Genomic DNA, 70,086 nt, shown 5'->3' on the forward strand with positions numbered 1-70,086 from the left:
CGTGCACCGCGATGGGGCGACCAATAGACTAGCTGAAACAGGATTTGGGGTGAAGGGGATCAAGTTGCATTTGCCCGTGAGATGTCTTGACAGGGACAGAGAGCTGGCAGATGGATAAAGGGGTCTCCTGTTTGGAGATGGGCGTGTGGGGGCCATCGCACACACATGGTGCTTTGAGGACAGGATGGAGGGAGAAGAAAGGTCTAAGGACTGTGCCCTGGGACCCCTGACTCTCACTAGAGGAGGAAGAGCAGGAGGAGGAAGCCGCAGCATGAGGAAGGAGGAGCCAGAGGTGTGGGGCTCCAGGGGGCAAGTCTTATTAGTTTCTTGTTGCTGTTGTAACAAATTGCCTCAAGTGGGGGGCTTAACACAACATGTATTTACTCTCTTTCAGTTCTGGAGGCCAGAGGCCTCAAGTGGGTCAGGTGGGCCATGCTCCTTCTGGGGACCGTCGGGGAGAATCTGGCGTTTCCAGCTTCTGGAGGTTGCTGCACGCCTTGGCTCATGGCCCTTTCCTCCATCGGCAAAGCCTGCAGCGTGGCATTTTCCAATCTCTTTTTCTGCTTCCATCATAACATTGTCCCTTTCTGACTCTCTTTTATAAGGACCCTTGTGACTACATTGGGTTCACCCAGATAACGCAGGAAAATCTCCCCATCTCAGCATCCTTACCTTAGTCACATCTGCAATGTAACCTGTTGCCATGTAACCTAACATATTCACAGGTTCCAAGGAGTAAGATGTAGACTTATTTGACAGGGGAGCTGGGCGGGGGGTGGGGAGGGGGACAGGGACACTATTCTGCCCACCACACAGCATATGAAAGACGAGTGAGTGACCAACAGCATCAAACGTCCCTGTAAGGTCGAATAAGAAGAGTACTGAGAACTGAACAGGAAGCCATCAAAGTGGGGTTACCATTGACCTTGAAAAGAACAAGAAAGGAGCAGCTTCTGCAGAAAGCAGGACCTCCAAAATGTTCTCAGTCCTGGACAATACGGAACATCACACCTCTTAGGTTTTTAGAGTAAAATTGTCAGCCTCTAATTATCGTCTAATTAGGTATGATCTAACCATGCCACCGGATTTAGCCCTTTTTCTTTTAATGCTAAACTTACTTGAGAAATATAAAACTGTAAAATAATATATTTTTATCCATTCTCTGCCAGAAGATATAGGGATGTCATTTTTTAAAAGGAAGATGTAATTTTAGAACTAGCAAAAGAAATCTAAAAAGTGAACTGCAAAAAGACTTGCAGAATGCCAGCGACATTAAATAATTGTATTATGAATAGCAACTGTTAGCCTAAGTGAGTGAAAATAATAGCAAAATAGCGAGCATTTATTTTCCAGCTACTCTCTCCCAAGTGCTGTTATTTTTAAGCATTTGACACAGATTATTTCATTGATTCTTCACAATAATAAAATGAGGAGGTTCTATTATTAGGATCAAGTTATAGATGAGGAAATAGAGACTCAGAGAGGGTAAGTAACCTGTTGAAGGCCACACAGCCAGGAAGCTGTGTGCCACTTTTACTGCGATGGCATGCTGCCTCCAGGTGCTAAATGACAGCTAGAAGCTCAGGATGCAGACACAAAAGGGACACAGTTCATAGATCCTCAGAATTTACTTTAGATTTCTGATCCTCCAATATTTTTTTCCCAACAACAGAAAAGTAGATCACCTTTTCTTCTGCACTAGCTATGTCTACTGTTTAAAGGAATTATGCAGAGTCCTTCACGCTGGCCCCTTCAGCCCCCAGTCCCCAAATTAACTACCATGAATGGATTGGAGTACACATTTCCAGCTTTTTGCCCCAAGAGGCTTGTTTTCAGATTACATGTAATCAGACTGAGTGTCATAAGCTTTTATTATGTATTTATCTATTTATGTACCCAATGTTTCTTCATGTATAAACAGGACAAGGTAGAGTTCCTAATGATCAAGTTCCGGAGAGTTCTAGAACACCTAGTACACTTTTACATAACAGTTCAATTCCCATGCTTGCACTGGGCCTCTTCCCCTCTCATAAACTTTCCAAGTGGTTTGAAGAATTCTCTCCTGGGCCTCATTTGTCCCCAACCTCCCCACCCCTGTGGCCACACCCACAAACAGTGCTGAATTGCTCATTAAATAAAAGCACATTCTCTCTGTGTTCATACCAAAGTTCAAAGTGTAATGATCCAACAACGTTTGCCGGACAGGTTAACTGGAATGTTCGAAAATGGACACCCCATTGGCTGAAATCAGAGTGATTACAATATCACTTTAGGCAGAGACCTAGGCTGTTTATGTACTTTTTGGGTACAAGTTATCTTCTTGACACTAATCACATAAGACTGGATTAAATCATAGTTTACGTACCAGTTGCTAGTCAGGCTTCAGAGTAATATAAACAAATAAATACAGAAACAACCAAGCACGCAGAAGGAAAACTTGGTGTCAACTCTCTCATTCTAACATCCGACAAAGCCGTCGATAACTTTCTGGCTTTTTCTCCTTAGAACTGAGGTGATTATCATAGCACTCGGGGTACCTCCTAGCCTATTACGTGTTAGCTTCTCGCGACCTTAGGCAGGCCCATAGCCCCTCTTGGGAGATGGCACAACCCGTGTGACAGTTGGGAATTCTAGGTGCCAGATGACCTTTCAGAAGGCCCTCTGAGCGCCCCATTTCCCAACAATGGAGCTACCTGAGTTTATTATAAATACCTACGGCATGAAGAAACAACGGCTGAATAAAGTAAACAGTCTCAAAAGCGTTTCTTAAAATGAAGAGGTCAGAGATGTCATTCAATTGTTCAGGTAAATATCACTGAGGAAAAACGAGGGAAAACTAGCGTGACATTTCTTTATGTAAGACTCCAAGATATAAAAATCAAGGTCACCCTTCCTGTATGCTAAGGAGACAGTAAAAAAGAATGGACAAGGGCAACGGACTCCAACATCCAACTGTTCCAGACAGGTGTTGAGAGCCCACTCTGTCCCTTCAGGGCCTTTGAACTTGCTTGTCATAGATAGTGTGCTCCCCCAGGTGTCAATAAACAAAAAAACATAATAAATAGCAAATTATGCAGTGTTTAACACAGAGGTGCTCAGTCCCCACCACTTGAGCAAGTTTCTGAACCTTTCCATTTCTTTCATTGTGAAAGGGGGATTATGATACTACCCCCCCTAACGTTGTACCCCCCCACACACACCTCCAGCTTCTGAAAAAGGGTTCCCTCAGGGGCTCCAGAGTGACACACTCTTCAGTGGGAGGTTCCTCAGCCGGTTCCCCTCAGTGACTCCCAGGAATGTTTGACAAGAGCAAAGAAAAGCAATAGATCTTCGATGTAACTTCCCACTTTAGGAAAAAGTTTAGCAAACTGCTGGTTTGTCTTCCCTGCTTTATCTCCTTCTGGTCCCTTCCCCCACGTCACCCTTCCCTCCTCTTCAAGGCTCCTCTCCTCCCATGTCTTTCTCCTCTGGAAGCCCCTAAGGTTTCCCCTCCAAGGTTCCCTCAGTTTCCCCCTTCCACATCCCTCCTCCCACTGGCCTTATCCCTCCTTTCAAAATTGTGTTTTTAATCGGTAGCTGCAATTACTAAACACGAATTTATAATGTAACTACTGGCAAAACTTTCTAGCTGCCTGAGTGTTAGAGCAAGAATGCAAAATTACCTGAGAAGGCACTAAGTAAGTGGTGACTGCTCAAGCAGAGAAACTCATTTAAATGATTTAAAAGAAGTTATTACAACACACTGTTTTCCTAGTGACCTTCAAATATTTATCTTCTCTGTACAGTCTACATACTGTAATAGACACTCAGACACAATGTCGAAACCAGCAAGCCAAACATCTAACCAACAAGTGCATTACTGTTGGTACATAAGTTTCTTTTAAAAATAAATTTAGTTCTATCCTTTGTACTATCAAAAATGAAAATATATATATATTTGAGTACATACCATGCATAAGAATGTGAAATAAAATTCAAACAGCCACAAGAAGGGGCTGTTGGAGAATACATGGACAGACACGTAGAAAGCCCTTTTATGGATATAGAGTTCTCTGACTGTAGATGGGAGAAAAATTATTTGTTGATATGCTCAAATAAAGGCAGACCAGCTGAAAGCCCTTTCTCCATGAGGTTTTGGGGGCCCATCCCAACCTCTTCCTCAAGATTCTACTTTTCCTCGGAGTTGTTTGGGTTGTTCCCCCAGCACCCAAATATATTTATTCACAATCGGCAAACAAGAAAATTCCATTACAATTTTATGAAAATCTTGAAAACAAATTAAAAAGTGAAAACAAAACAGAATGGTTTCCTGGAATGCTGTAAACTGTGCTTTGAAAAAATACCAGCGCTCTGCAAACGATTTAAATCCTTCATTGGCTCCAAACTTGTACTTATTCTTTACCTAGCTGGAGAAACGAACCAGACTTCTCTGGAGCCCATCAGAATGGGCTTAAATTCTCCATTAAAAAGAATTTAAGGTGAAGCTCACAGGAGAGCAACCCGTTTAGAGTGAACAGTTCCGTGGCACATGGTGCTTTCACATCCTGTGGCTCCTTTGAGTTTTTAAGTGTCTGCGTGCGAGCCTCTCCCCTCCTTCTCCTTCACTTTACTTCACTTGCCCTCACTGTCCCATCTGCCTTAGAGGTGTTCTGGACAGAATTCAATCAAGTCTAAAGAGCTGGGAAAGACTTAAAGCAGTGCGGGCGTCCAGCCCCGTCTGGCCATCTGCCTCAGGCCTTCCTTGCCCCTCTCTGCTTCCATCCCTCCACCCCTTCTCTGCTGGACGTCCCCACACTCCTTTCCTCCTCCTTGCTTCCCCGTGTCCCCTCCATAATGCACTCTCTTTTACCCCTCAACTTCTTTCATTCCATTGACTTCCATCCCCCCCATGTCTTGGGTTCCCTGCTGTTCTCCATCAGGACCCCCATCTTCCTCCCCTCCCTCCCTGTCTCTACCCCCGCCCCCAATCCTCTCTCCCCCATCTATCTCCTGCTCAGGTCTCTGGAGCTTCCTACAGATTCCCTCCTCCCCGTTCCACTGTCCATCCACGCCCACCTGCTCTATCCATCCACCCTGCCCCATATTTCCAATCTCCGTTTAGTGCTGCTCCCGTCACTCCCGCAGCTTGCCCATCTTCCCACTCCAAGTCTCTGGGGGCACGCCCTGAGGGTCCCTCCTTCCCCTTCCACTTCCATCCTCATCCTTCTGCCCTCACGTCTCAGCGCCTCCTGCTGGACCCCTCCACCTCCGTCCTCATCCATCTCCCCCGCCCCGCACCCCCTGCCAGGCTTCTCAGCACCCCCTGCAAGTCCCCCCTCCACTTCCGTCCATATTCATCCCCCCAGGTTTCTCAGCGCCCCCTTCAGGTCCTCTTCTATTGCCTCTCCTCATCCATTCCCCACCCCCAGGTCTCAGTACTCCCTGAAGGTACATCCCCCATCGTCCGTCACCCCCCTCCCCCACCTGGCTCCGCCCCTTGCACGCCACCCCACCCCCCTTTTTCCGCCCTGCGCCTGCGCACAGCCGTCCTGGAGCCTCGTGCCCAGGGGGCCTCTGGTGGCCAGTGGCCTGCTGCGCGCAGCTAGAGACCGCAGCTCCCCGGACGGGGTGGGTCAGGCACCAAGGCCACGCCTCCCAGGTGAAGGGCGCTGCAGGGGGCAAGACTCCAGCCTGCTCCAAGCTGCTCTGCGTGTGTGGGTGGGTGGGAGGAATGGCGGGAAAGGCCGAATCGGCTACGCAGAGGGGCCGGGCCAGGGAGGGGCTGGGAGTGGGGTTCGCCCCAAGCCTGAAAAGTGCATGTGCCTGGCCTCAGACTTGCTCAGCCAAGTGGTCCTGGCCTAGAGGTTCTAGTTCCGAAGCCTGCGTGGCGCAAACGGTGCTCAATCTGGAATTGTGCAATGGTGGAAAGCTCGCTTGGGCCCCACCTTGCTGCTAGGCCTAGAATGTGCATGTGCGGAAAGCATGCCCAGGCCCAAATCTGTTGGTTCCAGAATCTTCTGAACCACCTGCTTTAGCCTAAATCCTGCTTAGGCTCAGCCCCTCTCAGTGAATCAATTTAGCCTTGACCCCTACGAGGCCTAAAGCCTTCTGAGGCCAGAATCTCGTCACACCTTGATCAGCCCCAAAGCCTGGTAGGCCCAAACCCCACAGTGCCCTGTCGAGGCCGCTTGCTTCTTTCTCAAACAGGCCGCCAGAATGGCAGGGACAGAGGTCTCTGATCCTTTGGAGCAGTTCACCAAAATCAAAGAACTGGAGATGATGCCGGAAAAAGCCTCTGAGGAGGAGGAAGAGAAGGAAAAGGACGGAGTGTGCAGAGTGAAGGAACACCCACGCCCTGGAGAGATGGAGGCCGAATGCACCCCTGGGGCCCTCCAGACTGGGATCCCGGGGGGAGGGCAGGGGCTGGCGCTAGCCACCACGGAGGACAGTGAGAAGCATGTGCTGGCCCTGCAGGCAGTGCACCTCAGTTCGGATGACGTGGCATTGCAGGAGGTGGGCTGGCTGCTGCCACAGCACCAAGCAGGGATGCAGGCCGTGGTGCCGCAGACCGGCAGTGGGCTGCAGTCGCTGCTGTGGCTTGGGGAGGGGTCCCAGCAGAGCCTGCACCAGTGCGTGGCCATTCACCTGCACGACGAGGTGTACTCGCTGCAGGAGGTGGAGTTGATGGAGTTTCACGTTCTGGAGGAGCACGTGGCTGTGGCCGGTGAGGACAGTAAATCTGCAGCGAGCCCGGACGAAGGCGTGGGATTGAGGAAGGTATTGCTGGTTTTTAAAAAAGGGACCCCTTCCATGGGGGAAAAAAACAAAAACAAACAGAAAGTGATTCTCCTTTTAAGTTGCCCTCAATGTGATATAATATATGGACAAGCAGTTTAAAGTTAAACACCGTCAACATAATTCCCAGGAAAATCCTGGGGGACCTCGTGTTCTTTTTTTAAGAGTTTAACAAGTTACGCTAATTAGAATACATACTATAAGGCGCATTGTGGGTTTTTTTTGTTTTGTTTTTTTTAAAATAGTGCTTTTCACCACTAAAACCATTGATGCTTAATAATTACGGCTTACACATATCAGGTACAATGGACAATCTTCTGGGCTACTTTCACTTTTTTCTTTCTGTGTTCCTCAGTTTCATCCAGGCCAAGAGTAGAATCAGATTGTAATTCATAGTGTTGTGTTTGTTTGAATACTCATTTTTGTTTATTAGTTTGAGAGAGGCCAGGAGGAAATCCAGCCGCCGGCTGAAGGACGAGTTGATGAAAAGCAATTCTTCCTAGTGGAAGCAAGGCCGGGAGATGAAAGAAGAAATGAGATCGTCCTGACAATTTCAAACTTAAACATTGAAGAACCGGAAGACAAACCTGCATCCAGTCAACCACATGTGGGAAAAGACAACTCGGCAAAAATTCAAAATAAGACCCAGGGTAGGCCAGTTTGTTTTGGGTGAGACACCGTGCCCGGAATGGGCGGCTGTGTATGTTTAACGGCAGGAAATGGTCACTACAGTTTTAAGTGGTTGACTTTTAGTTGCTTTTGAAATACCAGGACACAGGAGATATTTTAAACCGTGTTCTGTGTTGTGAAGCAAATCCAAAAGAGTTTTGTATTTTGCACACACATGTTTTGAAAACATAGTAAAAATGTTCCTGCAAAGCACTGTGCTCGTAAATAGAAGGTTGGGCCCTGATCTTCCTAAAAAAAAATTGGCAGCCCCATTTTTTTTTTTTTTTTTTTTTTGGTGGGGCATGGGATATTGGGGACAAGAGCAAATGCTTCAGGGCAAGAAGGAAGGGAAGTGTAGCCAAGGAAATAGGACTCAGAAACCAGTAAGAAGGGCGATCACAGTCCCAGGCAGCAAGACGTGTCCTGCGGGTGTAGCTTCCTAATGAGGGTGCCGGCTCCAATGTGTTGTGAGAGCCACATGGATGGGTGTTCAAAGAGGGACATCAGGCCAGATTAAAGAAGGACCTTGAAGTTATATTAAAGCCATGTTACAACTGAGATTAAATGTTGGCAGCCCACAGGATGAATTTGACCCGCAAATTATTTGTTCGGCTTTAAAAAAAAAAAAAGTTTCTCACTTGTTTAAATCAAGAGAGTTCAGACACACACACACACACACACACACACACACACACACCCATCTCAATTTCTAGCTCTTTTTTAAAAAGCCGTGTCTGGCAACACTTGGCTCTGTTTCCTCCTTCCAGCAACGGGTGGCCAGGGCTGGGAAGTGACTCAGTTAGGAAGTCACACTGCCCCCACTGTCCCTTCTTACATGTGGTCAAGTTGTTCATTTGGGTATTGCCCCTGGCTACAATAGGTGGTTGAGTTTGAAACCCTTGCTATACAGTAGTTTCTCATATATGTAAAACGAGAGATTGTACCCCCAAGTCCCCAATTCCTAGCTCATTTCCAGGTTTTTAATATATTCACAAGTTTGTGCCACCATTCCAGAAGGTTTTCATCACCCCCAAATGGAATTTGAACATTTAAAGGAAGGTTTTTATGAATAAATTCTGTATCTCCTTCCTGCAGGAAAACGAAGCTTCCACTGTGATTTGTGCATGTTCACCTCTTCCAGAATTTCAAGTTTAAATCGTCATATGAAAACACACAGCACTGAAAAGCCCCACATATGTCACCTTTGTCTGAAAGCTTTCCGTACTGTTACTCTTCTCAGGAACCACCTCAATACCCACACAGGTAAAATCACTGCGAGGGGGGTTTCCTTGAATGATGTGTGTCCAGGCTGTAAGAATGTGAATAATCCAACTACTTCTACTTTATCGTTTCAGACTTTAGTTTTATCTTCTTTTCTTCCCTTTCAGTTAAAAACATTGACTCTTACAAAGATTTTTCTCACCTTTACCTGGGGCAGTTATGCTTTAAAGAGCCTCTTCTTCATTTTTAAAGCATTTTGAGACAGTGTAATTTATAAAATTAAACGTTTTTAGGGAAATTTGTAGTTAATTCTTATAGTTAATTCTTGTTTAAAAGGATGAACTATGTGATTTTACAGGAACCAGGCCCTACAAGTGTGGTGATTGCGACATGGCGTTTGTTACCAGTGGAGAGCTTGTCCGACACAGACGTTATAAACACACTCATGAGAAACCCTTTAAATGTTCCATGTGCAAGTATGCGAGCGTAGAAGTAAGTCCAACTCTTGTATGTAAAGCTTTGTGGCGTCTTACTAAGAAATTGCAGTAAAAGTTATGTGAAGTCAAATTCACAGTAGAATCTCTTACAAAATAGGTTTTATTAAAGATGTTATTCATATAAAATCTATGCAGGAAATAAGACTCATTCTGTTTTCTAAATTGAAAATAGAAAATTGGATCTTTTTTCTTTGATTACCATCTAGTGAAAGCAGTAGGTAAGGGTGTACAAATTACAAATGAAACCACATGTGGTACTTGAGAAATAATTCTCCAATTGTGTTCAGAGTTCTACCTAGCCTTTTATGTGGCGCTTCGTTCCACAGAATCAAAATGTATTTGCTCTAGCATGGAACACAGACCCAGTCTGAATTAGCTTACCTCAGTGGCACTCGGTCAGATACAAAGCAACTTGCTCGAAGATTTAGACATACCGTGTTTCCCAGAAAATAAGACCTAGCTGGACAATCGGCTCTCACGCGTCTTTATTAGAGCCGATTGTCAGGTTAGGTCTTATTTTCGGAGAAACACGGTAGTCATTTCCGTTCTTCTCACAGAGAAACCACCTTTTTCAGACTTCAGTTATGTGTCCTGGTCACTTCAACTGGATTGTTTCCTTTAGCCCTTCTAGCAGCTTTAGCAGCTCAAAATGAAAGAACAGAACATTACAATTACTGTTAGTGTCAGTTTTCGACAGTTATTTTTGAGGTCTCCACTGTGTGTCAGGATGTCTGCCGGGCCCTGATTCTGAAGCCTGTTGGGAAAGGATAATACACTTGAGCGGAATTAAGCGAAAGGGCACACGACTCAAGTTTAAATACAGTAATGATGCAACCACGTTTCATAAATGGGGAAATTTCATGGACAGGGTTAGAAGCTGATTCCAAGAATTCTTTTCTGCTCTTAACTATTTTTAAAAAGTATTTCTCATCTGAGTTAAAGGTTGTGGCTGTAGTTTGAAAACACAAAATGAAGGTTTCAAGGGGCAAAGCCATCTGAGACTCCTAAGCTTGAAGTGGACTTTCGTTGGCATCCTGCCAGTTTGCAGAGCAAACTTCCGAGGTCCACTGAGACCCTCCTCCAGGGTCAGCAGTCTGCATGCAGCCAGTGGACTGGTCGATCTCAGCATATGGACCGTCCACGGCTGCCATGACACCACCACCCCCTTTTTGCAGTTTCCAAGTGTTGCCATGCTGGTCTGTTTTAAAGGGGGACGGCCTAAGTTCCCTGCACCCCCACACCAGTTCTTTATACATATGCTAGCAGGAACACATCGGAGATATGGTACAGATAACACGGGCTTGTGAAAGTTTTAGAACTCCCCTCCTCCCCTCATCTTCCCCTGCAAAGCCATCCAGGGAAGGTTTACACACAGCCTCCTTATCACTCATCAAAACTTTCATGCTATTATTTAAAAAATTATTTTTGTTTTGCTCTCTGATCTACTTGAAGACCTCCACTTTTCTTCTAAAAATCTAAATTTTTCCATTTGGATCTTGGTTTCCATTCTAAGTCTTTTATTCTTGAATGTTCTTCGGGCTTATGCGCTTGTCACATATTGGGGAACCAGACCAAGTGTAGCCATCCTGAGATCACAGGCAGAGCTGCTGTGTAGCCCGAGTGTAGTGAAAGCCCTCTGTTCAGCTGAGGGGAGATAGATAAGGGCCTACAGGAAGTGAGCCCAGAATAAGGACAGTTCTGGACGGCAACACAACAGTCAGGCAACAAATGCTCAAATGGGAGGTAATACGTTCTTTCCCTTTTACCTAATTGTCTGGGATATGTAATTAATCAAATTAGAATTTCTGTTCTTCTACTGAAAAGTTACTTGTTATAAAGAAACTAGGAACATTAAAGCTTTGTCTTTAATAGCAAGTAAGGCCTTTCTCCATTCATGTACCAGCAAAGCACACAGAACTTGGAGCTCTGAAGTGCCTCAGCTAGATGTCAGCCGTTAAAGCGCTAATGTTTCAAGATTCTCACTCGATTTATGCAAACAAAAACGTTCTGACCTCTGTGTTTCTACGGCATGGTCTAAACTTCACAGCCGTATTGAGCGTAAGTTGCCTTAGAAATGAAAATAAAATTATGTGTAGCACTGAAAAGCAAGATTTCCATTTTCTCTGTGTAAAGTGAAGTTGAATGTGAGAGTCTCTTGAAACTACTGCTGATTATTCTCAAAGGATCTTATGTACACACATCAAATGAAAAACATCATCCGTTATACAAAATAAAAAGAACTGGCTTTCTCAGGTGTTTCAGTGTGGGAAATGTGTTCTGGCATTAAAATCGGACTAACTTAACTACTTCTTTATAATGCTGGTTAATTGGATCTACAGCTTTCAGGTTTCTCTGGTGATAAATACCTTCCATGTGTTTATTAGGCGAGTAAGCTGAAGCGTCACATCCGGTCACACACGGGCGAGCGTCCCTTTCAGTGCTGTCTGTGCAGCTATGCCAGCAAAGACACCTACAAACTGAAACGACACATGAGGACGCACTCAGGTAAAAGTCCCGCAAGCTGAAGGCCAAGTACCTAAAGCACAGTTTCGTTTTCAAAAGTGAGTTTGTAAAAACTTACTCTTCAGTGGCCAAATTAAAATTCAAGTGTCAAAGTGACTTTCTCCATGCCTTTTTGGCATGGGGATTCTGATCTGCACCTTCGTGTTGATTTAGGGCCCAGGGAGCCCACATAAACGCTGCGCTGTCACCCCACTGTAACAAGGAAGATGCCATCAAGGGTTTGCTTCCCTAGGTTTTTTAGGAATTAAAAGTGGACGCCTTAATTCACCCTTCAACTTGAAGGCAAACCGTGCAGCAGAGTATACTGGTTTCATAGTGCACTTACTCTTTATATTATGTTATATAAAGAATGTGTTCACGTGTATTTCTTAGATCTTTAAACCAAGATTAGGACCTAGGGATCTGTCTAATGGAGGAGTAGCCACCAGATGGTACAAGAGTTGCCCTTCGGGTCATTGTCCACAGCTGTACTTGATGTAACATTGTCTGGGCTCAATTTAAGAATTTTGTACTAATTGGGGATAAACAGATGAGAGGGGTTAAAGATGGAACTCAGAGAACAAAAGACAAGCTTTCAGCTCTGGGTGTCCTTTGGTGAGGGTCGGGGCCTGTGGGTAAAGCTACTCTGCATAGGGTCATCTTTGTCACCGTGTGACAGGTGAGAAGCCCTACGAATGCCATGTCTGCCACGCGCGCTTCACCCAGAGTGGAACCATGAAAATACACATTCTGCAGAAGCACAGCGAGAACGTCCCCAAGTACCAGTGTCCACATTGCGCTGCAGTCATTGCAAGGAAGAGCGACCTACGTGAGTTAATGAACTTCCTGCTACAGGGAAACTTTGGGAGCCTTGGGGCCTGACTCCAGGGAGGCAGACCGGAAGTTTTCTTCTGGGAGTCCTATGGTGCCATCTGGTGGTTGGATTGCATACGTGCAGTTTCGTAGCATTTGGTTGTCACAACTGGGGAAGAAAGGATGCTACTGGCATCTAGTGGATAGAAGCCAGGAATGCTGCTAAACATCCTACCCAGGACGGCCCACCCAAGAAGGAATCAGCCAGCTCCAAATGCTAATAGCGCTGAGAGTGGGAAACCCTGGTTTAGAGGGTAGGGGGAGATCAGCCTAATGGAAAATAATACTCTTCCCGTATATAATGTCCTGTAACTATTTTAGGGGTCCATTTGCGCAACCTGCATACTTACAGAGATACAGGGTTGAACTGCCGCTACTGTTCTGCTGTCTTCCACGAACGCTATGACTTCATTCAGCACCAGAAAACTCATAAAAACGAGAAAAAGTTCAAGTGTGAATACTGCAGCTATGCCTGCAAGCAGGTACTATGTTTCAGTCAACTTGGGGAGGTGGCGGGAGGCAGTGGAATATGGAAGAAGGGAGGGCGGGAGTGGGATTCTCTATCCCTTTGAATATTGAACAAAGTTTTGCTTTAGGAAAAACTATTCATAATAACCAGAAGGCAGCTATGAGCCGATAAATTAAAGCAACAGTGCTTAACAGTTCATAGACCCTAGAGGTCCTCGAAACCAATCAGGGCCATAAGATCAAAGTTATTGTCATTAATTAATGAATGCCAGCATGTTCTTTGCCCTTTTTGCTGTGTTGACATTGGCACTGACACTGCAAAAGCAATGAAAGTGCCTTAATATGCATCAAAGCAGTGACCCCAGACAGGACTGGTCACCACTGTGCTCTTCCTTAGCCTCCATGCACTGGCAGCAAAAATAAAGTGCAGTTTTACTTAAGGAAGTCCTTGATGGAGCAGTGAAAGTTATGCACTTGACTCAGTCTTGACCCTGAGGACCTACCTTTTCCGTATTCTGGGAAGTTGGTGTAAAGCACCTTTGCTGTCTTGTGAGGCAGGATGGTTGTTGGGAGGAAAGCGCCTGTGGGATTGTTTGAGTTGCTTGCTCAACTAGCCACTTTTTCACGAACCACTATTTTCACTTGAAAGAAAAGTGACAAACTCTGCGTATTCAGTTTTGGGACATCTGGCGGTAGCCAAGACCTTTTTCTTGAAAGTAAATAAAGTGAACTCATCACTTTCAGGAAAACACAATGTGTTCCCAAGGATACACTTCAGCTTTCAAGGGGAAATTGGAATTAGAATTTTGGAAAACATATCCACCACCATGAGCTTGACATCTTTCTAATACTTAAAGACTTTTCTAATGAGATTGGAGTGACTTGAAGAAAGCAGTTTTTTATATAGTATAAGGAAATGTGTCCACATTCAGAAGCTCTCTGTAACTCAGCAAACTGTTTTGCAAATGACCAATCCACTATTTTAGAAAAGCACACATGGGTAAAAGATCCATTCAAAGTATAAAATAGATCAACAGATTTTAATGTAACAGAGTACAAAAAAAAATCACTGGCATAATCATTTTAGGTGCCACATTTTCACCACTTGTTGAGTTTTGGTGTGGTATCAGAGAAGAATGTCCACATTAGTTGAAAAAGCTATTACAATCCTGCTCCTTTTTCCGGCTGCGTATCTGTGAGAGGAGCTTTTCTTCCTCTGTCTCAAGTACAACTACACACCCCGGCAGACTGAAGGCACAGGCGGGGCTGACAATCAGGCCGCCTTCTTTTCATAAGGCTGCCAGTCTTAGAAATAAACATACGGGATAACCAATTAAATTTGAATTTCAGATAAACAATACCTTTGTATAGAAGTATGTTGCAAATAGTGCAGCCTATATTTTAACTGGCAGCCTGTTAAGCCAGATATACCTGTTAAGCCAGATATAAGTGTTTTTGTTTTGAAAAATAGATAATAATGTATTTATAGAAATACATTAACATGTAGTTGGTTTGTCGCTATTTTTAACCGAATAGGCATTTTTCATATTTTTTAACTTCTCAGTTTTGATTTCTAATACAGTCAATATTAATAGATACCACACCATAAACAAAAGTTCCTTGGGGTGTTAATTTTTAAGAGTGTAAAGGGTCCTAAGACCAAAAGCTCGAGAACCGTTGTCTTGAAGCGTTGAATGTTCTGCCCAGTTACCAAAGGTGGAAGTCAGTGCTTATTGTGTTTCTCAGTGTGGGCTATAAATAGTAAATGCTTTGAATAAGGAAAAGAGCGTTTTCCCAGTAGACTTTGAGCATTGGAAGTTTCTGAGTCCCAGGCTCACATTTGTTCAGATGAACCAGGAGAGCTTCCCGGAAGATGGACAAGACTTGGGGAGGAGGAGGGGACCCCAGGGAGGGTAAACCCCAGTGATGGGGCGCAGAGAGCAGACCAGGCACCTTGAGGCCAGAGATGAGGCTGGACACTGCTGGGCACTCTGCACACTGTGCTCCCAAATGCTGGGCTCCCAGGTTGGACCTGATTCCCAGCAGGGAGACCAGGCAGTGCTCCTGCGGGGAGGGGGGAAAGGAGGGGGACGGGGAGGGGTGTATGGGGAAGAAGGTGTTCGTGAGAGGAAGACGAGGAGAGCGGCTGTCAGTTAGGTTGTGAACAGTAATGCAGACGTGGCCGTGTGTTTCATCTGAATAATCGTAGCTTTTAAATGAAAGAAATAAAATGTGCTTGACTGTGTGTGTGTGTATATACGCACATGCATATATATATACGCGTATGGATATAACTTAACATTATATATAGTTTTGTTCTGATTCCCCAGGTTCCTTACGCATCTAAATCCTAGTTAAAATGTCTGGTTATTTCTTTGCTAAGAACAATTATTTCCACCATTATGCTTTGAAGTCGACGTTAAGATTTGTTATCACACTGTCCGGAAGTGCAAGGGGCTCCCACGTGTCCACTGACTTTAAACTCTGAGATTCAATTTTTAAGTTTGCAGGTTCCATCTGCCCTTTGTAAACGCAGGTCATTGCAAATAATTTAGAACAAGGCCTCCAAATACATGAGCGCTTTTGGAAGGAAAAATGATTGTTTCAGTCCCCAGGGTACGTTCTCCCCCATCCCCTGTGGGATTGTGGGACCAGCTGGGAATTGTGAGAATTTTGTAACCTCGTGGCTGGGCCTGTGTTTCATAGACGGCTAGTTGGTGCTCCTACCATAAGGGTTCTGTGTTGAGAATGTGTTTGCTGTGATTTTTCTTAATAGTGAGCTCATCTTTGGGAAGGAAAAGAAAGGGTATATGATACATAATGTCTGAGACAAAATTAAATCCCTGTCTGTAGCTAAGCTGTTTGTGTTCTTCTCCATTCCTCTTAGGAACGTCATATGACAGTTCACATCCGTACCCACACTGGAGAGAAACCATTTGTCTGCCACTCCTGCAATAAATGTTTCCGACAGAAGCAACTTCTAAATGTTCACGTCAAGAAACACCATAATACAAATTTCATCCCAACTGTGTACGAGTGCCCCAAGTGTGGCAGAGCCTTTTCCCGCTGGGTAAGCTTACTTAAGTCACCACAAAGCCCCCTAGAAAAGGTCCCTGTATCTCACAGGCTCAGTGCCACACTAGGGGACTTTAAACCCCCTAGATTATAGAAACTTGCCAGGAATTAATATATCATCCGTCACGCCTTAGGGAAACGGTTATTAGTTTCTTGGCATCACAAAACTCTTGAAAATCTTATAAAAGTGTGGTCTCCCCTTCTTGTGAAAGAAGACAATCCTACAAACACCTTGCAAATAGTTTTAGGGAGTTCTCAGACTCCCCCCAAAGTCTACAGACAAGAGAACCCTTGATTTCAGTGTAAGATTTTAAATTGTTCCTGTGAATTAGATTTAGGCTACTACACAGAGAGAACGCAATTTTCAAAATGTTTCGTAGTTGTCCTTGGCGTAGCGTTGTGGATACTGTGCTAAGAAGAGCATTTACTCTTTAGTTTTCTTCTTTTCAGGTGTTGTATTAATTACCTATTGCTGCGTAACAAATTATCTTGGAACTTATGGTTAATATGACAAACATTTAGTACCTCACACGAAATGGGGGTCAGGAGTTTGGGAATAGCTTGGTTGGGTGGTTCTGGCTCCAGGTCCGTCATGAGGTTCCATTGGGACGTCGGCTGGGGCTGCACCACCTGATGGCTGGTGGGGCCACTTCCAAGACGGCGCCCTCCATGGCTTTTGGCAGGAGGCCTCAGTTCCTCAGCAAGTGGACCTCTCCGTTGGGCCGCTCGAGTGTGCAAGGAGGAAGCCACAGTGCCCTTTGTCACCTATTCTTAAAAGCGACAACGTTACTTCTGTTCATTCGGCAGAAATCACTGAGTCCAGCCCACCCCACTCAAGGGGTGGAACATGAAGTCCCTTTAGAAAGGAGGAGTATCAAAGAATTTGTGGACATTTTAAAACCACCACAAATGAGTAGCTAGAGCGTGACACAATGTATGCTGCAGTCTTAACTTTATCAAAGTTTTGAATTACCTGAACCTGACTGTTTCTATGAGGGAAGACTTCCTCTTTTGTCTTAAAATGGGAGGGTAGTTGTGGTTTGGGGGTAGCACAGTGGGCTGACCACCTCGGGAGTGTTAGTGCTATTCGTTCAAAATGTCAAATAAAAGTGGTGGCGATGCTCCAGGAGCATTCATGCTGAGTTAAAACTGTAAAGAGTTAACATTGTAAAGAAGCTGCTCTTCAGTGTGAAAAACAAGAAAGCACACTTGGACTTACATCTGGAATATATAAAGCACTCTTGTAACTCAGTCATAAAAAGACAAACACCCAATGCAAAACAGGCGGATGATCTAAATGGACATTTCTCCAAAGAAGCTACACAAATGGCTAATAAGCTCATGAGAGATGCCTGAAACCCTTAGTCACTAGGCAAATCAAAATCACAATGAGACACCCCTAGAACCAGCCATCGGGGCAGCCACAATTAAAGGAGACAGATAATAAAAGATGTGAAAAAATTGGAGCCCTCAGGGGTTGCTGGTGGGATTTTAAAAGGGTGAAGCCACTTTGGGGGACAGCCTGGCAGTTTCTCAAATAGTTAAACATAAAGCTACCGTGTGAGAACATAAAGCAGTTCTCCTAGGCACATACCCAAAAGAACTGAAAACGTGTGACCACACAGAACTTTGCACACAAATATTCAAAGCGGCATGATTCATACCAGCCGCAAAGGGAACAGACCATGGAACGGAACAGTGCCCAGAAGATGACCTCCCATAATCAGAGTCCTCTGGTGTTTGACAGAGGCACCAAGGCAACACGAGGGGGAGAAGATAGTTTTTTCAACAGCTGGAGCTGGAAAACTGGACAGCCACATCAATAAATCTAGACACAGACCTTATACCCTTCACGAAAGTGAACTGAAAATGGACCACAGACCGAAACATAAAACACAAAACTATAAAACTCCTTGGAAGATAACATAGGAAAAAATGTCGATGACCTCGGGGATGGCAATGATTTTTCAGATACGACACCAAAGTACACATTTACTCCACTTGGTTTTTAAAAGTTGGCTCTGTTTTTGGTTTTGTTGGTTAATTCAAAACTGACATCAGAAGTTCTTAACCATGAACTTCATGAAGCTGTAGGGAGATGTGGGTGTGCTGATGTACAAGCACTTTTCTGGGGAAGGGAACTCTCTTAAATCCTCAAAGGAATTCTTGACCCCCACAGGCTTTGTTTGTACATAACCATCATGACAACCAGGTGTTGGCACACTTTGTCTGTAAAGGGCCAGATAGTGAACGTTTTCAGCTGCTCAGGCCACACTGTTTCTGCCCCAGCTACTCACGTCGGGGGTTGTAGCACAAATGCAGCCATAGGTGACAAGTCATAAATGAAGGAACACGGCTTGTTCCAAAACACGTGCTTTATAAAAACAGTTGGCAGACTTGACCCCGAGGCCATAGTTTGCCAACCCCTATGGATAAGCATAAAATGGAAGAAGTTTAAACAACTGGTAACATTACCTCTCCGCTTATATGTGAATCCAGGCCTGCCGAGGCCGAGGCTGAAGTCAGGTGGAAGTTAGGTGGGGTGTTTTATATAATCAGCTACTCTAATGACATGTCACCACTATCCTATGTTAGCATATGGACTTTTCAAATAGTGAAAATTTTCTAACTTGTTTGAAATCTTCCTAAGTGTTCGTGGATACAAATATGTCGTTAGGCCTGGCTAGGAAATCTGTGACGTCCCATTTTAATTCCGAATGTCATACGTAGTGTTCATGACTTCCTAGCAGGTCAGGAGAGAAAGTGGCAGGGCAGTAAAATCTCTTGATATATTACTGATTTTCATAAAATCGACTAATATATTGAATTTCTGGTTTAACGTCAAGCCTCGCTTTGGAGAGGAGACACGTTCTAGAAAAATAAGTTTTGTCTTCTCGCGGATGTCTGTAATAAAGAAATACTTAAAATAAGCCAGCTCTTGGCTAGACCGAAACATGATGGGAAGGATCACCTCTAAAAACTCATCTTTTTTGTACAAGATTGTGAGAAGCACATGTTACCCCCCGTTTTCCCCAGCCCATGTCTCTAACTGTGCGCTTTGAAATGACATTCCTTCAGTGATGATGACTTTCCTTCTGTATTCTGTGTCACTTCTCCGACAGAATAATATGCAGACACACTCAAAGAAGTGCAACTCCGGCCAAGAGAAGTCCACCACTTCAGGAAAAGGAAAAAGAATGAAAAAGAGGAAGCCAGCCATCCCGCAAGAGGCAGACAAGAGAGACGGTATCTCGTTTCAAACGAACTGGGTTTTAATTTGACAGTGATTTTCTCGTTACAAACTTTCCTGGGTGCTGAGTGTTCCTATGCAGGGACACTCCCAGAAACCTTAAGTGGTAGGCCCCAGAAAGCCCTCTGCCCCAAGCCCGGCTCTCTGGCTGCTTCCTCCCACGTGGGGCAGGTTTTGAACTTCATTTCACCCCTTTTGGTTATTGGTAAAGTGGGTTTCGTTACGTATCCACTGCTCAGGAGTGCAGTGAGGACACAGTGGGAAAGTGAGTTGGGAGCCCTAAGCGGTGTCCACACCGCACCCCCACCCCCACATGGGCTCCTAGGGGGACATTTTCTGTTCCTTGGCTTTTGGCTGCATCACCCCAGTGTCTGCCTCTGTCCTCACGTGGCCTCTCCTCTGTGTCTGGCTTATAGTCATCTCGAGATCCTTAATTATATCTTCAAAGACCCTTATTTCACATAAGGTCACACTCACAAGTCTGGGGGGTTAAGATGTGGACATGTCTTTTTCGGGTTCAGCCCACTACAGACACTGTCGTTTATTGGAGAAGACCAGGGGTGTCCAAACTTTTTTCAATGTTTTTCACCAAGGGCCACATGCGGTAAAACACACAAACAGCCGGGCCACTCACTTGAGGTGAAGTACGTATTGCCTCACCTGGTTTATTTAAGTAAACTAAATGTATTTTTGGAATTTGCTGCGGGCCAATTAACAATGGATCACAGGCTGCAGTTGGCCCGCGGGCCGCAGTTTGGACACCCCTAGAGAAGACAAACAGGTGAATTCCCACTCCTAGCCCAAGGCCAGGTCACCTGGACCACATGCTCTAAGTGGGACAAATCCTGAAACATCAATGTAAATGTGTGACTTACCAGCTAATGAGGCACCTAAAGGCCCCCTCTTGACACCTAAATGGGTGTTGCGGTTTTTGTTGGTTGTTTTTTTTAAGCAAAGCTCCGCCACAGAATGACCCCACCCCTAACTGTCTGTAGAGCTGAGGTTGAGAAACCCTGACATCCAGTAGAATGGAGATGAGAACGTTTGTCCTGAGCTATCCCTGGAAAGATGGTTTTCTAAACTGTCTGCTGCTAAGTTAAAAATCCAGCGATTGTTTCCAAAAGAAATTGGCGCTGATTTCTTGGCTGTATTTTAAATGTGCCGACGCTGTGCTTTTTCCCCAAGAAGCCGCTGCCGAGGAGGCAGTCCTGGTGAATGGAGAGCGGTACCCAGGAGAGGTGGTTCCTGTGGGCTGTGGAGAAACCATCGTGGGAAGTGAGGACCTCGAGGAAGACGTGACCTGTGAAATGATTCTCAACGTGTTGGATAAGTGACAGAGGTTCAGGTTTCATGCTTGGAGCACGTAATTCTTAAAGCAGGTTAGAAACTCTTAGCATCTGCTTTGAAACAATTAAGTTCATGAAAATGGATGGTCACAATTTTATCAAAAGCTTCAGGGAGCGCCTAGAATTGTTTGGCTATTTTTGAGTGGTTATTTCAAAAAAACATTGCAGGTATTTTGTAAAGGGCCCCACATCTTGAATTGGAGGATAAACCCCTCAAACCTATGAATTCATTCACTCGATCCTGGCAAGGCGGCCCCACAATAAATGAGCAGTGATTTGGGGATGACACTTACTTTGATCGTAGTACAGGCTACTTAGTGCTTCGGCAAACAGTCAAAGCTGGGAAATCTTATGTTGAATTGTACACACCCCTGATATTTCTAATATGATTTTTAAACATAAAATACTAATTTTATATCCTCTTTTACACAAATGAATTTTCCATAAAATCTAAAGCCATCAAAATACTTTTAATTAGTTCTGAAATTCAATGCAAAAGACCTTAAGTTATACCAAAAACAACAACTGAGTAGAAGATGAAAAACTCTAGGCTAGACAAGAAAATGATGTTTAACATGTTTTCTCCTTTGGTATATGAGTAAAGTTTACTTTTAGATTTTGTATTCTTTCTTAATTATGTTCTTTGGCAGGTAGGACACCCCCCGGTTACATTCCATTATTACTTACAAGAATAGCAGTTCATCACCCTTTTGTTTTGCTAAAACAACTTTGTTTATGTTTTTAAAAATAATTGGCAGGGTGAGAAGAAACTTTAAAATCTGATAATGAAAATGTGCACTTGTAAAGAATTAGTACTTTTTTGCAACAGCCTATCACTAGTATTTCTCTCTGTACCAACTGAAGACCTCTTTTCCCACCTTAGACCAGCATTAAGTACTTAATTAAGTACTTAAAATAAGTACTTAATTTTAAGTACTTAAGTCTCTTTAGTACTTAAAATTAAATAGTACCTATCTTCATAATGAGCCATATTCTTCTTTCTAGCTCAACACTTGCTTTCACTGTGAACTTTTCCCCCCCATTTTAAAATCAAGAATAGGTCCTAAATTCAAATTATTTTTTTAAGCTTTACTGAGGTATAATTGACACATAAAATTGTAAGATATTAAAGTGTACATCATGGTGATTTGACATACGTCTACATTGAGAAAGAATTTCTCCCATCGAGTTAACTAAATTCAGATTCTGAAAACGCTGAACTGTTATTAAAAATACCCCAAACCCAGAAGCCCTGGATAAGGCACACATGTGGAAGCGATTTCCCAGCAGGAAGGGCATTATATTCTCTTCATGGCAGCAAATAATTGAGTTCACGTAGTGAGACTTCAGGTCCATGGTCTGTTATATGCTGTCATTGTGACTTTTTGAACTTTTGTAATGGTTTCTTGTTCTTTGATTGTTGTTTAAAGACGTTTTGCATGACTCAATAAAATGACTTGAAATTATCTTTGTGATATGTGAATAGTGATTCTTAAAAATGTCTTCTTTGCCTGGTGAGGACGTGGTGAGATTGGAACCCTCATACACTGTTGGTGGCAATGTAAAGTGGTGCAGCCCCTCTGGAAAACAGTAGGATGGTTCTGCAAAAAATTAAAACTAGAGCTACCATATTACCCAACAATCTCATACTCTAAAGAATTGACAGCAGGGTTTTGAAGAGATACTTGCACATCCGTATTCATAGCAGCCTTATTCACAACAGCCAAAAGGTGGAAACAACTCACATGAATGGCTGAATGGGTAAACAAAATGTGGTCTGTGCATACAATGGAATGTTCTTCAGTCTTAAGAGGAAGGAAATGCTCATACACACTGCAACATAGGTGAACCATGAGCATATTATGCTACTTGAAATCGGCCAGTCACAAAAAAACAAATACTATATGATTCCACTTGTATGAGGGACCTAAAGTAGTCAAATTCATAGAAACAGAAAATGGTAGGATGGTTACCAGGGGCTGAGGGAGCAGGGACTGGGGAGTTGTTTCATGGGGACAGATGAAAGCGTTCTGGAGATGGATGGTGGTTGCACAAATCTGTGAATATACTTAACACGACTGAACTGTACACTTAAAAATGATTAAGATGGTCCAATTTCATCTTTATTTTACTATAACTAAAATTGTTTTAATTATAAAAGAACAGATATATAAGAAACATGTTTGAAAATGAAAGTCCACTTAGTGTCTAAACACCATCAAAACCTCCTCATAAACAGTCTTCTATAAGAAATTTGTGGTGTTTTGCATGTATAACATCTGGATGAGAATGCAATTCAGGTGATCGGCTTCGATTCAGTTATGTGTCCAGACTCCCACTAGATACCTAGAGAAACTCATTTGTTCCTAAAGCACATTATTAATGCCTTGGATTTGTGACAGAAGCAATGACAATAGTCCCCACAAGAGGGCAGTTGTTCCCCCACCCCCACCCCCCAGGACGTGGACACAGACTGACAAGAACGCCAAGTTTAACAGTCTCTAGCTGTTTGCTCAGTTTCGCACCATACAGAAAGATAAATAAAAAGCGGTCTGTCTTTAATAGTAGCAGGAGGATTTCTTGCGCTTGACTTTGCTGAAAAAGGGGCCTGGATAAAACCTGGAACTGACACTTCTGTGGCTCCAAGTTTCAGAATGCTTGTGGGGGGTAAGCCACCTTTGCAACCCTTCAGCTTAAAATCGTTTTGAGATCCAGCAGGAAATCATTCTGGAAGGTACACCTCTTGCACAAGTGAACATCTCTGTTTTGGGGAGAGGGTGTTTAAATTACAACATTGTTTGACAACAGTGTCACTGTATAAAGGATGCTTTTTAAACAAACCTAAGACCTGGCTGATGCCTCCATTGTTGGGGTCTCTCGCGGAAAGAATTAACTACCCCAGGGGTCAGTCCTGATGAACAGACACAGTGTGTATTATAAGGTTTGACAGCCTACCTTTGGAAAACGGCAAGCATTTCCAGATGTCATTTTCAGGATAAATGTTATATTTTTTGATAACCGTCGATAATCTTACCGAATAGCCCCTGTGGATGTGTGACTATCAGTCCTTAATGGGCAGTGTTATCCATACTTAACACGTTCGATTACAGCCGAAGGACATTTGGCTTCCCTGGTCAACTATTTCTACACTTTCCCGGTCAAATTTTTATTGCCGTTTATTTTTAATTGAGGGTATCAGATAAAACAGATTTTACGTGCAGCCCAGTTTCCGACGCTACTTGAGTAGCTTTTGTATCATTTCCAAAAACATGACTGACCATGAGTCTCATGACTTTAAATCACTGTCTTTGATGGAACGCACCATTTAGGATGTCAAAGACACATATGCTTATTGTTTTCTCTGCAGTTGAAGATAGAATACCATACAGGATGCTCACCATGCTTGTCGAGACAAAAACTGCAGTTAAAAAACCTCTTAACTGAACCACGATGGCTGGAAGCTGGCCACAGGGGCTGTGTAGGAAGGCCGCAAATAGCACTCCTGGTGACATGTTCCTCTTAGGAGCAGCCAAAGGAGCTGAAAGGCACGCTGCTGTCATTCCTGTTAATGGAGTATGACAGTTTGTATATGAGTCCAAAGGTCGCTGATTAAAAGACTCCTCCTGATAATTATTATAATTACCGCCCAAGGCCTGAAGTATCAGGATCAGTAAAGTCATCATAGGAAATAGTGTGCTAGACAATGAATTACTTTATTTTAAATCAATCAGCGTCAGTCGTGTTGTCTACAGGCAACACGCAGTCCTCTGGGGTTCCTCCCGCTCCCGTGGCAGCCTGTGCAGAGTGTTGGGTCTTGCTCAGGGCAGTGAGACTGTCACTTGGCTGAGCACTGCTCCCTGCGCTGGCGGGTCACCTGGTCACTCCATCTGCCTGGGCCAGCGGGGTTCCTCCTCCGGAGTCGCCCCACCACCCAACTCGTCTGGCCATCTTCTGATCCCGTACTCTTGGGGGGAATTCCCTCTTGGAGACCCCCGCCAACCATGGTTCGTAGTTCTCTCAGGGTGTTCGGATTACCTAGGGACCATGTGAACAAAATACAGGCTCCTGGACCCCCCAGGTCCATGGAATTAGAATTTTGGGGGTAGCCCCCGACAATCAGTGTATTTCACAGAACCAGCACTTTCCAGTTTTGTTGCAAAGCCAGCTCTGGGGACCACACGCTCTCCAGGCTGCTTTCTTCCCTGCTTTCACATTTGTTGGAAAAACTAAAGATGCTTTCAGTAACCAGCCCTATGCATTTCACTCTGGGTAGTTCTACCCAAAACAGTGACTCAGCCTCCCTCTGTCGGCCTGTCTACTGGTGTTTGTTCCAGAGGGAATAGAAGAAGGCAGAGCCTCTGGAAGTGACATAGGACCCATGTTGGGGAATTTGCCAGGCCTCCTCCATGGTTTGGCACCAAGATCACACACTCAGGTGCGCTGGGAGCGAACGTGACAGCTGTACTATAGTGGCAGAGCATAACCCGTGACAAGGTGAAGAAACAGAGAGAAGACTCTGGATCTGCTGACAGCGGAGGAGTTCCTATTCCAGGCTGACAGTAGGTGTGTCATGCAGAATATGTATTTGAAAATGCATGTGTCTGACTTTGCATACTTGTGTCCTAGGTCTGAGTAACATTCCGCTTTGAGTATACAGACCAGCTCAGAACAAGCACAGCTGGTTCTTCTTAAACATTATTCTTACCATTTATTGTGACAGGATCATCTCAGCATGGATGGATGGATGGATGGATGGATGGATGGATGGTGGATGGATGGATGGTTGGATGTGTACAGATAGATACTTGCTCTTTTTTTTTTTTTAATCCCATGAAGAATCAGAAATGAGTCATGGGAAGGTGGGGCCTTCGAATGTTGGCCAAATGAAAATTAGTTTACTTATCACAACTTCTTATCTAAGTGAAATAGATATTGCAATTCTTAGTGCTATTTTCCAACAGTGCATCTTTTTTTCTTTTTCTTAAACATTTTTTAAATTTTTTGAGGTATAACTTACATACAGTAAAATCCTCCCTTTTAAGTGTACAATTCTACAAGTTCTGATAAATGAATGGTCACGCAACCATCACCACAATCAAGACAGAGTGTCTCCATCACCCCCAAATCCCACTGGGCTCCTACTCCCAGGCCCTAGCAACCACTGGTTTCTTTACGTCCCTATAGCTGTCATTTCCAGAACATCTAGAAGGAATCATACACTATGTATTTGAGTCTGGTTTCTTTCACTCAACATACTGACTTTGACGTTTAGTCCTGCTGTTGTGTGGCTCACTTGCTCATTTTATCGCAGAGTAATATCACATTGTATGGACAGACACTCCACAGCTTGTTTATCCATGCACCAGTTCAAGGACATTTGAGTTGTCCCTACTCGGGGAGGATTATGAGTAAAGCTCTCATAAAGAGGTGTGTACAGGCTTTGTGCAAACCTATATTTTCATTTCTCTTGAGGTGAGATTTCTGGGTCATAGAGTACCTTTTTATATAACTTTATGAGAAACTGCCAAACCTGTCCCCAGAGTGCTTGAACCATTCTGTTCTCTAGCTGCCCCACGTACCCACTACACGTGGTATTGTCAGGGTGTGTTTTGTTGTATTTGTTTTGTTTTTAGCTGTCCTAGTAGGTGTGTACGGATATCTCATTGTGGTTTTAATTTCCATTTTACTAATAACTAGGGACTATGAATATTTTTCCATGGGCTTGCTTGCCATCTGCATATCTTCTTTGGTGAAATGTCTGGTCAAATCTTTTAACCATTTTTAAAATTGGGTTATTTGAAAGTTATTATAGATTCTGGACACAGAATTCTTTTTTATTATTTCTTTATTTTCCAATTACAGTTGACATACAATTTTATATTCATTTCAGGTGTATAACACAGTGATTAGACATCAATATAACTTACAAAGTAATCATTCTGATAAATCAAGTACCCATCTAACACGCTACATAGTTATTACCCTATCATTGACTATATTCCCTATGCTGTACTTTACATCCCCATGACTATTTTATAACTACCAATTGGTACTTCTTAATCCCTTCCCCCTCTTCACCCACAAACACAAGTTCCTTATCAGACACATGTTTTGCAAATATTTTCTCCCAGTATGTGTCTTTTCTTTTCCTTCTCTTAACAGGGTTTTTCAAAGAGCAGATTTTTTTAAAGTTGTGATGAAATCTCATTTATCCTTTTTTCCCCCATCAATGAATCATTAGTTTTCATGTCATATATAAGAAATCTTTGCATAACTCAAATCACATAGATATTTTCCTAGGTCTGCTTCTAGAAGTTTTATAATTTTATGTTTTGCTTTTAAGTCTGTGATCCATTTTGAGTCAAATTTTGTTTATGATCAAGGTGTGGGTTGAAGTTCATTTTTTTGCATGTGGATGACAATTGTTCCAGTGCCATTTATTGAGAAAACATTCTTTGTCCATCTAATTCCCTTTGAAGCTGCGCTGAAAGTAAATTGGCCACACATGTGGGGATCTATTTCTGGATACCATTCTGTTGCACTGATCCAGCCTTTCATCAGCTACAGTCTTGATTACTGTAGCTTTAGCATCAAAATCAGAAAATGTGAGTCCTCCAACTTTGTTCTTCCTTTCCAAAATTGTTTTGGTTTTCCTAGATCTTCTACCTTTCTATATAAACTTTCAAATACACCAGTTGACTTGTACAAGAAAATGTTGCTGGGATTGGAGGAGGGAAGAATTTATAGATGGTTTGGGAAGAATTTAACGTTTTAACAACATTGAATCTTCCAATTTGTGAATACAGTATACAGTATAGCTCTCTATTTATTTAGGTCTTCTTTGATTTCTTTCATCCTTGTTTTGTAATTTTCAGCATACAGATCACGTACAGATGTTGGATTTATATCAAAGCTTTTCATGTTTTTTTTTTCCCCAGGTGTGTACTACTTGTAAATAGTACTGTTTTTAAATTTTTTATTTCCCATTGTTCATTGCTAGTATGGAGTAATACAGTTGAGTTTTGTATATTGATCTTGTGTCCTGCTATCTTGCTAAACTCACTTGTCATCAGTTCTGGTAGTTCATAGATTCCTTGGTGTTTTCTATAGAGATAATCATGCAATCTGCAAATAGAGACAATTTTATTTTTCCCTCTCCAATCTATCTGTTTTTATTTTCTTGCCATATTGCACGCGTGAGGACCTCCAGTATGATGTTGAATAGGAGTGGTAAGAATGAACATCTTTGCCTTATTCCCAATTTAGGGAAAGAACATTGAATTTTTTGCCATTAAGTCTGATGTTAGCTGCAGGGTTTTTGTACATGCCCTTTATTGGGTTGAGAAAATTTCTTTTTATTACCAGTTTGCTGAAAATTCTTCATGAATGGATGTTGAATTTTGTCAAATGCTTTTTCTGCATTAGGATGATTCTATGTTTTTTCTATAGTCATTACAATGACTGATTTTCTAATTGTTGAACCAGCCTTGAATTCCAGGATAAAATTTACTTGATGTACGTGATGTATTATCCTTTTTATATTTTGCTGGGTTTGAATTTGATAATATTTTGTTGAAGATTCTTTCATTTACAGTCACAAGCAATATTGGTCTACAGTTTTCTTTTCTTGTAATATCTTTGGCATTAGGGTAATGCTAACCTCACAAAATGAGTTGGGAAGTATTCCCTGTTCTTCTATTTTCTAGAAGAGTTTGTATAGAATGAGGATTATTTCTTCCTTGCATGTTAGTGTTTACCAGTGAAGCCACCTGGTCTGGTGTTTTCTTTGTTAGAAAGTTTTAACTGTGAATTCCATTTCTTTAATAAATATGGGCTTATTCTGGTTATCTATTCTTTTTTAAGTGGGATCTGGAGTAAATAAAAGCTGTGCTCTGGTTCCTACCCCACTACTAGTCAAGGGCTTTGCCTGACCTCAGGCAAAGCCCTTGACTTCCTGGACCCTGATTTCCTCAAGTAATTCAACAGACATAAATCAAATGCCCTTGCTAGATGCAGGGGAAACCACAAGAAATAAAGTATGGCTCTTGCCCTACAGATGCTTACAATCTCTCCTTTCTATTACCGTGTTTCCCCAAAATAAGACGTAGCCAGACAACCTGCTCTAATGTGTCTTTTGGAGCAAAATATAAGACCCAGTATTATATTATATTATAATATATTATACCTTATATTATATTATATTATACCCAGTCTTATATTATATTAAAACAACACCAGGTCTTATCTTAATTTTTGCTCCAAAAGACGCATTAGAGCTGATTGTCCAGCTACATCTTATTTTCAGGGAAACTTGGTACTTGGGATTCCTGAAGAGCAGACAAGACCCTGCACATGTTATCAGGCCTGCATTCAAAGGCTTACTAGTAAATGTTTAACAACAGCTTTGGGTGGGAGAGCCCTATCTGTAGCGTTTGCCAGTTTCTGTGGTGTAACTATTCCCACCATGGAAGGGTTTCAAATTACCAGGGTGGTTCACGGTGTGGCGTTGGGAGGAGATACACCAGGGCACACGGTTATACAGCATTTCCACTGTACAGTAACAAAAGAAGTACACATCCCCAAGAGCATGGATAGCAGTAAAGTGTAGTAAAGTAACTAGGGGGTGATAAGTTCTGAGTACTTGTTACCTTTGTTTTTAATATAATTCATTGAATTATAAGTGTGTATACCTTAATTTTAATACTGGCCATGTTTAACAACTGACATGCAAATTTCCTGACAATTCAGCCATCAGCCAGTGTTGAGTTCATAGGTGTGCTGCTTCCTTGACTTGCAGAGACGCTATCCCAACTCAGGCAAGCCAACAGGTGCACATGACAGAAGGTTCCACAGTAGCTCTTCAGCAAAGGGTCCTGAGCTCTCCGTTTCCAACAACGTCCCCAGTAATCTCCCTGCTAGCAGCCAGACCCAGCCCTCGAGGATCGGTGGGGGGTGAGGGAGGGGGGCGTACAGTGCTCTCATTGGCCATCCCTGGCCACGCCCCTCTCCGCTGCGGGGTGGAGTCAGCACCCAGTGGGGAGCAATAATGTTCTTGGAACATCTGAGTGACGTTAGGGAAGAGAGAGGGTGGCTGTCCAATTCTCAGAAACGGTGAGGGGCCGCCACACACAGCTTCAGGAGCCCTTGGTTAACTGTGGAATCCCGTATGAGCAATGTGGTTTGAGGCTTTTCAATCTCAGGATATAAACTTTCTGGTGTTCAAGATTTTCAAATTTAAGAAGTCGTACACACCTGTTTTAAACAGTAAATATAAAGCTTTGCATAAAGGCAGAGTTACTCATCTCTCCAGCCTCCAACCCCACCCCCGACCCCTCCCACCCCCACCCCGTAGTCCCTTCCCACACCCCTCTCCTGGCTGTGAGGTCTCAGACACACATGCGGGGGAGGGGGCAAGGGTTGCTTTTGCGGAAGTAGACTCAGACCACACACGTGATTCTGCAACTCGCTTTTTCTCACTGTGCGATAAATCTTGGTCTCCTCTACCAGTCAGTAGACAGAGTCCCGCAAACGTCAGGCTTGGCTCTGGCTGCGCTGGCAGCTTGGGGGCCTTTCCATTCATTGCTCCTACTGGGGGCATGGAAGTGCAAAGACCTCTTGAGATTTCTAAATTTGGTCAGAGTGTAGGAGGCGGTGCAGGGTGCGTCTGTGCTAAAAATACCAGCCCGCGTCTGGGGTGGAGGCTGCATACTCAGAGCAGGCAAGGTGGGAAAGCCCGGGTGGCAGCACATCTGCATTCGGGGTCCTTGACAAAGCCTCTTGAGGTCTCCTGCACGGAGCCTGTGCCTCTAACACCGACACCCACAGCCCAGGTCACAAGGGAGGCAGTGGTGCCTGTCCCCAGGTGACCGGAGAATGGTTACAGAAGCTGCCCCAAATTGAGTTACCTTTCCCCCGTGGTCATGTTACCCCATCATTCAAAACCACCTCAGGATTTGGACCACACCTGGATACCCCCCGGGCGGACACTGACTTATTTTCAACTCACTATATTAATATAACCAAATATGCTGATTTTTAAATAAAACTTTACAACACTTGTCATAAATAGTAATGATATGTGGAGAAATCGATACTATAGGTCACAATGATGAATAATATTGTTGTCACCAACACTGCTCTGTGCCCGGCACAGTTCTCGTACTCCACAATGTCAACTCACTTAACCCTGGAAACACCCCCCTGAGGCGGGCGCAGCGTGCACCCTTTCTACCAGTATCCCCATTTTGTAGATGCGGAAAGAGACTCAGAACAGCGGCACCTTAAAATAGACACATCACTACGAAGAAGAAAGACAGGGACTATCTCTATGGGCTCTCGAGGTGGGGAGACTCCACTATGCTGCGCTTTGAATCTGAATTTGCTTTCTGCATTTGCTCCATTCATTCACTCATTCGTTTCTTCAACATGTGTTTGCTGAGCACCTACTGTGTGCAAGACACTGGAGAGGGGCAGGGGGTGGGATTCTGCCCCTCCCAGGAGAAGCTCTGTCTGGTAGTGGAGAAGGGTGCATTGACAGGCCTGTGGTAGGTGCTTCAGACCATGGTGGGGAAAGGAGAGGGCATTCACCAGCCCAGGCTGGGGGGTGGGGAGCGTGATGCTGGACCAAGTGTCTGGATTTTGAAGGATGAATAGGAGCTAGGTGAAATAAGGGAAGAAGGGAGGAGAAGATGGCGATTCAGGCACATCAAAACGATGGATTAAAGTAAATTTCATGTCTTCAGTGGACACCTCTATTGTTAACAATCTGAAAGAAGGATTTAACCTGTTTCCACATCTGCAAGAGGGGAATAATGGTACCAGCTTTGCAAAGTGACACCACCCTTTGGAAAGCATTCCAGCAGTGCCCGCCACAGAGGAAACGCTCAAAATGTCACTGACAATAATGGTGATTTTATTACGGTGTTTGGCAAGTGATACTGTTTTCCACTTGCCATAGCAGTGTTTTTCTTAAATGTATTTGACTTTTCAAATGAGTTAAAAAGTGGCACCCTCGCAGCAAGTTTAAGTAAACATCCATACTGTCGTGTTTGTCCTCATTTGCATACGTCCTGGAATTTTACAAGCACACACAAAAATTACCCTGTAACGTCCACATGTCCCTTTTGTCCTCCTGAGGCTTTATTTAGAAAGAAGTGGATATTCAAGACCATTCCTTTAAACTAATAGCAATTCATTTACTTGATGGGGGATTTAAATTCTTTACCAAATGGCAAAAGCAACCTAATAATGTGCAGTATTTCTAAGTAGCACAACTCACAGCATGAGGCTTTCTAAATCTGATTTAGACGCAAAACAGCCATCTTTCACCCCTGAAGTCCCTCTCTGCAAAGCAATGTGGATTTGTGAGGACACCTACCAGAGTAACCAGCCTCCACCAGGAGAAGTTGAGTTTTTCCTCACTTCTCCCACCTCCATGTGCTCAGCACGCTGGCAGTGAGGAAGGTGATGTTTGGGGGGAAATTAAAATCTGAAATTATTGTTTAATCAGATGACAGAAGAAAGAGCATAGACTGGGGAAAAGCAACTTGGCCTCGGATTCCAGCGACTGCCTCCCAGGGGTGCCAAACTAGTTCCTGCCTCTGAGCTGCATTTCCTCATCTGAGAGATGGGGTACTGAACCTCTCAGTGCCTCAGTTTCCCTGTCTGTAATACTGTGCACTTCTTGGACTCTTGAGATCGTGAAATGAAATACTACGGGAAACTCTGCTTGGCACAGACCCTGGTACTTAGTGAGTGCTGAGGGAATGTTTTCAATTATTATCATTACTTCGTCTATAGACTGGGGATAGTCCCATCGTGGCTGCAAGTGGTTTAAATATCACATGGAATAACACTGGGCTGAACTGTGAACAAAGCATCCCCCATGTGAGGGGTGCTGAAGTCCAAGGTCAAAGCCACCTGAGATGGACTCTGTCAAAGGGTAAAAGTTACTACTTTTCTGAACTTTTCTCCACAGCAAGTGCACACCTGGGAGAAACCAGTGACTCCTTCCTTGCCCCCACCTGCCACCCCCCATGGCCAGTCATACACACATGTGGCCCAAATGGAGCCCACGGCTTACATAGGACGCACACTGAGCCCACAGCTGGAGCCATACTTCAGTGGCTTGAAACATCATGCATTTGTCCTCTTACAGTTCTGGAGGTCAGAAATGGGTGTCACTGCGCTAAAATTAAGGTGTCGGCTGGGCTGTCTTCCTTCTGGAGGCTCCAGGGGAGATTCGCTGCCTTTTCTGGTGTGTAGAGGCTGCCTGCACTCCCTGGCTTGTGGCCTCTTCTTCAGTCATCAAAGTCAAGAAAGGCCGGTCCTTCTCATTCTGACACTGACTCTTCACCTCCTTCTTCCATGTTTAAAGGACCCTTGCGATGGGCCCATCTGGATAATGCAGGATAATGTCCCCATCTGAAAGTCAGCTGATGAGCTACCTTAATTATATCCACAACCTTAATTGCCCTTGCCGTGTGACATATCACAGTTTATAGGGATGAAGGCGGGGACCTCATTGAGGGGTCATTATTCTGCCAACCACAGCACCCTTGAGTGAACCACTTCACCTCTGTTTCCTCATCTCTAAAAAGAGTGATAACATCTAACTTCCATGGATACTGCAGTGAGGAAAAAAGATAATGGACCCAAAGCCCAGACCTCAAACTAGCCACCTGCTGATACATCCAAACAAAGGGCAGGATTGGTCCCCTCCCATCCCTACCTGCTCCTTTAAAAATCAGAATTAGTTGTTGTGACGACCAACACCGCACGGAGTTGTGGCTGCCCCTTTAGGGCAGACCATGGTTCCCCAGCTCACACAGTCCCCACCAGTCCCTATTGCCTCTCACTCTGTTTGCTTCTTTAATTACATGGCCTGCCTAGTCCCTGGAGGGAGCTCAGTTTGTGACATTTGCTAACAAATATCCAGTATGCAGAAGATGCTTAGTAAAGGACAGCTGACATTATTTCAATTCACAAAAATCTATTAACACAGTGATCTTTAAGTTGGGTCGTGCATTAGAATTCCGCAGGGAATTTTAACAACTCTTAGTGTGCAAGCTGTACCGAGACCAGTAACACCAGACCCTCTGGGGTTGGAGTCCGGCCAGCAGCCAGGGCCCCAAACCAGGGCATTTTCAGACACTCACTGAGAGTCAGATCTCCTCAGGGCTGAGAGAGAGAGAGAGAGAGAGATGGAGGTCTGAATCCTAGGGCTGTGGAGCTGACGTCCATCCCCTGTGGTCCCCACATGGAGAGGATTGTGAGGCAATAACGAAATGCAAAATGAGCAGGACTGTAATAATGGGCCTTTGCTGCCCACACATCCACTTCCTGCCCCACATACCTGAGGGGTTGCCTGGACACTTCCGGAAGCTTCCAGCACTCAGGCATCTTTCATGGCGACGGTGTGGGTCCTTAGACCAATGCAGGGCCGACTCTGGATTCTTGAGCTTCCTCTATTCGCACAAGGCTGGGCTGCTGCCGCCTCTGGAGCCCCCTCCTGGCTGCTCTCTGAGTGGTTCCCGTCCTTTTCCTTCTGCTGCTCCTTCCTTCTGTGGGGAGGCACCCATATCTGAAGGTCCTGGTGACTCCTCCTGAAGATCAAAGCGTGGTCTCGTTACTAGTGATGAGAAAGAAGCCAAACCATTTATTAAATGTATTGATCGAGTCCACAGATATTCACAGCGCACCTCTTGTGTGCAGGGTCCTATTCTAAGTGCTGGGGACAAAACACACTGAGACCCTCGACCTTGGCAGAGCTTACAGTCTAATGGCAGAAACAGACCAAAAAGAAATAAGTAAAAAGCTGGTGGGGCAGATGGTGGGCCATGCTGTGGAGGAAAATAAAGGGGGGGCGGGGTTTAGGGAGGGAGCAGGGGTTTCATATGGTTTTTCAAGAGGTGGTCCAAGAATTTGACATTTGAACAAAGAAATGCTGAGTCGTGAGAGAGAGACACCAGGCAGGGGACTAGCATGTGCAAAGGCCTGGAGGTGGGAGTGGGACTGCCTATGGCGGCCCCATCGCAGTGGCACCTGAGGTGGGTAGAATGATCACCGACATCATAGATGAAGAGGCTCAAAGGTCTCCCCAATTACTCGGTCAGAACTGCTGGGGAACAGGTGAGCCTCCCACAGTTAGAAGCCTCTCCTCTGTCGTTGCCTCCTGTGAACCCTCACGTGGAGGGGGATCCCAACTATTGGGGTGCAGTTTGGGTGGCCTCCAAGACCCCACCTGGCCTCAGATGCCACCACACAGGGTGGGGGAGAGGAAAGCATAAGATGCAACCCGGGCCCTCAGGAACCATCTCCCATTCCAGAAACCCCCCCAGCCAGGTGTCTTCATGGTCCTGGAAGCAGGTGCCACCCCTATGGGCTGCTCGGGATAGGGACACCTGGCAGGGCCTCTGACTCACTGGGGGCGAGCGGGGGGCTGCTCCCTGCTGGCCTCAGAATCCTGGACAGCTGGCACTAGTGGGGAGGCACGAAACTGCCCCGAGACCACCCTCCTTCTGCTCCCACTTGAGCATCACTCTGGAGAAGGTCCTGGTGACTCAGGTGCAGGATGGAGAGCAGAAGCCCAGCCTCGTCTTCACTGGCAGGCCCTGCTACCCCTGACTCGTTTGTAAAAGGAGATGGAGAGTGAGGTCAGCCCAGAAATGGCTCCACCCCACCTGCAGGTCATACTCCAGGGTCAGAAGAGAGAAATGACAGCCACTCCAAACCCCTGTTGGGCACCTGGCCAGCTATGACTGTCCTGGACATGAGGGGGATGGGTGGGAACGGGAAGGGAGGGGAGGGTGGGGGAGGGGAGGAGAAGATAAATGAGAAAGAATAGAAGGAGGGAGGGAGAGCAAGAAGGGAAGTGAGAGAGGAGAAAGAGAGGAGGAAAATGAAGGCGGGAAGGAGGGCGTGAAAGCCTTTTGTGTCTCCCCACCACTCCGGGGGATGCAGGCTCCTCTCCAGTCCTTGATGGGGGGTCCCTAACTTGATGGAAGTGCACCCCACCCCCACCCAATGGCTTTAGCCTCCCTTTCCAGAGCAGGTGGCAGAATGGGCCCCCTGAGGCCTGGGAGGCAGAGCTGTTCCTTTGCATATGCAAAGAGGCTCCTTGTCCAGAGGGGAGGCCAGGCCAAGGTCTGGTGGGGGTGGGGGCTCAGAGATCTTCAGCTCCCCCCTCCCCCAGAAATCACCACCCTGGCTGAGCTGTTTGTCCTCACACTCAGCCTGGCGCTGAACAAGCTGCTTGACCTTGAAGCCAGACCTGCCAAAAAAAGTCACGCTATTTTGCTTCCAAGAACCTAACCTAAGGTCACAAGGGAAGAAGGAGGGAGAGAGGGCAGGGCAAGGAAGGAAAGAGAGGAAGATTGTGGGTGCTGGATCGTATTGCTCTTCGGGATAGCAAAATAATATTAAAACAACGTAAATAGTGAGCAGTAGGGGTGCCACGCTCCGGAAGGATGCAACCTGGACTAAACCCTCCACAGGAACCCACTGAATCTGCACAACCACCTGTGAGGTAGGTCACCACCCCCATTTTACAGATGGGGAAACTGAGGCTCACCAGTAGGAGAAAGAAGCTGGCGAACCCAGGACACCAATACCTCTGCGCACCTTGTCAACTGAGCTAAGAATCTCTGGAAAACTGCTGCTGCCAATGTGGGCATCGCAGGGCAGCGAGAGCAGCTGACAGGCATCAGCATTGACAAGACCCAGCTTTCCTCCTGATCCTTTTAAGGCCAGGCGCAACACCTGCTGTTGAAGTTGGTGCAAAATGGAACCCAGCTGAGCCATTGTGGTGGCTACAGTGACCCCTCCCTCACCTTTATAAAACTGTCCTTAAATTTTTTAATGGAAAAAAAGGAGGGACTTTGAGAGACTGAGTTCATTTGAAGGGAGAGGTATTTACACAGAAGAGAGACCATTTCAGCGGGGAAGGGGTGGGATTTTGAAAGGGACCTCACACCTCAGCTGCACCTTCTCATTTTACACGTGAGAACTCTGGCAGCCCTTTCCACCTAGCTAGTTTGTGACCAGTATTTATGCAAAGACCCTCCCCCAGCAAGTACCCCCACCCCCAGGGATCAAGTCATCCAAGGGCCACAAGCTCAAAGGCCTTCTGGTCAGGCCAGTAGAGAGAAGGGACCTCATTTTCATGTGAACATTCCCCATGATTCTTACATACTGACCGCTAATTTGCAGCTTTTAGAAACATTTCCATTTGCTGGAAAATGGGGATCTGTGGCTGGATTTGCTGCAGGCATCCATGTGCCCTGTGGGTGAGCTGCTCTGGGTTTCCTCTCGGGCCTCCTGAGAACAGTGTGTCTCCCCGAGGCTTTCCATGACTCAAAATAGCTGGAAGCAGGCTATTTTTACAGGACTGGTAGCAAAGGTCTGAGAGCCGGGCCAGGTCAGTGCTGGCTTGGCTTTCCTTTATCATCCAGCACCGAGCTGTGGGACAGGGGGTGCCTGGAGGAATTCAAGAAGCCCAGAATGTTCCTCCTGGCGACTGTCTGGGGAGAGTCGGGGCAGGGCACCCACTGGCTATAAATAGGACAGTGTGTACAGGTGGAAGACCGGAGGCTGCAGGGAGTGAAGCTAGACCCTGCTCCACCAGCTCCATCTGTGCCTCTCCCAGACCTAAGGGCCCATTTCCTTGACATTTGCGTGGCAGTTGCCCAGGTCCTCAGTCAAAATGCATGCAAATCCAAGCTCTGGGCCCTCAGGTTAACCCCTGATGGGCATTGTCCAGGAGAGCACTGAACCCAGTGGAGGGGAGGGGGCTGGTGTCCTTTCATTCCCCAAATGTGTACTAAGCACCTCCTCTGTGCGGGCTGGATTACCAGAGTGAACAAAAGTCTGCGTCAGGCTGCAGCTTCTAAGCCTCACTGTGCCCACGACGCCCTGGGGGGTCTCGGTGAAGTGCAGATTCTGATGGGGGAGCATGGTCACAGGCGCCCCCCTGTACTGCCCATACCCTTGAGGTGCTTGCGGTGCCAGAAAAAACAGGGCCTGCACCACAGGCTTCATACAGTATGAAATCCTTTCACCTTTCCTGCATGCTGTAAAGTTTACACAACAAAAACTTGGTGGGGTGGGAAGCAGCAATACTGGAAACTTCAGATTTGGAAATTCAAACAGGTAAACTCCAGCCCACCGGCCCCATCCATTTTGGTAAATAATGTTCACTGGCACCAGGGCCGGTGCCAGGGCCAGGACAGTGAGCCAGTGCAGGGCTGCGGTCTTTGTTTAACATTTTCATATTTTGTACATTGTGGACTTTTTTTGCATTGGTTTTGATTAAAACAAAAATTTCATTAAAATAGTATTTATCTTGATGCCAGCGTTTTCTGTGCCCAATGCAAATGCCTCAGTTGCCTTACCTTAGCCCAGCCCTGCTTGGCGGGTTCCAGAAGGGCTCCAGGCAGCTGCATAGAACAAACACAGGCTCAGAAATGACTCTGCTCTGCTTCTAAACCTCACTTCTGTCCCCTACTGGCTATGTGGCTTTGGGCGGCGGCCTAAGCTCTGGCTGCCTCAGTTTCCCTGTGAAATGGAGCCAGTGACCCTCACACCACCACCTGGCAGGGATACTGTGGAAATTAAATGAGATATTGCACGCAGAAGCTTTCTGGAGGGCTGAAAAATACTAGTTATTGTCAACTAGATAACAAAGTCAAGTTCAAATTCATGGTGTGGAGGCCGAAAAGATTGAGGGAAAACCTGCAAGGAGCTGAGCTGGTCATCACCAGTGCATCTTCAAATGGGTCTGGAAGGATAAGGGTGCGCTGAGAAAACCCTGGGAGACATTTGGACAAGGCTTGGAGAAAGGAATTCTCCAGGCGGGCAGGACCCAGACAGCCACGTGCAGGGGACAGCGGGACAGCTCGGAAGCCCTGGCTGGAGAGCTCCGTGTGTCCATACACAGGCACCAGAGTCCCTTCGCACTGTGACTGGGCGGGAGGGGAAGTCCCAGCCTGGCACCGACAGCAGCGGACAGCAGTCACCATGCCAGTAGCAACCTCCCCACGTGCCAGACGCCAAGCGAGCAGGGAGGCACTGTCCCAGCACAGTTTCCTTTGCAACTGACACTATGCGTCATGTAGGTGATCAGAACCTGGGCTTCCAATGGTCCAGGCCTGGAGGGAGGGAGATACCGACCAGGCTGGCCTGGATGCTGGAAACCTTAGAAAATACAAAGCAGAATATTTGGCGGTGGGTGTCAGGGAGCCAAGAAAGCAGCAATGGCCAACCTCGGAAATTTCGTGTTGAGTTTCCAGAACCACAGGGAGCCCGGTGTTGAATCAGTCCCTCCCTGCTTCTCCAGGACTCCGTGTAACCAGTCACACAGGGTTGGCGAATCTCGGGATGCACCATCTTAGGGTGCTTCCCCTTTGTGTCCCCAGGGATGGTTGTACCAGCCTGGGGCACCAACACAGTCTTGTCTCCTTGATCTGGGCTGTCAGTATCCCCTTGTGCAGGTGAGAGGAGCCAGGCTCAGAGAGGTGGTGTAACTTGCACATTGGTCAACAGCTAGTACTCGGTGGGCAGGGGCGGAAGAGGGGGTGGGGGTCCACACCAGCTCTGTCCTGTTTCAGAGCAAATGCTTTTTCCCCACCGGCATCTTCCTCTGAGGACTCATTTCCAGCCAAATGCCCCTCAATGACACTGAATATTCTCCTGCACCCTCTGGTTTCTCCTGCTGTCTCTTGGCATTGAAGAACTTGCTTCCTCCAGGACCACACACCTGAGCCTTCTGCTGTCTGTCCATCCACCTGAACCTGTTGTCCTTCCAAAGAGCTTGGGTAGGGGAGGGGGAGGGGCAGCTTCCAGGAAGTCAGACTCCTGGGGGTTCAGTGTTGTGAGGAGGTCTGATTTCAGCAAGGAAATTGGCCAAGTGAGATTGCAGGATGTCAGAGAAATTTCCTCAAAACTCATGAAGCAAAGGAGGTGAGAAGAGGGCGTTACACCCTCCAGGGAGTGGCCCTGCTGCCCGGAGGCCCAACCATAAATGCAAGATGTTCATCCTCCCATCTACAGCCGCGGAAATGTGCACACAACCCACAGGCCCTGCCCTCCGCTGAGGTGGGGACGTGAAATTTGCTTGAATGACAAGGTGGAATAATTACTATAATCACAGCCATCTATGGCATCTTATACTAGCTTCCGGTGTCCACTACAACAAAGCACCACGAATAGGTGCCGTAAAACAACAGAAATTCACTCTCTCCCAGTTCTGGAGGCAGAAGTCCAAAGTCAAGGTGCCAGCAGGGCCGTGCTCCCTCTGACGGCTCCAGGGGAGAATCTGTTCCTGTTCCTTACAGCTTCTGGTGGCCGCAAGCGTCCTGAGCTTGTGGCAGTGTCCCTCATCTCCGTGTCCGTCGTCACACGGTCCTCTGTGTGAGTCGTCTCCCCTTCTCTTTTCTAAGGACTCCTGTCATTGGATTTGGGGCCCACCCTGATCCAGGATGATCTCATGTCTACATCCTTAATCACATCTGCAAAGACCCTCTTCCCAAATAAGGTCCCGTTCACAGGTTCCAGGTGGACATATCTTGGGGGCCACCATCCAGCCCGCTGCTGTACCCACTGCTGCCAGACGCTGAGTGAGCCAGGGAGGTCTTTTGGAGCAGTCTCATTTGCATGTGCTATTTTGGGGATGAAAACCTGAGCTTCCGATGACCAGGAACTGTGAGCTGGCTGCAAAGCTGCGTCTCCTTTGGTGGCGGTTGGTGGCTGCGGTTCCCTGGGATTTCATTTGTCACCACGTGAGAGGGTGGGAGCGAGGGAGGGAGGGAGTTACAAACGGCACATCCACTACCCTTTTCAGATATTTTATGTGGAAGGAAAGGGTGCACAACTCACATACATTCCATTGGCTGACCCAGGTGGGTCTTCCCTGGTTTCTGCTCTGTTTCTGGGAGGCTCTGAGTTTTGCTGGGATGGAAAAGATGCGGATGAATGGAGCTTTAACCGCCTGAATGATGGCCACACTGGGTGGTCAGCCTGACAAGACCACACGCTGTAAGCGGCCCCTCACCTTCCTCCTGTCCACAGTGGCCCAGGAGTGTGTCCCCAAAGAGCGACCAAGGAGACAGTCACCTCTCCTTGAGCCCCTCCCACTCCAGCCCCAGGACAACTGCTTTGTGTTGGAAACTGGAGCAGGGTTATTCCCTGACTGAAACCCTGGGACGCAACGGGGTCAGGTAGCGGCGTGCTGGGGTCCTCTGAGCGTGCGCACGCACTCCCTGCAACCACAGGGGGCCAGTCACATTTTCAGTGACTGTTGAGTGGGAAAAGTGAAATCACTGGTAAAAATGAAAATGTGACAGATAAGGTTCAAGTCCCCGTTGACCGCCCCCATTACTGGTCCCCATGGCCCTCCCCAAAATTAACTTCGGAGAGCTCTTTGGTGTGGAGACCTCCGTGGCTCTGAGAGGTAGATATCACACCACCACTCTGCATTAAAAAAAATAATATCTCTCTCTCTCTCTCTCTCCCTCTCTCTCTTTCTCTCTCTCTCTATCTATCTAATCTCCCATAGGAAATACACAGTATTGTTCTTTTTCCAGAGTGGCTTAAAAGTAAAAACAATGCCATGTGGAGATCATGTCGCCCCTGATAGGATGTGATAAGAAGGGAACTTGACCTCTGTGGTCTTTTTCTAAAACCCATAACCATGGTCTAAGCATGAGAAAAACATTACGCAGACCCAGACTGAGGAACATTTCACCAAACCCCCCGAACTGTGTTCCCAAAATGGCCCAGATCATCAAAACAAGGACTGATGGAGAAACTGTCACCCACCAGAGGGCTAAGGAGACATGAGGACTCAATGCCACGGCATCTGGATGGGATCCTAGAGCAGAAAAAGACAGCGCGGGAAACTGGTGAACTCTAAATGAAGTCTCGAATGCAGTGAATACAAACGGACGAGTGCTGGTCTCTGAGGTTGGCCAAACCCTGGTCGTGTGACAGGACAACACGGCGGGAAATTCCAACCGAGTACGGGATCTGTGAGAACTCTGCACTGCCTGTGCAACTTTTCCTCAGAATTCAAGGGCACCCCTTGAAGTGCACAGAGGAGCCACAGGGAGCTGACATATACAGAAGTGTGCAGAGCAAAAACTGAAATTTCCTTTCCAGACCTTCTGCCCCAAATCTACTCCCTAGTACCTAAAACCTGATGTGTAGGTTCTTTTTTCTTTCTTTCTTCCTTCCTTCCTTCCTTCCTTCCTTCCTTCCTTCCTTCCTTCCTCCCTTCCTTCCTTCCTTCCTTCCTTCCTTTCTTTTTTACAAGAACTTTCCAATGCCAGATTACCCCTCCTTGTGAAGAAGTCCTAAATCGGGGGCGGGGGGTGTCTTTTGGAAAGATACACACTTGGTCATATTTCAAATAACAAAACCCACATGGCCTGAGCTTCCGCAAGGCTCCAGGTCCTCTGCCTCCTCATATTGCCCCACGGAGCAAGAACGGACATTAGCCTTATTTTCAAGAGGAGCAAACTGAGGCCTGAGTCCCAGCCAGAGGTGAAGGAGCTGGGATTCAGGCCTAGGACCCCGGTGGCCAAGCCTGTGCCAGTCACCACCACACAGCAACACCTTCTGGGCCTCTCTTCCACTAAGGGCAATGCCCCCCTTCCCCTCCCCTGCCTCCTCTCCTTCCCCTTTCCTCCTCCCCTCCTTTTCCTCTCCCCAGGACTAGCGGCAGCTGTGCCTCCTGGGAACCGGCTAAAAATGCCTGGGGTCCCAGGCTTGCTGGGTCAGAATGCGCATTGTCAGGAGCTCCTGGGCGCTGAGGAGCACATACAGCCTCTGAGAAATCTGCTTAGACTGCTCCCCTAACCGTGAGAAAAGGGACACCGATGACAGGTCCCCGGGCCAGGACAGAAATTAGAGGAGGCTCCATGGCTGGGCTCAAGGACATTTGGGTCTCACGCTTCAGCCAGCCACTTAACTGGCATCTTCCTCTTTGGAGCCCAGAAAATGGCTTTTAAAAACTCCCTTAGAGCCAGCCCTGGGAACCCTGGCACAGCAAGTTCCTCATGTCCCCGGGGAGGCCACTCTGCCAGCCCAAGCGAGGCCAGGAGAGGATGTATGCAGAGGCTGGCTTCAGGGACTAACCACACGTGTTTCCACTGTGTCCCCACCAAGGGGTCCTGTGAGTCCCCGACCCCTGACCCAGGAATGCAGCCACAGACCCCAAGCTCTTCAGAGATGTCCACAGTCTCCCTCACAGAGCAGGCGCTGGGGAAGGGAGACTGCACAAAGGAGGAAGATGTGGACGCGGGCACGCTCTTCTCTCCTCCCACATCCACAGCGTCACCCCTGCCCCTTTCGGTCAGGAAGCTTCTGGTAAGGATCTCGATTCCAGACCATCTGAGCCACCCACAGCCTGTGTGGCCCTGGTGAGCGGCTACACCTGTTTGCCAGCCTCAACCTCCCCAGCTGTGACATGGATCCCACCATGACGTCCACCGCACAGGGGTGTCCGGAGTGTTACTGGAGAACGGGTTCTTGGTATCGGTACAGGAAGGAATTCAAGGATGCACCGAAGTAAGCCATGCAAACAAAGCCAAACAAGCAGTGATTTATTAAAGGAAAGGAAGAGAATACACTCCCCAAATAGTGGGAGTGGGCAGGCCAGGAGGTGGGTAATTGCTTGAAAGAACAAAGGAGCTTAGGGTTTTATTCGAATGAGGTCACGAAATATTCAAGATGTATGGGTGGGATATAGGTGTTCCCGGGGGAGGATGCTTTCCTCACTGAGCACTCCTTCCCATCCGGAGGTGGGATGCCCATGTGCTTCCTTGGCCCTTGTGGGAACTGTCATGGTGACACAAGGGGCGGAGATTTTCTCTGCCCCCAATGCTGATAGTGTTATAATCCATTGCAATCGGCTATCGCTGCACCTTTTCTTAAGACTGACCTCACCTCCTCTCCTTTGTCTCCTCTCACATCCTTCTTCCTTTCCTCCCCGCTCTCTCCCCGTGGCCCTATTCTTTCTGCGTAAGGTAACATGAACACTAAGTGATATGCTGCAGTGGCAGGTCAGCCTCGCTCCTTGCTCAGACTCAATGAGTGCTAGCCAGAGAAAGGTCGAAAACTGAGGGAAAAGCTGGAGGATCAAAAACGGGGCGTGGCAGAGCCCCAAGATGGGTTTAAAAGCAGCTCTGAGGGAGACCCCGAACCAGAATGAATGAACTATCCCCAAGGGGCCACATCATGGGGACACCACTCAGGAGAAAGCAGACGTTCCTGAATGTTTGTGGAAAACAAGTACTCCTGCCACAGCAGCAACAATGTTAGGCCCGGGACCATATCCATAATCCAAGGGCCCAGCAAGAAGTGAAAATTTGGGGCCCCTGTTCAAAAAGTATTGAGAATTTCAAGACAGTGACAGCAGGCCATTAAACCAAGCATGGGGTCCTATAGAGTTCAGGGCCATGTGCCAGCCCTACTCAGAGGCCTCTCTGCCTTCACAGAGTGAAATCAGAGACGACTATTAAAAGATGCCTTCACCCAAGCAGCCTGGCCCCTCCAACCTCCCCCAATGGCTCCCTGTTGGTCAAAGTGCAAATCGATCTAGAGGCCAGAGTGGCCCACACGATTATTGAGTTGGGCAGTGGGAGGAGGTGAGGGGGCTCTGGGAACAGTCAAATTGTCACCAGGCAGCTATAGGAGATAAGTCAATCAGTGGCTGACAGCCAGCAAGCTGCCAGCATTTGCCATGATACCAGAAATGGCACATCTCTGGTTCCCGTCATCCTGGAAGAAAATCAGCTCACACACAGGAGACATCTGCTGTGCTCCAGACAGTGGGCGGGCACTTTGAGCTTTCTACACTCGCCCGAGTCACAGTGCAGGATGGAGCCTGGCATTGGGACACCTTCTTAGGACGTCCTGTGACGCCTCGGCTAACGGCATCCAGGAGGATGGGCCCTGAGCCTGCAGACTCGGGAATATACACTGGGGAAAGCTCCTGCCGAGAACAAGGGACCACTAGAGCCTTCAGACGGGGGCACACAGGGGAGGGGAAGGAGATGGGCCCCTCAGAACAAAACGAAGGCACCCAGGCATGGGCTACACCGCAGAAGCAGCCAGGGCCCGGGCGCTGGGAGGCCAGGTGGCAGGGGCAGTGTAAGAGCACGGTGGATGCATGAACTGAGCTCACAGAGGTGGCTCCAGACAGAGGCCAGGCCCCATTCTCGGGGTGTCCAGACTCTGGGATCATTCCACAGGACAGTGCCCTCCACCAACGTCCCATGTCATGCAGAAGTCCCCCTGACAGACATGGTGACCAACCACGGAGCCCGGCCACGCATCCACCCCCAATGCTGCTCCACTGGGGCTCAACTAACCTGGCAACAGCTCTGTGATGTGCCACTATCAACAGCTACATCCTGCAGAGAGAGGAACCACCGCCCTGGGGTCACACAGCTCGTCCATGGCAAAAGCAGTCTTTAACCCAGATTTGAGTTACATTCGGGTTCCTCCATCTTTGAAATGAGGTTTTGGGCTCAGAAGTCTGTCTCCAGCTGTCACAGGTGATCAGAGTGTGTGGCTTTCACTTTTTGCTCTTTTCTTTTTTCTTTTCTCTTCTCTTCTCTCTTCTCCTCTCCTCTCCTCTCCTCTTTTCTTTTTGTACAGGTTGCAATTCCCTTCTTGGCGGATAAGGGAAAGCTTCCTGGAGGAATGATGACTAAACGGAGATAGACATAGAGGGTGAAATAAAATTATTGTAAGTTACAAATTTTCTTCCTCATTTCAAGTCATAGTTGAGGCCATAAGCATTGCAGTGGTGCTCTTGACTCGATTCTTCTAAGCCAAATGAAATTTGAATTTTGGAGGGAATGCTGGGCGACCTCCCCTGTGCAGGGCAGGCTTCGCAGGTGGGTGGCCTGGGCAGTCACTCAACCCGTGCTCAGAAGGGCCTGCACTTGGTTTAATGCTCTGCTGTCACCATCTTGAAATTCTTACTAGTGTTTGAACAAAGGCCTGCATTTTCACTTTGCCCTGGGCCCGGCTCCTGCCCCTGGGTGGTGTGGGTTGGGGAGGTGTTTGCACCACACCATTTTGTCTCACCAAATGTGCAGACAACTGTCATTTTTGCCACCACTCTTTGCCACACACACACCCCCGCTCCCACTCTCCAGTCTGCATTCCCACATCTTCTGGAAAAGCACTTAAAAGTTCCTTACAGGACCCCCTGTGCTACTTGAATCCCGGTGGTTTGGGCAGGGAGAGCCCACTCCCAGAATCGAAGGGTGGACATGTGACTCAGGCCTGGCCAATCAGCGTATTCCACCCTCTAGGACTCAGCAGTTGGTTCAGGGATGAGAACATGAGCCAAAGCGATACAATCTGAGTTAATTTTATGAAAGAGTTGGGAAGAAAGAATCTGACGTTCTGTAGGAGGGGAATGTGGAAGGATGTAAACCTTGAGCTGCGAGGGGCCAACTGGAGAGAAAGACAGCCAGAGATGGAGAGAAATCAAATCCTGAAGATAGCATAGGAGCCCCTGGATCCCGCTGTGTCAGGCCCAGATCATTTCAGTTACATAAAAATTGTTTTTCTTAAGTCAGTTGAATCAGGTTTGGTGTCACTCAAGATAGAAAGAGCCCAGAGCAATAGACTGTCTCCTTCTGTTGTGAAGGTTGTAGCTCCACAGGGGAGAATCCACACTTGGCTCCCAAACACAGTGCCCAGGATGTGAAGATATTCCCAAAGCTGGCCAAGGGAAGGCTTTGCAAGGGGCCTGTGCCGCTCGCTGACTTTTCTTTCTAAGCCACTTTGGCCAGGAGTCCTTCTGAAGAGCGGTCTCGTCTTCCCTTGCGGCCCAGGAGAGCCAGTGTCCCTCCGGGAGGCACAGCCCTGCCCTCTGGCGCAGGCACCCTAATAACCTTGACCGAGGGCGGGACTGTATGTGATGGTTCTCTCCAATAAGTGAAGTACTCATTAGTTGGCTGGGAGTTCATCGAAAGAGAAATGAGCCTGGGTGAGCCTGACCAAATCAGGTGAGTTCTTAGACGGGACAAGGCCCTCCTGTAATCAAAGATTGGAAGTGTGAGAGGGTCTAAGAAAGGGGTCACGTGGTAAGGACCTGCAAGTGGCCTCTGAAAGCTGAGAGCAGTCTCAAGCCCACAACTAGAGGGACAAAGGGATTGAGCTCTGAATTTGCCAACAATTTGAGGGAGCAAGGAGGGGGGTCTTTCCCTGGTTGAACCTCTAGATTAGAACGCAGCCCAGCCAACACCTTGACTGCAGCTTTGTCAGACCCTGAGCAGAGACTCAGCTAAAACACTCTGACTCCCGCCCTGTGGACACCCTGAGATGATAAATCGGTGTTGTTTAAGCCGCTAACTTGGTCGTCACTTGTTATGCAGCATTGAAAATGAAATCGTCTGCCTGGCTCACTCCTCTCTTCTCTCAGGTCTCTGCTCAAATGTCACGTCGGCAAAGGCCTTCTCTGAACCCCCATCTCTTTTCTTTTCTTTTCTTTTCTGGAGCTCCTGTCACATCACCCTCCCAACTCTTCCCCACTGTAATGGTCTTTGTGGCCCTTCCACCTGCCATAGCATATACACCACGTGCTTGCTGAGCCATTACCAATCCCCGCTTCGGACCTGGAACTCCAGGAGAGGGGACTTGGTCTGTCTGGCTGTGGTGCCCCTGGGCCCAGAACCTGGCGCATGAGAAGGACTCCATAAATATTGGCTGAACAAATGAATGAGTGAGTGAATGAATGAATGAAGCAAGCGATGAAGAGCCATCTAACTATAAAGGCGCATGAGTGCTGCCTAGTCGCAGCTCTTGTGGGGAGCAGATAAGAATGTGGTTTCCAGAGTTTCGCTTCCTCTCAAGCAGCCGAAACACTCCCGTGACCTCTGTGGCCAGGCTGAGACACCCTGTCTCACAGAGCCTGCAGGAGAGAGCTCAGCAGACTTCTGCACAGAGGCGGGGGAGGTCAGGCTGTGTCCCAGCACCCGCGCTGACCCCACAGGCTGTGCAGCCCTGCACTTGTTCACTGGCCTCTCCATGCCTTGGTCTTCTTATCTACAAAATGGGTACGACAAGAGCTGACCTGGCTCTCAAGGCTGTGTGAGGGGTAGATGAACTCATGCGTGTCCAGGCTGAGAATGGTTCCAGCAAGAACTCAGCAAGCATTAGCAGGTATTGTCATGGATAGAATGTGCAGTACTAAGGAGAAGGGGGGTCTTCCATCAATACCCTGCACCCCACTCTTGGGGCAAGCTGTCATGTGTGATGAGCCCCGCCTGGGACACAGCCAAGCCAAAGCAGGGGACACATCAGACCCTTTGCACAATGACGTCCCAGGGCCATGGGCAGAGGGATTGTGTTAGTTGTCAAGGGACTGCTTTGCTACGTTGATGTGTCATCTTTGGTGGGGGGGTTGCCTGAGAGGAGCCGTGGTTCCCCCTGTTTCCTGCCCTGAGCAGACCATGAGTCTCCCACACCCACCCCAGCTTCGCCGAGGAGGAAACACAAAGACTGAATGTCCTGGCCCCCGTCCAAGAGGCAAAGAAACACACCCTTTGGGGAGGGCAGAGATGAGTGCCAAGAGGAGAGGGGTAGCAGGCCTGAGGATGCTGTGGGTACGCCCTGGGGAAATGGAGTCATCTGCCAGGCCCATCTCTGGGCTTGCATCCCCGTGGGGTCGCCCCTTCCAGGGGTGGGGCATATCTGAGGGACCACAACCTCACATCAGGACAGAGACCAGGCCAGGCGTATTTCTCACAAATGATGAAATGTGCAAGCTGCAATCCCATCTCTTGCTGGCTTCTACCCCCAGGCTCCTCCATGCCACCTCCTCCTTCCTCCCTCAGTGCAGGGCAGAGTGGAAGTGTCCTGGAGGGAATGGCGACAGCACATTGCCCCAGAGAGCCCACGTGGCCTACTCTCACCCCAGCTGCCAGGCCCCACACCCGGTGCATTTCATCACCTGCCCCCATAAGTAAGCTGCCCAGACCTCGGAAGCTGTATTCAGTGCTTTCAGAGAAAAAAAAAAATGACCAAGTAATGTGGCAGCAAATCAACCACGGCCAAGTACAACTCAGGATCCGGCAACCCCCAAGTGATTCCCAAGCAAGGGACGTGAGGACGCACTCCTCCCGGGAACCCACTCTCCTCTCCCTGGCCCCCCGAGCCCTCCCTGCCTCTCTCTGCAGCTAGTTTGTCATCCAGGAGAGACAATTGCCACCCTCGATGGAGCAGGGCTGATGGACAAGAGCAGCCCACATCCATGTCCACTGACAGCCAGATGTTGGCTGGTCGTAAATCAGCCCTAAGGCCAAAGGGCAGCTGCCCGATGCAGGCCAGCTGATGAGTCTGAGGACCACAGGAAACCTGAGAGCCGGCCGCAGCCACACAGAGTGACGAAATGGGGGCCTGTGGGGGAGGAAGGCGCGTGTGGCACCGGCAGCTGCAGGGCCTGGGTTACACAAGTTAGCCGAGTGGGATCCCCTCCCTCTGAGTTGTGTAACTGTCTCTCTGACCTGCCAGACGGAGGCTTGCACCTCAGCCCAGCCTTGGAGTCACTTGGGGAGCCTTAAAAACACAGATGTCCTCGCCCATCCCAGAGAGTCTAAGGCAAGTGGTTTCGGTCATGGCTGGGCATCAGGATTTTAAAAGTCCTTTGGATGACTCCAACAGCAGCCAAGGTTGAGAACACAGGCTCCAGGTTCAGGAGCAAAGCCATGGCCCACGAGCCTAAAGGCCGGACCTCCCCAAGTAGAAGGAGCAGAGCCTGAGGTGTGAACGGAGCGCTGGAGTCGTGAGCTCCACAACCTGTGCAACTGGACACAGCAGCCCTGGTGGGAGCAGGGGAAGACTGAGCATCCAACCCCCGCTGTGGATAAATAACAACTCAGAGGTGCAGGTGCAAACCCTGATCCTGCTGTTTCTTCAGGAATGTATGCTCCGTTCCTCCCACCCCCAGTTGTGGAGCTGGTGGTGTTGGGACGGAGACAGACAGAAAGCAGAGACTCTCACAAATGAATATATAATGACAAATTCGATAAGCGCGTGTGATGGAAAAGATTCCCAGAACCTGTCAACACCTTAGGTTCTATGGCACAGGGAATTAAGGCTGCAGATAGAATCAAGGTTACTAAACAGCTGAACTTTTTTTTTTTCATATATCAAGCTAGATGCTTTTTTCTTAATTTAAATATTAGGTATAGTTAGGATATGTGATGATTTCATATGCTTAGATTGGAAGGTCTTAAAGCTGTGGCAGAAAACAGGATAACGAAATTCCTGAGAAATTATAGAGTGAAAACATCTAGGCAAATTACAATGACTCACTTTTCAGGGAGCAAGTTAAAAAATTTTTTTTTAATTTTAAACTTCTACTCCTTATTTTACATTTCAGTTTACATTGAGGAAGTCTTGAATTTTTTAATTTTTTTAAACTTTTTATTTTATTTATTTATTTATTTATATGTCAATTAAGGTATAATTGACATATAACATTATAGATGTTTCAGGTGTACAATATAATGATTTAATATCTGTGTATATTTGGAAATGATCACAGCGATAAGTCTAGTTAGCATCAGTCACCATGAATAGTTACAAAAGGTTTTTCTTTCTTTTTTTTTTTTGCTTGTGTGAGAACTTTAAGATCCGCTCTTTTAGCACCTTTCAAATATGCACCACAGTATGGTTTACTGTAGTCCTCATGCTGTACATCACACCCCCATGGCTTATTAGCTAAACAGCTGACCTTGAGATGAAGAAATTATCTTGGATTATCCAAGTAGGCCCAATATAACCACAAAGATCCTTAAAAGTGGAAGATAACATATTTAATGCTGTATGTCCATTATATGGCGTGCGTGCGTGCACGCGCGCACACACACAGACACACACACACAGGTGGAAGAGAGATGTGGAGAGATGGCAGAGTGGGGGCTTGGCCGGACATGCTGGCTCAAAGATGGAGGAGAGGCCACAGGCCAAGGCACTGAATTCTGCCAACAGCCCAAGTAGCAGAAAATGGGGGCTCGCAGAGCTTCCGGAAAAGAGTGTGGCCAGCCAAACTCTTGAATTTGGCTTTCTGAGATCCTGAGCAGAAAGCCAGTTGAGCCCACCGCTTCTGACCCATGGACACGGCGAGCTACAAAGCGGGTGTTGTTTCAGGTCACTCCACTTGTGGTAATGTGTTATGACAGCAAATGGAAAACCTATACAGAAAGTACCAAAAGGAGAGTATAGTCTAGTTTGGAGGCCAGAAGAGGCTTCCTGAAGGAGTGGAGTTTGAGGTGAGACCCACAGGATGAACAGGCATCAACTCGCAGAGGGAGGGAGGCAGAGGGAACAGAAGGTGCAAGAGCCCTGAGGCAGGAGGAAAGAAGACCAGTGTGACTGGAGGGCAGAGCCCTGGGGACATCACTGAACTCCCCCAGCCTCAGTTTCCTCACCTGTGAAATGGGATTATGATAATGTGCCCTTGTTGTGAAGGTGAAGTGGGTTGGGGAGCCGTGTAGCAAAGTAGCAAGGAGGATGGGCTTTACAGTCAGATGAGACCTGGGTTCAAACCCTGGGTCTTCTGTTTACAGCCTGGGTGACCTTGGCAGGCTGCTTCCCCTCTCTGGGTCACGGTTTCCCCCGTGTACCTGTCTTAAGAGCGTGTCAGGCTGTCATTGTTGCTGGGAGGCTGAGGCCCAGAGGTGGAAAGGAACATGCTCACGGTCACACAGAGACTTGCTGGCTGAGCGGGGCAGAAATGAGTCTCCTGCCCCTCGACCCACACAGCTTCTCTGTCTGCAGGGCTACAGCCAACCAGCCAGGAGAGCGGTCTGTGTGAGTGTGAGTGGTCACACGTGGGTGTGTGAGGGCATGTGGGTGTGCTAGAGAAGGTGTGCATATAAACATACACATGGGAGCCTGCGAGTGACACACTGTTGGCTCCATGGGGGCAGGAACTGCTAGATTGTCGTTTGTCCATCACTGTATCCCCCACACCTAATATGGCACCTGACACACAGTAGGTGCTTGGTGGTGTCACTGAATGAAAGAGTGAAGACACCTACATGGCCTGGAGGACAGACACAAAATCAGTGAGTCCTTATGCTTGATCAGCTTCAGTTGTGCTGAACTGGGACCTTTTGGGTCCCACCCCTGAAGCTGGGAGGTGAACGATTTATTTACCAAAAGGCTCCTGGCTCTGGTGTGTTTCTTGCAACTACAGGCTCTCGTTTTCAACAGTGTTTCTCTAGACAGCAGCTCAGCCTCTGGGGAACGTTTCACAGAAATGGTGGGGGAGGAGCAGGATGGAATCCTTCCCCTCGAAGAATTGCGATAGCTCCAGTCTTGAGCACTTACTCTGTACAGCCCTGTGCTAGTGACTTCACACACATCACCTTATTTAGTTGTCACAATACCCATATTATTCACGTTACAAATGAGGAAACTGAGGCTCAGGGAGCTACCTAAGTATAAGCTACACTGATTTTAAAAAAAAAGAAGACCCCAATATTCCATCCTTCCCTGTATCCAAAACCCTCTGCAAAGTGACTTTGCAGCTGCAAACATCCAAAGGCCCTGTGTATTTCCCCACCTCTCGAATCTGGGTTGTTCTCGTGCCTTGCTTTGGCCAACAGAATTGCTAGGAGTGATGTTGTGGCAAATCTCAGCCTACGGCTCAAACAGCCTTGCACGCCAGTTGTGTCCGTCACCCTAGATGATAGCCACTCCTCAGAAACAGCCTCCAGCTGACCCAGCAGCTGATCACAAATTGCGTGGGGGCACTGCAGCTCAGATCAGAAGAACCATCTAGCTGATGATTCAGGCTACATTGCTGACTCGCCAAATCATGTTGTTTTAAGCAACTAGATTTGGGGGTGATTTGTTACACAGTAGTAGCTAATTGATACACCCACAGTCATGCAACTGTTAAAGGAAGAGTCAGTCCTTTGTTTGACTCCAGAATCCCCAATCTCAACCCCTATATTCTGCTACCTTCCAGAAGGAAAATGAGCATAACAGAGCCCAGCACTGCTACAATTCCTACACTCCCCTCTCAACGTCAGTCTACATCTTCTGGACAATGTGCCTACACCCTGCTATCTCCGACCTGGGAACTCCTGCTGAGTTCTGGCTTGTTCACCCTCTTCTCTTCCCAGGGTCCAGGTGGGGACAGAGCACTGGCTGTAGCCTTGGACTTCCCCTGAGCTTCCACTTTGATCAGTACCATCCCTGCTTATTTGCAAAGTTCATTTCGAGTGTTGGCAGAATGAACCCACAGTTTCTGCACGTACATAGCAGCAGCCACGATAAAAACCAGCTGTAAGGTTTAAAAATAGCCTCTCCAGGCTGCCAGAGGTGCCAGGTCCCTGGTTGGGGAGAGAATCCAGCCCTAAGGTGGGGGCACCATCTTTAGGGAAGAATAACAAGCATTACACGCCCAAGAGCCAGGCCCACAGGCTTGCCTGAGAGCTCGGCTGAGGCTGAGTCACAGGATCAGAAACCCCTCAGAGAGGCATGGATGGAGAGGAAGAAGAGGGGGGGTCCAGAAAGGCCTCCAGAAGAGGCTTCCTCTTCCCCTGGTCAAGTCTCTTACTCTTCTCCCCTCTTCTCTCCGTCTCTCTCCTCTTCTCTCCTCTGTCATCACCTCTATAATGAAAAGATTGGGCTGTGGAGGATTCCACCTTCACAAGCTGTGTGATCTCAAGCAACTGGCTTCACCCCGGGAATCTCAGTTTCCTCATCTGTCAAATGGGGCCCCTCCCTTGCGGGGTGGTCCTCAGTGCCCACAAGACAGTGCAACAGAAGAGCTGAGCAGAGGGACCAGCCATCGGTGAGTGCCTGACAACTGTCATTTCTTCTTTCCCTCCTCCCCCTTTCCTTCCTTCCTTCCCTCCTCCGCCATCCTCCCTCCGCTCCCCTCAGGCCTCTGCCCTGGCCCCCTGCAGGCTGTGGACAGAAGAGACAATCTTGGCACTGGGACCTGTTGTGCCGAATTCCAGCTGCAGTGCAGCCCTCTTACCCTGACTGGCCCCACAGCTGGCCCGCAGAGGGAGCCTGGGCCAGGCGCTGCCCACATACCATGTCAGCTGTCACAACAATCCGTGGGGGCTGCTTGGTTCACGGCTGTATCCCAGTACCTAGAATGGCCCATGGCACACAGCAGATGCCCAACAAATACTCGTTGGGGGACTGAAAGAATGAGCGATACTCTTATTGTTCTCATTCTACAGATGAGAAACTGAGGCTACAAAAGGTCGCTGGCGTGTCACAGAGTACAACCCTCGGAGGCTGAGGGAACCCAGGCTTAGGATGGTGAAAGGTACCACCCAAGGTCCCAGAGGTGGGATTTGAACCCACTTTCACTGCACCAAAGCCGAGTCTTAACCACCAAAGGATACTTCGTTCTCCCATCTTTTCTAGCCAACCTCTGCAGTCAGCATCCTGGCACGCCAAAACCTGTCATGCATGCACCATGTGGCTTTAGGTAACTCACACCAGCTCTCTGAACCTCGTTTCTGCCTTTGTGTAAGAGAGAATCGACCTAGCTGCATTCCGGCAGCATTTCCCTCAGCTCATTTTCCTTCTTGTCTCTCGGTATCTAACACCAGCTCTGGCTGGCAGTCCATACAAATAAATCTTTGCTGATTCATTAATTGAAATGACAAGTTTACTTTAGAGCATTGAGGTCTGCCCAGAAGCTCTCTGGTTGGTTGTCCCTGAGAACATATTTCTTCTCTCTTCACTTCAAAGAAGGAGACATTCTGCAAAAGGCAGAAAAGGCAAGAAAGGTGAGGGGGGCCCCCAGACTCTTGGAGAGAAGACCTTTTCCCCAGCATCATAACATAGGTGGGTGAATGTGAGTCACCAGGCTTTCCATCACAATGAAATGTCGAAGGATGAGAATGACGCCGGTTATGGTCCAGCCGCAATGCAGGATTGTGACAAACACCAGCTCCTGTTGTAATCGAACTGTCTGGGACGTGCCCTGCTTTTCTCCACCTCCACAGGAAGCTGGCCACTCATCCCTTCTGTGCCAGCGCTGTGCCAGGCTCTGGGAGACCCCAGTGAACAAGCCAAGCCCAGTTCCTTCCCTGAAGGAGCTCAGAGCTCAGCCGTGGGGGCCAATCTGAAAGGTTGTGAGCCGAGTCCCCAAGGTTCCAGCAGAACTACCATGAGTCCCCAATGGGCACGTTCAAGTGCCTGGGTGGATGGTGTGTGCACAGCCTAGGGAACTTTCTGGAGAAGTGGGGGAACACACTTTTCCAGCAGAGTGTACTCCTAAGGCCAGCATCAAAGGTGGCAACCATCAGAGGAGCCCCAAGCCCGTCACAGGAGCACCCCCAGGGGCAGCCTTCTCTTCTTGTGCCAGGAGAGGTGCTGGGCTCTCAGGACATCCTGCCACCACTCTGCCCCCTACCTCCAGGGCTCACCAGCTCTGCCCAGGCTGCCTGTCCAGCCGGCAGAGCCATCAGGCCACCCAGTAGGTGTCCACTCACAGACGGCCTCCCACAGTGTCCTGCCAGGCTGGCTAAAACAGGAGCCGCACAAAATCACTGGCCTCTGGTCCGTGGGAACCAACCTCACCCGAGCGTAAATAGAACGGCTGGAAGAGCACTTTTTATAGGGGCTGCTTGTCCTGACGTGGGGCTTCTGGCTGCTTCTCAGACTGGGGGGGTCACTTTCATAGACTGTACAGACCCTTCTTGCTGAGCCTACCACCACTGCCAGGCTGGAGTGTCCAGTGGGCCTGGCCCAGGTCACACACACCCACGCTGCCAGGGAGAGGAGCGGACAGGCCCCAGGCAGTCACATGGGCACCCACGCTCAGAAGGGACCCCAGCTTGGTTTACTGCTCTGCTGTTGCCATCTTGAAAGTCTTGATACACTTTGAACAAGGGGTACACATTTTCATTTTGTGCTGGGCCCCTAATTCTGTAGCCAATCCGGCGAGAGGGGCTCTGAGGGCCCAGCAGAGGGGCTTCCATCTCCTCGAGAGTCGCAGATCTCATCAAAGGGCTTCGGAAAATGGGCAGCAGCACAAACCACAAATACCCCTGGCATCCTCGTACCCACCCTGGGGATTCAGGCACCCCCACTCTTACATACGTTCACACTCGCACAGCTGTGCTCATGGGGGCTCGTGGGTGCCCCACACATTCATCCATGCTCACTCGTGGTCACATGTGCAATAGCTGGTCACCCCCAGACACATACTTCCTGCGCTGAGAGCGGCTCAGGAGATCTCAGAATGCCACCCTGGTACCCCTAGGCTGAGGAGAAAGCAGGGAGGGTGTTGAAAAGGAAAGGAGGGGTGTTGGGGAGAGGGAGATTCCTTGCCTCCCTGTGCCTCCCCCAGTCACCCAGGAAAGGAGAGATGTCCTCCCTTACCCAGGATCCCGCTTAATTCTCAGATAGCTCTCTGCAGAGCCAGCTCTCCACACACCTTATCTCACTGAATTCCCTGAGGTAAGGTTTATATTATACCCTTTCTCAGGGTGGTAAAACTGAGGCTCTAACAAGCGAAGTTGCTTGCAGGAACCAAGGCCGGCAGACTTGGGAGGCCCCTGCCTGCCCCACAGCAGCTCCTGAGACGTGACAACCCCCCCAGTCCCATCGCACCCCCAGTGCTGCTCCAGCTGGTTGGTGGGGTGGGCTCCTCCCAGTTTAGCCAGGGCTCACACCCCCTCAACTCAGGCACAAGTGAGGGGACAAGGCCACTGCCCAGGGACCTCAGTTTTCTCTGGAGCCTCTGGCTTTCTACCTAGCCCTATGGCCAGCCTTCCCTTTCACCCCGCCTGACTGGTGTGACCGGTGACCCACAGATAATGGCCAGCAGCAAGACACCCCTGGGGGCGTAAGAGCAGGTGTCGGAGTGTGCACTGTGGGGAGGGGCTCCCGTGTGCAGCAGGGAATCCAGGAACCCTTCCCCACCACCCCTACTCTCAGGTTCTAAGTGGAGCTCTCTGAAGGCTCCACACGGAACATTCCAGAGGTTCTACAGGGAGGTTCCTCTCCCGGGATGCTCAACACTCCTCTGGGCTTCCTAGGGTGGGCTGTCGCCAGAGCTGCGGGGACACAGTTTGTAGGGCCAGCTGGCTCGGGGTGCAGGACCAAGCAGGAGGAGGAAAGAGTGGAATGGCAGGCCTGCGGCAGCCGTGACTGCAGCTCTGAGCCTGTGCAGCCCCGCTGCCGGGCCCTTATTTGGTCAGAGCCTGCGCTGGCCCTGTCACTCGGGCTGCCACTGATGGGCCACCAGGAGGCCCTGCACAGGCCAAGCGCCCGCAGGCTGGGCAGCCCGCTCCTGCTCACCTGCCTCCTCACCCAGCCCCTTGGCTGTACGGTGACAGATTTGGAGACGCGAGATCCCAGGGGTCAGACCGAGGCTATGAGGGCGTCCCTGGGAGCCCAGCCCAGGGATGGGCGAGGGATTCCCCAGCTTTTGCCTATATATGGCCGAGAAGAGGCGGCAGCACTGGGACGGGCCAGAGGTATTGTTTTAAGAGGGTGTTTGGCATCGGGCAGTGATTCTTGGATTCTTGTAAAACCCTGGCAGGGAAATTGTTTGACAGCCTTGACAATGTGCTGGAGTCTGCAGGGGAGCCCGCCCCTGGGGGCCGAGGGCATGTGACACGTCAGCTGCCTGCCTGGCCCGTGGAGGTCTGCAGCCAGGCCCCTTCTGGAAGGAGCACTGGGCAACCATGCTCAGGAGAAGGCAGCAGGCTCAGGGCTGCCCCGCTCAGAGTGAGCAGGCAGGATGACCCCTTCTGGTGTGTAGGGGTCCTGAGGACACGGGGTGGGGTACGGGTATGCACCGTCGGCACACCACCAGTCCCTGAGTCCTACTACGTGCAGTTGTGGGGAAAGAACTCATCAGTCTTTGTCACTTCATCCATGCCTTGCAAACACCAAAGAGTTGAGCACCCCTCTTATTCCTGCTGACAGATGAGGAAACTGAGGCTCAGAGAAGGAAAGGGATTTAAGACTCCGAGCTTTTTCCAACCCAACGGGGGCCTCCGTAGGCCAAGGTTTGTTCATTCATCCACTGCCCAACGTGTCCTGAGCTCTGTTCTGGGCCAGGCATCGTCCTAGGCCCTGGGGCAACCACAGGGAACCAGCTAAGAAATGACCTTTCTCCGAGAAGACAAACATCCCTTCAAACTAGGTGGACAGGAAGGGCCTCTCTGTCCAGATGACTTTTAAACTAAGGTCCAAAGATGTGAAGGAGGCTGCCCCAGGAAAGAGGGGTGGGGGTCATGCTGCAGGCAGAGGAAACAGCACGTGCAAAGGCCCCGAGGCAGGGAGAGGCTTGGTTGGGTCTGGGCCAAGCAGACCCAGCGAAGTGAGCAGAGGAATTGCAGTCCGAGCTCACAGGGGCAGATCACAGCAGCTTGGAGGGTCCCTAGTAGAGGGCAGTTATTCTAAACATAGTGGGAAGCTGGGGTTTGACAGAAGCTAGAGCTCATAGAATCATACATGCTCTCCTGGATCAGACGTCTACACTCTGCTAGGTGCCACGTGTTCATTTTTTCATCTGATTCCTCAGTGTCCTTGGGAGGAGAGTGGGATCTTATCCCCATTTTACAGACGAGGAAGCTGAGTCTCCAAGAGCTGAAATGACTTGCTTGAGTCATTACTATAGGACGGGACAGGTGTTCATCACCCCGCACTGCCTGATGTCAAAGCCAGCCTGGGACAGAACCCCACAGGCAGCAGGGCCAGAGGGGAGCAGCTCAGCCTCCTGGGGGTGGCTGGTCCTGTCCCTTTCCCACCTGCCGTCCCGCCCACTGCTCACCACACAATCTCCTACAGGGTGGGTGAGCAGCTGGCCCTGGTGTGTCCGGGACATTCCAGTTTGAGCAGTGAAATTCCTGCTTCCCAGGAAACCCCCCAGTCCTGGGCGGACCAAGACAGTTGGTTACTTGTACTGCAGGTGGCCCAGCCAGAGGCTCCAGGCACCACCAGGAGCTTAGAGAGAGGAGTGGACATCCAGGTGCCCTTCCTTGCCAAATCCTCCCCACCTGCACACCTGGCCCCACGCCCACCTCCACCCAGGGCGGGAAGGAATTGTGCAGAGAAAAGCAAATAGCAACCCGTGCACGGCCCGCCTCAGCCTCCCTCTGCACCAGGGCAACGCCACTGGCCCCTGGACAGCCAGCAACAGCAGAACAAAGGGAGGACGGCGGCTGCCCGCCAAGGAAGCAAACTTGGGAAACTGGCCAAGTGGGGAGGGCTCGGTCCCCAAGTGGAGACTCAGAGTCACACAGGCCTGCCTTTGAGTCCAGAGGATCTGTGACCTGCAGCATCTTCTGGGCCTCAGTTGTCCATGTATAAAATGGGAGAGCAACAACAGCTGGCAACAGGCAAGGATTTCCTGGATGCCAGGCTCTGTGTTAAGTGCTGTGCCAACCGTTTCCCTCTGGGATGCTCAGGGCACCCATGCAAGGAAGAGCCGTTACTCGTGCAAATAAGGGGCAAAGCCCAGAGAGGGTAAGACAGTCATCCCGGGTCACACAGTTAGTAGCTGTGGAGCAAGGATTTCAGTCTAGAGCCCTCTGTTTCTGACCCACACTCAGTGTGGGAGGTAGGACTCTGCAGGGGTAGAGTGCAAGGTCTCTGGGGCCAGCCCCCGAGGGTTCAGCTCTAGGCTCCCTCACCTGGAAACCCCTGTGACCCTGGGCAAGTTGCTGGACATTTCTGGGCCTGTTTTGCACCTATGAAGTGGGGTCAACAATGGTGCCCACCTTCTAAGGATGGTCATTAACTCAACAAGTATGCCAGGCACTGTTCTGGGCAGACTGGGGGTGGACAAGTTGTTGGGCAGAGGGAATTGGTTGAGGGAAGAAGCTGCAGGCCAGGTTCCCACTTCACTGCTCCTTGGAACCACCCAGGGAGCTTTCAAATCCGCTAGTGGCCCGGCCCGGCCCGGCCCAGGAATGCTGGCTTAATTGGTTGGGGCAGGATCAGGCCAGAGCATCTTGTGAAAGACTCTCAGTGACGAAGGAGCAGCCAAAGTAAGAACTGGTGTATTGGCCAAACGCAGAAGAGGAAGAGTCGGGGAAGTGAGAACCAACACCCAGGGCAGCCACCCTGCCCATAAGGAAACCCCCCAACCAAGACGGCGATGGCAGGGGTGTGTACAGGACCTGTGAGGACACTTCCTGGGCTTGACATGGGAGGAGGGAGAGAGCAGGAAGGGGAGGGGAGGTCAAAGGTCTCAGAGACTCAAGAATCAGACATGGGGGAACTGAGGAAGGACCAGGAGGGGAGCTGGCGAGACCCATACCGCCTGGGGCAATCTTACACATCTTGCCAGGGGCCAAAGGGGGCCCTCGTCTGGGGGTCCCAAGCTTCACCTTCAGGGGCCAACTTTATGATCCTGACCATCTTCATCTGATCTCGCATTTGCTTCATATTTTTATTTAAAATGACTGACCTTATTTTTTTGTTGTTGTTACTTAAGTTTATTTTAAAAGGAAATTCTCTGTCGCCAATGTAAATAGAAAACCAGTATCGCTCACCACTACCAGCAGATAGCTGTGAAAATGGGCTCAGTGGCAACAAATCATGTTATTAAGTTGCCTGCCCACGGCTCTGAGCTTGAAGCCTGCGCTCGCTCTCTCGCTCTCTCTCTCTCTCTCTCTCTCTCTCTCTCTCTCGCTCTTGCTCTCGCTCTCTTTCTCTCTCTCATAGAAAGGGCGGTAAGCAGGGGTTGGGAAGGAGGCCATTAAGACACACGAGTACCAAGCTGAACCGAGGACAAAAAAATTGGTTAAAAGGAAAGGCCTTCTCCCTGGGCCCCACGCAGAACACCCCGTGGGCCACGGAGGTCTGGGTCCCACATTTCCAACGCACTCATGTAGACCAACACTGTTCTTTAGAGATGGGGAGCAGGGACCCCAAGAACAGGAGCCACTGTGCCCTGAGAGCTTGCACCAGACTCGGCTGTGTCACCGAGATGTGTCCCCTCCTGTGCCCTCCTTGGGAGGCAGAGGGTCTCCAAGCTCGGCCCCATGCCGTGAGCCTCTCCAAAATGTCACGACCTCCTTGAAGCCACAGATGCCTAGACCTGTCCTCTAGCCTTCTAGCACCTCCAACCGTGAGGCCACCAGCACTTCTGCCCAAAGGAAACACTGGGGTTTGGGGCATCGATTCATCCACTCGACTGCCATCAAAGCCGCACGAAGGGTGCTGGCTCGGTTCCTTGGGCAAACACAGAGCATGAGTGCCAGCTGGGGCTGTGGGCTGGGCCTGTCCGCCCCAAGGCCAGCCATCCATGGCAGGTGTCCAGAGATGGTGGCTGTCCCGCATTCCAGAACCACAGGCCAGGGCATGCCTGCCGGATAGCAGGCTTGTATTTAGCGCCAGGAAGAAGCAGAAAGGAGCCCTTTTGTCTTCAGGTCGCATCCTGGTGACAGCACACCCCCACACCGCTGCACGTCACCTCCTCTTCTGCCTTCATGTTACAGAGCAGTAGCACAGAATGGGGAGTCCCTAAGTTTCAGGCAGGGCAGCCTGGGTTCAAACCTCAGTTGGGCCACTTAGGACCTGAGTGACTTTGGAGGAAGGAGGGAGAGTGTGTGCCTCCTGCTCCTCATCTGGGAGGTGGGGGATCATGAAACACACACGCCAAAGAGCAACGGGAAGGATGAGAGGTGACACACGTTCAGCATTTCGGAGCATAAGCTCTCCACCAGTGTTAGCACAGGGCATCTGGGTTGCTTGGGGTTTTGTTTTATCCACCTCCCACTTTCAAATAACACCACGATGGGTGTTTCTGTCCCTGGGGACAAGGATAAAAACATTTCGCCAGAAGACAAAATGCTGGGTCAGAGGGCTTGAGCAGTTTCACGGCATTTGTCTCATTCAGGCAGAGGGAGCTTCAAAATCTAAATCTGTGTACAGCAAAGCTGATGTACCATTTTCCCCACATCCCTGCCAGCACTGGGCTTTATCATTTTGTAATTGTTTTCTGATTTAATCAGTATGTAATGGGGCTTTTGTTTGCATTTCTGTTTTTTGCCTACAAGGCTGTGCCTTCTTCCGTGCAGCAGTTAGCTGTCTATATTTCCTCAGGGATACATGGTTTGTTCACCTCCTTTGAATGTTTCTCAGGTGGCATCTGCCGCAGTCCCTTGGCAGGTCCATGTTGGACACATCTTCTGAGCAGGAAGGGGAGATGGAAGAGGTTGCAGCTTGGGAAGACGGTAAATGCCTCTGCCCCTCCCCGCATCGCCTGCCTTCCTTTCTCTGAGTGTCTTCAGAGCTTCCCCAGCTGAGGAATCCTTTCCTGGGGCCTGGGAATGCAGGCGCCAAGGCAGGGGGAGTCCTGGGAATGCAGGCGCCGAGGCAGGGGGAGTCCTGGGAATGCAGGCGCCGAGGCAGGGGGAGGAAGAAAAGAGGAACCAGTGGGACTGACCAAATTTTTGGAGATGTAAACCAGTCAGTGAGGCACTAGTGACTATCCGCCTCCTGCCTCTCGGCTCTCCCAGGCATCCCTGGGTACCAGGAAACTTTTCTTCCAAATGAATGGAGTCACAATAGGCCCTTCCACCACATTACAATGTGGGGTGTTCTTGAGTCACACAGGCTTCCAGGTGCAATATTAGCAAGACACCCAGAACCCCCTTCTCTGGTCCTCCCTCACCTTGAAAGTCCAAGGACCCCAAAGCCATCCTCAACCCACCAGCGGGAGTGGGTTCCCCACAAACATCACTGTTGCCATGGCCTCTTGCCACCACATAGGATCGCTGTTGAAGGTGGATCTCAAACAGTCCTGTGGACACTTGTGTACTTTGCAGCGATCCCCAAGCTGGTTAACCCCTTGTCTGGGTCTGTCTGTCCTGTTTGCCCTCTTGGCTCATGGAAGACACTCAGGAAACCCGAGCTCCACCAGTGAAATGAGAGGATGGGCTTCTGTGGGTCCCAGAAATGGGTCTGGTCCTTCTTCATGGCTGCAGAGGAGGGGAGTCCCCCAGGGAGCCGGAGCACCCCACACCCTCGGCCCCGAGGCTCTTCGGGGCCTTTGGGAAACAGTGTGGAAACCACCCCCCCCAGGGCCGGAAGCAGTGCAGACCCAGCTCGAAAGGCTCAGAAGGCGAGGCCAGGAGCTAATTATAGAAGACCGGGCGAGAGAGGGCTGGCCCTTCTCCTCGGGTAGGAGGAAGTGGCACTCTGATTAACACTCGGGTTTGTTCACCCCACGTTGAGACAGTCCCTACGGGAAGAGGAAACGTGGCAAAATGAAGTCAGCTGCCAGGCGAGGTGGCCCCGCCAGGACAGGGGACTCTGGCTCCTGGCCGTGGGGATGGCCCGGAACCTGGCGCTGGGTCACACAGGCCTCAGCCACTTGAGCCAGCCTTAACTTCTCTGTGGCTTGGTTTGAAAAGGAAGGGAGCTGGACCAGGTTTGATTTTCCAAGTGGGTATCACGTGTTGTTTCAGGCCAAGGGCGCCCGAGTCTGGAGCTCGCTGAGCCTCGGTTTCCCCAGCTGCGGAACGTGTTGATGAAAGCCTCTCGGAGTGTTTGGGAGGATCCACTGAGGTGTGTGTGTCGATGGCCGTCCTCGGAGAGGCCTGTCATGGGACGAGGGCTCCACAGGCGTTCCATGTCGTCAGAACGTTCCATGATGGGGTGGGGGGGGTACAAACTGAACATCCAGGGCCCCTTGTTGACGCAGAGGCAGTGGAGCAGTAAACCTGGCGCAATGCCCTTCTGGGCCCCATGTGCCCGCCCGGCCGTGCCACCGTGAGTGACGTGAGCGGATGCCCAGGGGAGGGAGGGGGTGGGCAGGCTGTGCCTCTTCAAATGGAAACATTCAATCAGAGCACTGCACACGCTAGGAGACTGTTCACTTGCAAATTGTTTAAATGGGGACTCAAAACAGTGCTGCCAATTGACCATCACCATAAATACGTAGGGCAAACCAGGGAGGGGACAGCAGCCCCCACTCCTTCTCCCACTGAGTTGGCTCTGGGTGGGAGGTACAGCAGCATTTACGCGTATGGATCACATTGTATTTCTTAAAGAAAAAAAGATTAGTGACAAAGGTGACAAAATATTCATGTTTCGTTTAATTCTGGGTAGTGGTCATCAGGGGTTCTTTTATTCTCTCAAGTTTCCTCTATATGCTTATTTTTAAAAAGGTAGTGTCACTGCTTTACAAAGCTTGAAAGCATTGGATTAGAAAAAAGCTGTTCTTCACTCACGTCCTTTGAGGAAGGGGCCGGAAACGCAATCAATGTTAACTGAGCATCTGCTATGTGCCTGGCACAGGGCTGGGTTCCAGGGAAATAAAAACGAGCATGTTCCCCTCCAGAAGCCCAGAGTCCAGCAAGGGGACAGAAAACAGGCCTGCACGTCCTGTGCCAGGACTAACACGACGTGACCCCCCAACTCTGGCATGGGGTTGCTGATTTGCTACTGTCATAGGAAAGCAGGCTCTTAGGTGTTTTTTTCCCTTCTGCAGAAGGACGGCTCGCGCCTCACAGGAGTCGCCTGGCCAGCACCAAGGGCTGTCTTGTCTGGGTGGCATCCGCAGGTGCACTCAGGCAAGTCCTAGGCGGAGGGGAGTCCCCGGGGCTGCCCCAACCACCACGGAGCCCCTGAGATGAACAATGAGAGGTGTCACCTTGAATTTTCAGCAGTCTCTGCTGTCAGGCCTGGGGTCAGCAGCTGGCCGTGAGCGTTGCAGCACCTCAGCTGGAGCTCTCCCCCTCCCAGGGCAGCCAGCAGCCTCTTTGGCAGTAATGGGGGGACGACACCAGGCTCCCCACAGCCCAGAGCTTACTGGTCCCTGCTGGGCAAGCTGTTGGGGCAGCTCCAGAGCTACTTTCTCGTCATTTCCGTCTCCTTTGTTTGTCTAACCTTTTATTTTGAAATAATGTAAGAGGTACTGAAAACGTGCAAAGAGAGTATGAGTCCCATGTCCCCTTCACTCAGTTTGCCCTACGACCAATATTTTACGTAATAGTACGATTAGCAAAAGTATGAAATTCCTTTGATGCAACACCAGTAACTAAAATACAGACGTTATTCGGATTTCCCCCCAATGTCCTTTTTCTGTTCTGGGACCCACATGGCATTTGGTCATCCTGTCCCCTTCGTCTCCTGCAGCCTGGGGAGGTCCCTCCCGTTCCTGGTCTTGCCATAATTGTAAGTATCTCTTAGGTATTTTGTAGACTGTACATCAGTTTGGGTTTGTCTGACTTCCTCTCGTGTTTTAAAATGCAAACTTTTCAAGAGTACAATTCCATAGCTTTTAGTGTACTCAGGGTTGTACAGCCGTCCCCACCATCTAATTCCAGACATTTCCATCACCCCAAAAGGAAGTCCCGCATCCTTTCTCCCTTCTGTTCACCCCCATGATCCTGTCTTGTCCCCCCCCCCCCGTTTCCCAGGGCCCCATCTCTCGATCTGGGACTCCATTTCTGTTTTTCTTTCAGTTTCTCTTTGTGTCTCTGCCTCTCAGTCCCTCTGTTTTCTCACCCATTTTGCTTCTGTTTCTGCATTTCTGTCACTCTCTCCGTCTCTCTCTCCATCTGACTCTCCCTTTATTTTCCCCCTTCTCATTCGATTTTGCTCTACGTCTGTGTGTGCATTTTTCTCCCTTTTTTGTTCTAAAGGGGATACAGGCAAAACCCAAGGAAACAAATAAAAAGCAACAATAAGGCACACTCAAGGTTCAGAGACAGACAGGGTGGGGACAGAGAATATCTGAGGGCTGCAGCTAGATGGGGCAGCCGTGGGGAGCTCCCTGAGGAGAGGACGATGACACCAAACCTTCCCGCAGCCAGCCCTGGAAGAGACACTAGGAGACATCCAGGCAGGAAGGTAGTAAGAGCAAAGGCCCTGGAGCAGGAAGGAATTCCTGGAGCCGAGCCAAGGAGCTATGGGAAGCTAGACAGAGGTCTCCCTACACCTGACTTCCTTAGAGGGTACCCTGAATGCCTCCCCAGGCCGGGCTTGCAGGCTCTGAGGCAGGAGCCCCAGCCAGCTCAGGGCAAGGCTTGTGGTGACTAAGTCATGGCTGAACCTCAGAGAAATTTCCAGCACCCCCACTGAGGGGCTAGGCCATGTGCTCAGCACTGGGGACCCTGAGCTGGACACAACCCAGCTCTGCCTGGGAAGAAGTCTATAGCGGAAACAGTACAACTCAGGCCCAAAAGAAGTTTGTGTGTTGATTTATTCAATTATTTACTCCAGAAACATTTATTGAGCGCCTGCTGCATGCCCGAATCACAGACAGAAATGGGCAGTGCCCTGACCTCACAGGGCTCAGAGTCTAGAAAGGGAAGCAGCCCACCCACTTAACCCAACCTTGCAGGGGAGGGAGGCTCAAGCTCAGATGGTCGTTTATTTATCCAGCTCACAGCTGCATGGTGCCCACTGCACAAACAAAGACAGACGACCCCCAAGGGGATTGCCCATGTTCACAGCAGTTTCTAGAGCAGAAGGACACATGTTCGAGTCCCAGGGCTGTGGGTGTTAGCTGAGTGGCCTTAGGCATGTCACTCACCCTCTCTGAGCCTCAGTTTCCTCCTCTGTACAGTGGGCTGCTGTGAGAGCCAAAGGATAGAATGTCAGTGCTGAGACCCCTGACATTCAATGAGCCCTCCTTGACCCGAGTTGAGTTTATTGGCCGCACAATTGTTCTTCCCGGCTGGTGGGGAGGGCTGGCCAGGTCAGGGATCCCAAGCTGGCTGGGGACTGACCAGGTATCCACTGCCAGGGGTACAGTTTAGGCAGCTGGGGAGCGGGTGGCTTCTGCTACAGCTGGATACTGGCTTGTGTCCTTAAGTCACCAAGGAAGGGCAGCACCGGGCTGGCTGGCCAGCGTCCAACAGCTCACTGAGCCTCATTTGTGAGGCAAATGGCTGGCAGTGGCTGTGGGCCAGGATACACAGTCCCCAGCCAGGGCCCTGAGCTTTTCTTATGAGCAGAACAGAGCCTGGGGAAGGAAAGGATCCTCCCACCCACCCCCTTGCGCCCGGCTTCTGTGGCCATTGGCTGACTCGACACAGCGTGACTCAGATGGGTCCTCAGCTTGGGGGAAGGAAATCCAGGTATCCGTGTGCAGGGCTGTGGTCCTTACTGGAGGCTCTGGGGAAGGAGCTGCTTCCAGACTCGTTCAGATTGCTGGCTGAAGTCAGTTCCCTGTGGCTGCAGGACTGCGGCCCCCATTCCCTGCTGACTGACAGTGCGGGCAGCTCTTTGCTCCTAGAGGCTGCTCACGTTCCTTGTCATGTTTTCCACGTGGGCCCTGTCAGCAACAGCAGGTCAGGTACCTCTCACTGTCCGAATCGCCAGCTTCCCCTTCGGCTGCCTCCGTCTCCGGCTGGAGGAAGCTCTCTGGCTCATGCTCACCTAGCGGGATAATCCAGGATACTCCCCCTATGTTAAGGATCTTACCTTAATCACATCTGCAGCTCCTTTTGCCATGGAATTTAACATAGTCAACAGGTTCCAGAGATTAGAACGGGAAGGTCTTGAGTGGAGAAACATTCTGCCCATCACAGCGGCCTGACTGGGTTTTTCTGTCATGTGCAAAGGAGAGACCCCTGACTGAGTTGTCTTCCTTCTGGAGAAGGGTTGGTTGGACTTGATTCGCTCATGCAGCTGAAAATGGCTGCTTCACATAGAATTTGCCTCGTTTTACTTTGTGAAGGTGAAGCACTGTGTAGGATGGCCCCAGACAATGCCGACTCAGAACCTCTAGAAACCACCCCCACCCCCAACCCCGTCCCCAGCCCCATAGGACTCTCGCCTGTCCCAGGGCCATGTTTCCAAACTTGTGCACCAACAAACAGGGAAGTATGCTTTGCTGGGACACAGAGTAAATAAACCGATATTTATACCACAGCCCCAAAGGGTGGCCACTTGGCTCTGAGACAAATACGGTCAAAATTGAACTCTGTGGCCCTCAGAGGAGAGCCAGGCTGCCCGAGAGGAGCCCGGCGGGGGGCAGCTCACCCCACGGTCCCACAGGCGTCTCTGATGATCCCAGAAGGGTCGGGGTGCGGCGGGAGGTCACCCAGTCACCCACTTCTGTTCGTCCCCCTCGCTCCCAGTTGAGGCGGCCCCTTCTCTCCCCGGGCATGGAATCTTGTGTGCCTTTCCCAGGTCAGCACCTGGCCAGGTCCTGAGCGCGTGGCCAGGGTATCCATCTCCCCCCGCCATGCATTCTCTCGTGAAGACACACGCCCACGTTGCCTCAGATGACGTCTCAGCTTGGAAGATCTTTTCATTTAAATTCTTTAGAACTCATCTATTGTATTATAAATCCCCCTACTATGTGCCTGGCACTGGGCATAGTCGCTGGGGACCATGGAGGATGGGTCTGACACACTCCTGCCCTCCCAGCTCACGGCCCACGAAGGGAGCAAACAAATAAATTCGCTGAGAAGTATAAACCCTACTAGGTGCTCCCAAGGAGGCAGGCTAGTGGGGTGCAGAGGGAGGGAAGGGGGCTAGGAGATGGGCACATGGCATGGACGTCTGCAAGAAGGACACACCAGGCAGATGCACTGCTTGCTCTGAAGACAGGCATCGGAAAGGTGGCAGAGCCAGTCACCCCAGCCGTGAGGCCGTGGCACAGACCTGGGATTTTATTCCAGGGCAATGGGGAGCCACAGAAACTTCCATGCCAGGGAGCAGCACGTTCTGAGTTCCCTTTTTAAAAGATCGAATGGGCTACCATAGGCAAGAGACTGGAGGTGGCAAGAACAGACTGGAAGCCACCCAGCTCCGGCTCACCGGAGACGTCCAGAAGACCCGTATAAGCAAGCTGATGGACACAGAGGTAACCCCGTCCCGTTAGTGTTTGCAGGTTGTCCCCACAACTGTGACAGCGGCCTAGCACCAAACGTGATCAGAACTGTATGACGAGAAAAAGTAAAACTCTCCTGGAGACCTCCTACCGTTAATATCTGCTCTATTTCCTTCCTACTGTTTTTTTTTTACACATATGGAGATTATTTTAATACAGTTCCTTTATTTTGGAATTTTTTCCCCCAACACTCATTTTCTCATTTAGATAAACAATACCTTTATTTTTAATTTCTCTGAAAATGTCCCCATCACAGGGTCAGGGACCAGGGAGGCCAGCAGGAGGCCCCAGGAATTCGAGTTGTCTCTGATACACCAAGCTCAGCTGTCTGACGGGCTGGCCTAGGGGGGGTTAGCCCCACCCTTGATCTCCAGGCCACTGTGCACCCCAATGTGTGTACAAGGCTTGGGGTAGAGCAGATGGGGGAGTGGGGTTGATAAGCAGAGCCAGGCACTTATCGGCCCCAGCAGGAGCCCAGGAAGCATCTGGAGGGGCAGGTGCCCACCCATGCTGAGCCCTGGGCAGACACCCAGCCTCAGGGCAGGCTGGGCAGCTGCCTTGTTATTCTTGCTGTATCTGGATGGTCCTCAACCCCAGGGGGTTCCCAATTCAGTGTTTACATCTCTGGGGGACAAACACAAGTGTGACTCAGCAGCCAAGCTAGGGATGGGGGGACACGCCCAGCTGGCTCTGGGGGAGGGGGAGGAGAACCGGGTGGGGGTGGGGAGGCCAGAGCCCAGTGCTCAGGGCAGGGTAGCATGTGCCTTCCAAATTCAGGGTTCTCGGTTCCAGATCCTGGCCCTGCCACATACCAGCTCTCTAGCTTTGGGCAAGCGGCTGAATCGCCCCAACCTTGGTTTTCCCATCTGTGAACTGGGCTTGGACAACCTCCCACAGTTTGCTGGGAGAGTCCAGAGAAAGGATAGACATAAAGCCACAGAAAGTATCCAGTAAATGTCAGTTTTCATGACTTCTAGGACTTTGAATACAACCTTAGCTCCAAGGGTGGGAGACTAAAGCAAGTAAGGTGGGGGAAGTAATTGTCTCTTTTGACAGGAAACGTGGGTCCTTCAACCACAGGTAGGAGCCAGGCCTGGCAGGCAGATTTCACAGGAATTCAGGTGGTTTTCTCACCTCTATCCTCAGTTGCTTCTTGGGCTTTCCCTTTGGGCCGTGTGTGCCTCCCCCAGCAGGAGTACCAGGAGGGCAGGGGCAGGCACCAATGCCATGTCCTGCACCTGTGGCCAAGCCCAGGCTAAAGGGACCAGAAATGGGGACACCCACCACTCCCCTCCCTTCCTTTTCTGCCCCCAGAGCAAACCTTCCTCTCCCTTCTCTCTGCCAGGCTGGCCAGGAACCGCCCCTGGGAGGCTCATTCACACCTCACAGCTCTGTTCCTGCCAACCCTCACCCACCAGCCCTGCCACCTCCTCCGCACCCAAACCCTCTAAACCCACCAGGCTGGCTCCCATCCCACCTCTCTTCCCCCAGCACGTCAGAGCTATGACCCCTTCAACACTATGGCTGCTGCTGACACACGAGGCCCTCATGTAGCATGGAGCCCAGACCAAGGTGGCTTGTCCCTTA

At 49.0% G+C, this 70,086-nt stretch overlaps 1 protein-coding gene and 1 long non-coding RNA gene across 3 annotated transcripts; both read left to right on the forward strand.

The window, feature by feature from the left end:
- Positions 1-6,195: 6,195 nt before the first annotated feature.
- On the forward strand, positions 6,196-21,987 carry CTCFL (CCCTC-binding factor like). 2 transcript variants are annotated; one of them, XM_033094979.1, is made up of 11 exons: positions 6,196-6,741; positions 7,208-7,424; positions 8,096-8,098; positions 8,539-8,706; positions 9,023-9,156; positions 11,546-11,666; positions 12,343-12,492; positions 12,858-13,018; positions 15,892-16,074; positions 19,202-19,325; positions 20,515-20,663. In XM_033094979.1, the coding sequence occupies exons 1-11, from the start codon at positions 6,196-6,198 to the stop codon at positions 20,661-20,663; spliced, it is 1,956 nt and encodes a 651-aa protein (XP_032950870.1). The 2 variants fall into 2 exon arrangements, with proteins under 2 accessions (XP_032950870.1, XP_032950869.1); XM_033094978.1 differs by lacking the exon at positions 8,096-8,098 and having other exon boundaries at positions 6,196-6,756; positions 20,515-21,987.
- Positions 21,988-46,621: 24,634 nt separating this feature from the next.
- On the forward strand, positions 46,622-54,248 carry LOC117016308 (uncharacterized). Its single transcript, XR_004421862.1, has 3 exons — positions 46,622-46,699; positions 53,335-53,505; positions 53,906-54,248. It is a non-coding gene; the product is annotated as an uncharacterized LOC117016308 (long non-coding RNA).
- The last annotated feature ends 15,838 nt before the right edge of the window (positions 54,249-70,086 follow it).

The sequence above is a fragment of the Rhinolophus ferrumequinum genome, chromosome 23, assembly GCF_004115265.2.
Source record: "Rhinolophus ferrumequinum isolate MPI-CBG mRhiFer1 chromosome 23, mRhiFer1_v1.p, whole genome shotgun sequence".
Taxonomy (NCBI): Eukaryota; Metazoa; Chordata; class Mammalia; order Chiroptera; family Rhinolophidae; genus Rhinolophus; species Rhinolophus ferrumequinum.

Excerpts from the sequence above, each read along its gene's own strand:
- CTCFL (XM_033094978.1), top strand. The coding sequence starts at position 6,196 with ATGGCAGGGACAGAGGTCTCTGATCCTTTGGAGCAGTTCACCAAAATC. Across the intron at positions 8,707-9,022 it reads CCACCTCAATACCCACACAG|GAACCAGGCCCTACAAGTGT; the intron begins GTAAAATCACTG and ends GTGATTTTACAG. Across the intron at positions 9,157-11,545 it reads GCAAGTATGCGAGCGTAGAA|GCGAGTAAGCTGAAGCGTCA; the intron begins GTAAGTCCAACT and ends TGTGTTTATTAG.